The 64,859-nt window shown below is 36.4% G+C and overlaps 1 protein-coding gene across 1 annotated transcript; it reads left to right on the top strand.

Annotated features, from left to right (window-relative positions):
• The first annotated feature begins 15,331 nt into the window (after nucleotides 1-15,331).
• LOC122341126 (noelin-like) lies at nucleotides 15,332-31,219 on the top strand. The gene is made up of 7 exons (XM_043234465.1): nucleotides 15,332-15,519; nucleotides 16,583-16,732; nucleotides 17,699-17,854; nucleotides 19,360-19,369; nucleotides 20,514-20,723; nucleotides 23,287-23,393; nucleotides 29,411-31,219. Exons 1-7 carry the CDS (start codon nucleotides 15,370-15,372, stop codon nucleotides 30,083-30,085), a joined length of 1,458 nt encoding a protein of 485 aa, XP_043090400.1. The 5' UTR covers nucleotides 15,332-15,369; the 3' UTR covers nucleotides 30,086-31,219.
• Nucleotides 31,220-64,859: the final 33,640 nt, after the last annotated feature.

Raw genomic sequence — 64,859 nt, 5'->3', positions numbered from 1 at the left:
GGCGTGAATAAAAACTGCACAGGGCGTTTTAATGAATAAGTAAAGATGTCTAGTCAAACCGACTCTTCTGTGACATGAGGTTGCATTCCACACTTTGGAATCATGGTGAATTTCCAGCGTAGCCTTTAAAAAGCAGAGGCCAAGATCTGCATCTGCACCTGCCTGCAACATACAAAGTAAATTCCAAAGAATAGTTCATCAAAATGGGCATTTGCTGAGTGTTACTCACCTAAGGTGAAGATATGGTTGTATTTTCCTCCAACAGATCATTGCCATCCTATATAGTGAATGGGTGCCATCAGAATAAAGTCCGAACAGCTGATAAAAATATCAAAATAATCACAAGTGATCCACACACTCGTCAAACAGTTAATGACGGTTCGTAAGAAAAGCCACAAAATCTAAAAATCAACTAAAATCTTTTATCCAAAAGTAATACTCAAAAGTTATCTTGTCTCTGAATCAGGAGAAATATGTACAGATTAAAGAGGTCTGTGATGCTGCCCAAAAAAGAACACTAATTTGTATATTTTGTGAAATGCATTGTGTATTTCTTGTATAGCCTTGCCACCAACTTACATTATTTTCCACACATTATTGCTTCTTCACGATTTGTACTAGCACATTTTATTGTAAAAAGCGGGTGTGCTCTGTAATTAGCCAGCTATACAGTGCGCTGTAGTGTAATACCTCAAGTCTTGGCGGAGCAGTAACGGCCACTTACTGGCCAGCGATACTGTACACATTACGAATGAGGCATTTGTTGCATCAGTAGAACACTAATTGCCCGGTGTGTGATTTGGACCATTGTTTTGCGCGATGCGTTACATCGGTGCCTGCATCAAACAATAACACAGCGTGCATCTGTGATGAAAGCAAATATAAGCCATTCTCTGATGCTCAAAACTGGGAGTTTGAATTAATGTGCGCTTTACTCAAACTGTAAAGTCAGCGCTTCAGGCTTTTGTCGCGAGAGTTTAGATTGTCTCACTTTACTAGTCAGGATAACTGCTCTGTGGAGAGCGTATAACTGTGAGCCGTTTAGAGAAGTGTGGGCGAGAGCAGTGAATGTTATAAAAAATATCTCTTTGGTTTTGACACTTTAGTCTTTGCAACTTTGAGAGATCTTATCTAGCATGCACTAACAGCTTATAACACTCCAGAGAAGGAACGCTTGAAATCACATCATATGACCTACTAGAGGATCCATTGTTGAGCAAATGAAGTGTATTACCACATTTCTTCAAATGTGTTGAAGAAACAAACTTATCTAGATGTAGGGGATATCTTAAAGGGGAAGACATTTTCAGCAAATGCAGCTTTGAGTGAACTCACTCTTTAAACCTTCACACTGGATATATTTACAGAGTTTCTAATGCAATATAAGTTGCGAATTTTCTTGGCTCCCTGCTCTGGGTAAGAAAGTTCTGCATCAGTAAAGGTCAATGGCTTCTTGCAGATACTAGAAGGATATTATAAAACATTTCATGAAGAGCTAATCATATTGATGCGTTCAACGCAAATCTTTAAAAGTACTTTATGGCATGAACTGTATATTCTTTCTGTAAAATAATAATCAGTACTTATTACTTTTGGACAGTCTTTCATATATAAATTATGACTTCAAGATACCACACCACCAGGAGAATCATACAGAAGCACCAAAGCGTCTGCAGTTAACAAGCCATCGAGTCACTGCACTTAAATTTATGGGCGTGTGTATCAATGAAATGTTAATTTCTATTTACCTTACATATAAATAAACCAGCAAGCAGGCGTATTTGCTTGGCAGCAAGAGATGTGTTATAAATGTTTCTGATGAGTGGAATAAATATGCTGCCAAATGTTTGAATGGTAGCGTCATACTTATTTTGTAATCCAAAACTCAAACGAACAAATGGATATAGGCTTGTCTAATTGAAAACATTTTTGTATTACAAAGTAGGAATTAAAAACTTTCTTTACAAACAGAGCCAATAATGCAATAGAAAATCTCCACTGAAGGTGTAAAACTGCATACAAAATAACCTGCACCACGCCAAATTTACATGTAAATGTGTTTTGTCATGCCATAAACACACTAAAGCCACATGTTTTACCTTTGGTTACAGTTAAATGTTAGAAAAACACCATAGAGTTTTATTTATAGCATTGACACAGAATTTCTGCACCAGGCAGATCAATGATTCTTCTACTGAATCATAAAATGTAGTCTTATCTTAACTATAATAAACCTGTGCGCTGTCGAATCGTGTTAATATTTAATACATATTTAAACACTATGTTACTAAATTATCTGCATGGTTGTTAGTCTGAATGTGTATAGGCTGAAAGCATCGCTTGAAGTTTCTGCAGTGAAAATAAAGGCATATAAATTTGCCATAATAGCTTCCACACACCAATCAATAATGGGACGGAATAGTACACTTCGTGATAATATAAATCTAACAAACTGACCACAGACTTTCTCCACACACACACACACACACACACAAACAGTGCTAAATCTGGATGCACTTAAAATGTCTCAATGTTTTGCAAAATAGTCAAATATCCAATTTAGTTATCTTGACCGATGTCACAGCATTTTTTTCTAAGAATGTAATTTTCATAATCTTTTAGCACTAAATCTGTAGAAGAGACAGTATATCTTACTAAACTTCTTTTATGCTTGAAAAGTTTTTAGCATTCATTACTCACTTTCTTCAAATAAATGCCATTTGTATATATACTATATATATATATATATATATATATATATATATATATATATATATATATATATATATATATATATATATACACTCCTGTCTTGTTTAGTCAATATGAAGATTTTCCTTTTGTACCAAAAAGAAAGCATTAGGGTATTAAGTAGAGATCATGTTCCTCTAAGACCTTGTTTGTAAGTTTCCCTGCTGTAAATATCAAAACCTTTTTTTAAACAATTAGATTTTTGCACCTCAGGTTCTGTTTTTCAAATAATGTCTAAACCAAATATCGTTCAGCTATCAGGTGACGCGCCTCAGGAATGGACAGATGAATGGTCGCATTTTTGGAAACCGTGATGCAAAGAATAATTTCATTTGAAACACGTTGTTTCACCTTGCTCATAAACAGTTTTTGCAGATAAAGTGTCATACAAGTGGATTAAGACTGTTTGACATAACGCGTTTGGTAATTAGCTCAGTCCGCTCTTCCCTCTCTCGCTCATCGTTGAATTTCCCGCGCACCTTATGCTCACATCCGGTTTCAGCACCTGGACAGCTCGCTCTCGCGCTCCACAATCTTTCTGCCTCACACATCAGGATACACACAAAGGTTGGGGCTAACCAGACCTCCCGCGCGACGCTGGACCTCCCGGAGCCGCTCGTCCCCCAGCGGGAACGAGAGTCGCAGCGGGAGGCAGAAGACGACGCTCGCGCGCAGATGCCAGAACGGCTGTGTGCGAGACCAGTGCTGTTTCTCCACTGTCATTCCGTTGCTGAGAGAGAGAAGGCGAAAGAGAGAGAGGAAAGATAGAGGCAGCCCAGGAACCAGGGACCAGAGGAGCGAGGAGAGAGCACCGAAGGCGGTCTTAACGAGGCACCGGACCGGATCGTCTGCGTAGGGACGAAATTCCCCCAAAGGCGAGCGGAGGCTTTGAGATGCAGCGCGTGAACAAGCTCTTGGAGTCTCATCGTGCTGGTGCTGATGGGCACGGAACTCACGCAAATGGAGTCTATCGCCATCTTTACACTCCACACACACACACACACACACATTCTCTCCTCTCGCACACACACACTCCGCATCTAACACAGATCCGACTGCAGTGAATTAGCCGGGTGTAGGCAGAAGAGATTAACGAATGGGATTACAAGCCCCGGAGATATATGAAGAGCCCCACGCTCGTGCTCCAATGGCAGCTCAGCCAGAAACTGGGAAAACAATCAACTTGCAGCCAAGTTGCACGGCGCGCTATTTACATATTTACACCATGGATTAAAGCAAACGTTCATGTTGCTGTCTATTCAACGATCATTTACTGTTTAAGATGACTTTTGTTCTTTCTTTGGGGCTATAATTCTGATAACAACAAGATTGTATAGTACACAGAAAGTAACCATATGAAGTAAGTACGTGTGGACAATATTACTCAGTACTTAATTATATAATCACGGACACCTTAAAACGAAGCATAACTAAAGCAGTACATATGCTCTTATAATCAAGTCCTTCCTTCTAAGAGATATTATCCCAAAGATGACATGCCTTTTCAGAAATGTGACTGATGTTTCTGTTTGAGGTCAGTTGGCGTGGATATTGGGCGTTTGCATAAAAGTGTATTTTAGTCATTCGCATAAAGGTATTGATGTTCTGAGACCTGAATTACGTTTTAAGTGCATTACCACAACAAGCTCACGTATATAACTAACACAAAAAATGGTGAATATCAGAGCGCTGATACAAATGCGTTTTGAGCAATTTGAAGGCCTTAGGGACCCCAAACAGAACTTGGAAGTGCTAAGTAATATTCAATGCACTTCACATTTTTGTGAGCTGTAATTGCACACACTTCTATTAATGGCGCTGTTCTTACATGAAAGAGAGCAAGGAATCATTCGAAAAGTGCACAATATTAGGGCCTAATTATGATTATTTACTTAAAAAAGAGGGAAAAAAATAAAAATTACTCAAATTAAGACAAGTCAAGTCACCATCTGTCTATATACTTTGGGACATATGCCATATTTAACTATGCACGGATGAAAATATGTTAGCTAACATAGTGTTCAATGGGTTAAACTGTATCTCTCTCTTTATTTTAATTGTTCAACTAATGCAACACTGAAATGAGACGCACACAAAAAATGTAAAAAAAAAATTGATGATTAAACATCAAACAATGCAACCTGTGAGTGTCCCTTGCTTACTTTTATTCGTATCATATTAAATATGGCATCTCCCCGAGGGTTTACATCCCTGGTGAAACGGACACTAATATGGTAAAGTGTTGCAAAAGAAACTAGAGCTTTGTACTAGAGAATTAAAGAGCATTTGGCGCTCTCACTAACATTACCCAGTGCGCAGTGTTCTTGGCTCCTGCATATGCAAACAGAGCTCTTCACGCTCAGTTATTACTTTAACCAGCATCTCACTGTAGCATGTATTTTCATATTGATCAGAAAGGATGAGCATGTGGAACCGTACAGCCTGTGTAAATGTTGCATTAGGGTCTGCAGCGAGGCAGCGTGCCGCAAGCCATGTCTTGTGCAAATGCAAATCTCAAACTGACTCTGCCAAACCCATCAATTACACAGCGTGGCTCTGTTCATCTTCTCATCTCGGAGATTTACGCCCATTGAATCGCTGACAATTTGGCATTTTTCCTCAGCTTTAGCCTGGTTTGAGAAAACGCACCACGCGAACTTATACACACAAATGCATCAAACGCATTGCAAGCATTAGATGAAAGACGTGTCACATGCAATCATTTCGTATCAAAAGAGTGGGATAACTGTCTCCGTGAATACCAAGGATAAAAACAGCAGTGTGGGATTGAATTTGGCCACTGTCGGTGTTGAATTAAACACATGACGTACCTTAGGAGCACAGGTGTGGGCGAATGCATGTCAGGACAAAGTCATATGCCGTCTCTCACAAATGCAGTGATCTAGTTTCAAACACGGAAATTGTCATTGTTTGATAATTGCGCTGTGGAAGTTGAGCTGGCTTTCAATTTTGTGTGCGTTTCGGAGGAGTTGAGATGAGTCACAGGCCAGTTTTCTTTTCTGAGCGTGGCCTACATGCTTTATTACTGGATTCAACGCTCAAAGAAAATAAAGGTTATGTTTAGAACCCCAAAGAGTTTTATGGATTAATATCAAAAAGAGTCTAGTTGAGTTCCTCAAAGAGCTTTTTATCCCGCAGCTCTTTAGAAATGCAGTTGTGTAGTGGTGCTTTAATGGATCGTGAACTAAAGCACTTAACTTGAATACATATGATGTAACTTCAATATCTTCCGAGGAACACTCTTAGAAATAAAGGTTCTTTATTGGCATCTGGGGTTCCCTGAAGAACCTCATGGATCAATTCCAAGAAAATGTGATTCACTAAAAGTCCTATTGGCTTTGATGGTTCCATGAAGAACCTTAAACATCCATGGAACCATTACATTCCACACAAAGGGTGTTAGCAGTGGAAAAAACCTTCTTTAAATTATTCTTATATGGTTACTTTAAGAACTGATCACTGAAAAGTTCTTGGGAACCAATAATGGTTCTTCAGATCTATGGCATCACTGCAAAAAACACACTTTTGGAATATTTGTTTTTAAGCGTAACATTATTAAGTGTATTATTTTGGTAACACATTACAGTAAGGTTCATTAGTTAACAAAATTAGCTAACATGAACTAAGAATGAATAATACTTCTACAGCATTTATTAATATTAGTTAATGCTAATTTCGCATTTGCTGTGTAACGAAATAACAATGACTTATTGCATTTTTATGCAATAAGTAAAAGATGAATAAAAAAGAATAAAAAAAGATGAATAAATACTTTAATACATGTATTGTTCATTGTTTGTTAATGTCAGTTAATACATTAACTAATGTACACCTTATTGTAAAGGGTTTACATTTTTATTTTTAAGTGTTTTGTTGTTTTTTTTGTCAGACTGAGAAGACAAAAACAATTAAAAACCTTTATTTTTAAGAGTGTGCATTAACCTAAACACCAAGAAATACATGGAACATTGTTCATAAAACACAACTTATTAAAAGCACCATCCACAGAACCTCTCCTAAAATGCAAATGCTCCTCACAGTACACCCCTAAACACACACAAAGCACTGCTTAAAGCACAGCAGCTTAACCAAAACTCAAAATCTCAAGAAGTACACCTACTAAACACAACCCACAAAACATCTCCTTAATGCAAACACCACTCACTGAACATCTACTAAACATCACTCACTGAACACTAAGAAAAAAAAGCCCATAACACCACCCACAGAACAGCTGATGGATCTCATACTACAGATTTGCTAAACACCTCCGACATTTCACCCACTCATTATCAACTAGTTCCCAACCTGAAAATATTTGACAGAATGAGGTCTAAACTGATCTCATTTGAAAATCAGTAACATAATTTAGGTCAGAATGCAAGCTGGAACATAATATTTCTCCCTGTCCAAGTTACGCGCCAACCATCTATTGGATTCACATTGATCCACCCGGCAGTTTTTCTAGAGGGCCTAATAGATCTAAAGTACTGTATTAAAGCACTGAGTTGGTCAGATTACACAAGATGACCCCTCACTGCGTGATCATGCAAAGCACCACAGATCTGAGTTAGTTTAACAGGAACTTTTAGATATTTGCAGGACAGAGATGAGCATCAGATCTTCCTAGCCAGGAGCATCATGCATCACGTCCTAGGAGACATAAGACCAAAAAACTGTCCTCATTTCTAGTAAATGAGTAGCTTGTTATTTGTATGTTAGATATGTCTCACCCAAATGTCCTGTTTTCTTGATGGGTCAAATGATTTCACAGTCTTTAAACCACACAAAACCACAACTAAACCTGACAGCCAGAGAACCTCATTAAATTGTCTGTATTGGAAATGGTCTCGTGAGATGAAGTATACTTTTCAGAATCGCAATTTCTTTTTAGTCATTATGATATATTTATATTTGCATGAAGAAAAGTTGGAAATTGAATTTAAAATCCTAAAACTGTATTTTTAATAATTGAACTCATAATATATATAACATATACATAGTTGTATTAAAGAATAATGATAAAACAAATGTTTAATTTTTGTTATTTGTTTAATTGGAATTCATTTAAAGGAATCTAATTAAATTCTCATTTAAAATAATCTTAATTAAATATTAGAAATTAATTATTATTACTGGACTCAACACATGCAAAAACAAAGGTTATGTTTAGAAACTTCAGAGTTTTATGGATTAATGTCAAAAGTGAGTCTGCTTGAGTTCCTCAAAGAGCTTTTTATCCTCTAGCTCTTTAGAAAACCAGTTGTGTAGTGGTGCTTTAATGGATCATGCAGGCACTTATCTTCAATAAGTATGACGTAACTTCAATATCTTACAAAGAACACTCTTAAAAATAAATGCTCTTTATTGGCATGTGTGGTTCCTTGAAGAAACTTCACGGATCGATTCCAAGAAAATAGTAATATTTATATACTTGTATTTGCAAAACGTAATAATTGGATTTAAAATCCTAAAAATGTATTGAAAAACGTGAAGAACTTGAAGTCATAATATACACACCCACACACATAATTTTATTAAATAATGTCAAAATATTTAATTGGAATTCATCAAAAAGAATCTTAATTAAAATAAATTAAACATTATATAAAGCTGTATTTAACACTTCGCTAATTCTAACAGGGCACATGCACGTTTAGCTTCAGTTGGCATGATGCTTCTTTTCCCAATGGTGCTTATGCTGTCTTTTCAATTTGTGTTAATGTCCTAATCGTATTTCAGTATGTAGCCCAAGTCCAAATGTAGAATCCATTCAAACTTCCATTAACGAGAGACAGAGAGAGAGAGAGAGAGAGAGAGAGAGAGAGAGAGGATAATGTCTCCTTCTCCCCCAGCTATAGAATGAATGAGATTAGTTCTTGATTACCACGGTACAGATACACGTCTTCTATGGTCTTATCACCTTCATGGAGATAAAGGTCATCACTACGCTCTCACAGAAGAGAATAATCTAGCCTGTGGATGAGAAGAATTATCATATTAGTAATGGCTCTGCCTTTAATCGATTGTGTCTGGTTTTGAGTATGAAAGGGAGATAAAAGGAAAGCGTGTGTGTGTGTGTTTTTAAAAGGAAACACAAGCTGTTGTTTATATGATGGCATTTCACCAGCAGTGACACTCATTGTTTCTCTCTACCAACCCATAAATCACATGCACATACGTTTTTGAAATCTCCGATCGATAGCAAGACAGATCTATCATCAGCATGCACTCAATCTTTATACTTGTGTTGTCCATCATATAATTCTGTAGCATCTGAACTGTGAAAGGGCAAGTGTGCGTGTTTACTGTTTTATAAAGAAAGAGACAAACAACAGGAGGATACAGAGACACGTGAATGCTTCGAAAAGGTGTATTTTCAGAAATATGATAACCTGTGACCAGGATATTATAGAGACTTCGGGTCTGGCTGTTTAAAGCTTGGCCATTAAGAAACCACCAGTAACTTTAGCGAGTGGGAAAATATTAGCAGCTGTGTGATCAATACATCTAACACCAAGTTCGGTTCCTGGAGGGCCGGTGTCATGCAGCGTTTAGCTCCAACCCTAATCAAATACACCTGAAGCAGCTAATCAGGGTACACTTATTTAGAATCATAGCAACGGCCCTGGCAATTACTCAGAACACTAGGCAACTGCATAGCAACTGACTTGGTACTAAAGTACACTTAAATAGCATAGCAATGCCCTGGCAACCACCCAAAACACCCTAACATCCCAACTGCAACAAACAAGCAACTTTTTTAGAACGCCTAGCAACTGCAAAGCAACATAAATTCACTAAAAACACTTTAGTAGCACAGCAACACCCTGGCAACAAAATCCTTACAGACAACCAACAAAAACTCTAGCAACACATGAACTCAACAATCTCTAACAATTGTATAGCAACTGACATAGTGCTAAAACACACTTTAAAAGCATAGCAACACCCTGGTAACCACCCAGAAAACCCCAGCAACCAAATAAAAACACCCTATCATCACTAAGTTTGCTTTAGAATTATAGCAACGGCCCTGGCACATACCCAGAATATCCTAGCAACTGCATAGCACTGCCTTGGTACTAAAGTAGACTTTAGTACCACCCTGGCAACCGCCCAAAACACCCTTAAAACTCGCCTGTGAAATTTGCACAGCTAAGCACCACTCATTTCCTTCAAGGAAATGTAAAACCTACCATCTGCTGGCGCACACAAACACACCCTGCTTCCCTTTACAAGATATAAAACCAAATTTTCCCAAATCACTAAATAAATCGCTATGTTTTCCAAGCAGCCATATTTCAGCTGCCGACGGATATTCTGTAAACTATCAGTGAAAACAGCAGGGAGAACAGACTGCTTGGAGAGGCAGAGGAGGAGGCGCAGGGGTAGGGGAGAGTAAGTGTTCAAACAGCAGGGCTCCGTTCCAAACACCTCTGCAGTACCACGGGCACCACAAGGCAGACCATTTGAAGTTCTGCAGAAGAAAACTTCTAAAAACGTGGACTTTACTCCTTCCTCCTCGTCCCTCTCCAAACTGCACAACCATTGGGGAGGTCTCAGGCACAGGCCGATTGATAAATCACTCATATCGCATTGGACTATTTTTATTTTTTTTTATTTTTCACACCCAGCCTGAAGCTGAAGGCTTTACAGTAGACCATTACAGATGAGTTACTGCCGCCACAGACTCCTTCTGTCCAACAGCTCTGCTGGTACATTCAGAACCAATAGTCATCCAGCGCTCCTGATCTCCAGGATATTACCGTTTTGCTGGGGGCTGCAGAAATCACACAGCCTACACATGAATTATTAAAAGATGATAAAAAGCAGAAAGAACGGTGTTAAAGGGAATCCCAGCTCGAGATTACGGTTTTGCTGCTCTCACGTTGATGAAAGTAAAATTGATCGCTGTTGCCTTAGAGAACGCAGCTATAAAACATTCATATCAGATAGTTACTACGTATCTTGTTTTAGAATTAATAGCAATACGCACCTGACCAAATATATCAGCGCTTTTGTAAAACCGGTGCGTGTTTGTACAGAATTAAAGAAGCCGTCCACCCACAGGTGAAAAATTGTATATGCACCCTTTCTGAGTAACAGAAAATAAAAAATTCAAGGATTGAGTTTATATGTGACAGGTCTGACTCTATAACATGCAACTGCGAGTCATAAAGTCAGACTTCTTAGATATAAACCTGCTATTGTAAGAATATAATATTTTTTTCTCAGTATTGGACTTTATAACTCACATTTGTGAGTTCATTTCTCACAATTCTGACTTTTTCTCGCAATTGTGAGTTTGTATTTAACTTTTCTCTCAAAATTGCATGATATATGCCTTTGTTTTAGAATTGTAAGATTTAAACTCGCAATTGCGGGTTATAAAGAGTTAAAAAACACAAATCTGACTTTTTCTCAGAATTGCATGACATAAACTTCTATGCTATTCTTGCATTCTTTATATAGTAAGAATTGCAGGATATAAACATGCAATTGCGAGATATAAAAGCTCAAAAGTGCGGGATAAATACTTGCACTTTATTTTACAGTATGCGAACTTAAATATACTTACAGTGTACCTACCTAAGAAGGTATTGGTAATAATAGGTAATTACACGGGGTATGGTTAAGTTTAGGAGTAGGTTCAGGTTAGTACCTAGTTATTACCTAATAATTGTAATTACTATAAAAAGTGCATAGTTTGTACTGTACATGAGTAAAATAAAGTGCTACCCAGTTTTGAGTTATAAAGTCAGAATTGCAGTTATAAATCCCAATAATGAGAATAATAAATAATTGAATTAGATTAAATCATTTCTATAGATTAAAAAGATTTTTATTGATGAAAACTAAAACAAAAAGAAAGAAGATTTTGCCAACATGTCTCTCCAAACCTATATGACTGGCTTTCTTTTTATTGAACACAAAAGTAGATGTGTAACACAAGCTCATTACCAGTTAAAATAAATGTTAGCAGATGCTGTCAAACTACAAAAATGATAAACAGGGTTTTGCTTTAACCTCATTGGCTGAAGTTGTATGTCGATTAGTTGATCAGTTTGCAGCTTAATTTTCAATTTGTTGTCTTAACTCCATAAAATAAGTCCGTTTTCATTTTTATTCTAGTTAATGTGTTCAGAGAAATAGCTAGTACACTCAGTGAAGTTCCTGGTGTTGCATAAATTAATCAGCATAGTCGTTTGGCATTAAGTTTGATTGTTTGATCAATTAGCCAAAAACTGCTTTATTGAAAAGTATTATTTAACGCAGCTTTTTAATTAAAAAATCGTCAGCTTTTATAAAAAGCCAGAAAGAAATCTAGGTTTGAAAGAAGTATTTAATTAACATTCAGTTTAGAGAGAACTAACGAGACCAAATGTTCCTTCAAAAATGAAACACAACCTCCCAAGGGCACTAATTTGTAGATAAGTGTCTATTTGCTGCTACAAGTCCAAGGCTGTGACACAAGGTCAGCCCAACACCGAGAGCGTTCTGAAAGTCTGTGCAAAGCCCAGTCCTACCACGCGCTGATATTTTACTCCTTAATCTCTTAAACAAAAACAAGCCAACGTGATTTGAGTTGCATTGTTCATTGGCACACGCGCTGAGGATCTCAAGGCCAAACATATTCAAGCCCAGAGTGATTCGAGCTGAAGTGACCTTCTGTTTCTATTGCTCTATCATTCACTCGCCCATCTCTCTTTTATGTCTCTCTCCATCTCCCCTCGCAACATAAAAACGCAACCCTAGTGCAGGATGGTAACCATGTTCCTTATAGAAATGACGTCTTCATCATTTACTCACCCTCATGTTGGTCCAACCTCTGATTTCTTCCGCGGAGATGTTTAGCAGAATGATTGAGCTGCTTGCTTCCTGTAAAAATACGAGAAAACACGCGTAAGGAATATATACACGAAAATGCGATTTTATCGAAAAGGACTAAAAAAAGGTACATGTACAATGTAAATGAGTTTGTTTCTTCAATAAATTAAAATAAATGTAGCATTGCATGACTTGCCCACCGGTAGATGCTCTGTAGTGAATGGGTGCCGTCATGAATGAGAGTCCAAACAGCTGATAAAAACAAGTGACGTAATGCTAAAGATCTCCATATCTGTGCTAATGAAGAAACAAGCCTATATAGATCTTGACCTAAGGGCAGATTTTCAGCAAATTCTTATTTTGGGGAAATACTCCTTTAAAAAATAAAAAGTAGTTAGTTCAAGTTGTGCATTAAGTTTCAAATCACACCACTGTGAGAGGAACAGCCTGAAATTTCTGTCTTAACATTTCAAACTTGACTGACAGCTGTGGTCACCGTTCACTTGCACTGCAAAGAAAAAGAACACCTTGGACATTCTGTTATAAATAACTATGTTTGTGTTCAACGGAAACCATACAGGTTTAAGGACATGAGGGTGAGTAAATGACGGCAGAACGAGTCCTTTAAGGCCGGTACAGAAAGATCGGATCATCGTGGATCCACAAGCAAACCAAAAAGTGTTCGTGGGTTTGTATGTAATAGACAGTGACAGGCCCGGAAAGAATATGTGCCCTAGATTCAGTGTTTTAGATGTTTTCTGTGTGATGTTTTATTAAAGTGAGGTTGGATATGCTGACAGAGACACAACTGGATGCCTGACACTCCCGAATATCTCTCAGCCTGTTTCTCTCTCGCTCAAAGGTCAGTCTCACGTAAAGTGCAGTGCCTTTGACATATTCATGTTTTTTTTCCCTTCAAAAATAGCTTTTATTTTGGACACATAATCTGGTTCGCTTACAGGGTTCAGCTTTCTACATTTTGGGGAATGTTGTCACACACATTCTGTATTTTTGTGTTATTTAGCAAAACGTATTTCATATTTCAAACTACTGTAAAAAAATGAAATAAAATAATGTTTCCCATTGTGACAACTTACCCCAATTGGTGTGACAAAATGCCCAAGTGCAGGGGCAAAGTAAAATATAGGCCTACAAAATTATAGTGTCATTGCCCAAAAAAAAAAAATTATTCAAAACTATTATGCAGCCTGAACTTACACAAAAATTGTCTTTAAAAAAAACTACCCTGACAAACATTCACAGAGAATAAGCGTGACACACAGTCCCGGTTTCCCCACTATATTTATATAATGCGGTTATTTTTGTTATCACGATTAATGCAACCAATCTAACTATGACGTGTTTTGCACCTCTTACTGTGTCACGACTACTCTCCGACATGTCTAGGTCTGTGAATTAGGTGTTAAACAAGTGATGCATGAGATTGCACTGCTCATTCTGTCATAGTGCCAGATAGCGGTCGGGTGTACTTGCAGCGCAGTACCGCTGATCACAACACGGGGGCGCTCGAGTCATTCTAATGCTAACTGAATTAATGCACTCACGGCACTGAACGTGTAGGATGCATATAGGGCGGGTTCTTTCCAGGACCCTCATATATAAAATCAATCGACACATGTGCATGTCAGATATTTACAGTTGTTTAAGGTTGCAATAAAAAGATTCCAAGCAAATATGCCACTTATGTTTCCATTTATTTCACAGGCGCTTATACGAGTAATATAAATCTTGTGCATCCTTTAATGGTGCTAATCAGGGAAAAGAAGCGTTGGAAAAAAAGTGACTTATTAAAACAACCATTTAGCTATGTGTATTTAGGGGTAAACAACGTTTCAGTGACATAAAGTGACATTAAAAGTCAGCAAACAGCTGAAGCGGTATCCATGGCAACAATACGCCGCTTGCGTTTTTTCTTTTTTCCCCATTCAGAATAAAACAGAAAAACTATAAAACTGGCATTTCAACTTTATACATAGCTTCACATATTCCGATTTTAATTACAAAAAAAAAGACTGTTTGGCGCCATAGAGAAAACTTTGGTTGCGCGGAAAAAATTGCCACGAAAATTTGACTCCCCTCGATGTGTTTTTTATCATTTGCACAGTGTGACTTTTCATAATCATTACAATAGAGCGACGGCAAGCAAGGGCCCGCGAGAGAAATGTGATCGTTATTCACTCGCATTGACCCGGACTGGGGCTTGACATTGGGATGCTCGGTTTACAACCGTCCCGGGCGCGTGGCTCTGACAGCATCGGGCCATTAACGCGATCCGGTGCCAAGTGCAAATCCCCGGTGGCGCGTCTCGTGAGCAGAGGGGCTCTTGACGCGTTCACGCGTTCCCTTATATAGGAACGCGTGGCGCCGCCTCCTTTCTCATCCACGGAGAGCGGTCGGGGTGTGCGGTTGTAATCCATCCTGAGTAATTCACTTGCGTGGGGAAGGCGGACCAATAAGGGCGTGAACGCACACAAAAAGAGGCACGGATAACGGGAAAGACACCAGACAGGAGCAGCGCGCGAAGACGAGGGTCACAACCGCTCAGTTTTGAACACTTCAACAACACCGGACTCCATTCAAGCACTGGCATACATCAAGATGAGCACCGCGAGACCGTCCGAACCGGGACCGTCAGAGGAGACGATGCGGATGATGGTGATGCACGAGGCGCTCACGGGCAGCGATGCTCGCCGTTACGGTTCCCGGTGGCTTGCGTAGAATGAGAGTTTGGGTCAGTGCGCAGAGATGTCGGTGCCTTTGCTGAAGATCGGTGTGGTGCTCAGCACCATGGCAATGATCACCAACTGGATGTCCCAGACACTTCCATCACTGGTGGGGCTCAACACCACCAAACTGACCGCGGCGCAGGGCGGCTATCCCGACCGGAGTATAGGAGTAAGTCTCGGGTTATTTCCCCCGAAAATTCAAACAAAAAGTTCAAATATTAAGCCTTTGACATGTAAAAAAATTTTCACTCGTCGCACCTCCCGTTTTCTACATTTAAAGCGCTTTTGTCTACAAATGATCGTTCTTTTGCATTCCGTTCCATTCATTGTTTAAAAATGTTCCGATGCAGGAACGCGTGTGCGCGCCTCCTTGCGCTTTCTCGGGTTCAAAAAGTGGCGTTCACGGACCTGCTGATTGTGATGTCATGGAATTTCGAACGCTCAGCTCATTAATATTACAGTTTGAAAAAACAGTTCTAATTAGCTCTAATACAACTTTTTTATTTGAATAAACTAAAACTGCTGCAATAGGTCAATAGACATTTGTATCGTGATCTTATTAGAAAAAAGCAAAAGAGGTCTTTCACATAAAGTCATAAAATGAACGTCTCGAGTCCCTAGCGTTCTTTTGGACGCAGGAACGTTTTTTGAGCGCATTCTCATGTTAAAGAATGGAATATATGCACGAAATACACTGTAGATGTAACGCACTTTTTTCAGTTTCATGGACCATTTTAATATTAATATCGCTTTCAATATTAACAACAATCTGTGGGGTTTACCACGGGCTAGATTAAAAATGTAACATATAGCATGTAAAGACCGCAAAGCAGATCGAATCTGTAGTGTTGTAATATTCCACTGGCGTGGAGATTGTGGAGATCTGGGATTCTCCAGACCCGCATCAGCAATCCTCCATCTGTCCCTCGCTCTCACCAGCTCCAGACAGTCTGATTGGATCTGTAACCCTTCAGCGGTTCAAGAACGACGCATCTGAGCAGGATAGATCACTCTCTCTAACAGCCGTCAGTCAAATAGACTACAGAACCGCGCGCGTGAATGAGGCTGATGGAGATCGCCGCGCTGCGATTGGTGGGCGGGGTGGGGTGGGCGTGGTCTGACGTGGCACAGGCGGATGGGATTTGTCGTAATCTCGTGTTTGCGATGCCGTTAAATCTGGGATTATAAATGAAACGATGAACTTTAGATGTTGTAATATTTCTTGTCGTCAGGTTTTACCCGCTAACCCAGAGGAGTCCTGGCAGGTGTACAGCTCGGCTCAGGACAGCGAGGGCAGGTGTGTGTGTACAGTCGTCGCACCTCAGCAGACCATGTGCTCGAGAGACGCCCGCACCAAACAACTCCGCCAGCTACTGGAGAAGGTGACCTACCGACCCATAATGACTTCTCGGTTTGCCCTTGGGCATCACGTTACAATACCTGCGTGAAGTTGCCACAGACACAGAATCTATGACAACCAGAGCTTTCCACCAGAGATCAAAGTGACCTAGAGGCATGAGCCTAGCAACAATATTATTCGCATACAAACACTCAGAGTTAATGAGTTCCTCTGGAACAGGGCTGGTGCAAAGGCAAACAGAAAGACAATGATGCAACTCCTTGGACACATCAGATCATTAGCAGACGTGGAGGAGCTGCAGAACTAGTTTGTTAGTTCACCGAAGGTTGCTAGATTCTTTATATACTGATGCTTAGAGTCGGTATATAATTTAGACGCTCAAAATCAGATCTTTTTAGGCTTAGTGGAAGTACGAAAAAGTTTAAGAGATTAATCAGTTACATATCAAAAAACCTTATATATTTTAAAATATGTAGTAATATTCATAGCCGTGTACGTCTTTAAAATAATGATAAAAGTAATCATTTCATAAAATGAAGAAAATTACATATTTAAACTTGAAAAAACATTCAATTTTGGTCAAAAGAGGATACAAAATGAAATAGTTTTTTTATGATTTTACCATTATTTTAATATTTATTTTCAAAGTATATAATTAAGACAAATAATTAAAATAATAATCCGATAATCTGCCACAAAGTCCGATAATCTGCCACAAAGTCCTAAACTATATATATATATATATATATATATATATATATATATATATATATACACACACACACACAGATAAGCACAGAATGTTGAGCTAGTTTAAAAAAATAAATAATATATATATATATATATATATATATATATATATATATATATATATATATATATATATATATATATATATATATATATATATTAGATGAAGAAAATAATATGAAATGTGTTTACTTACAAAAGCACTTTATCTCTGGTACTTGTGTGTGTGTGTTTTTAGGTGCAAAATATGACGCAGTCAATCCAAGTATTGGACCAGCGGACCCAGAGGGACCTGCAGTACGTTGTGAAGATGGAAGATCAGCTCCGTGGCCTGGAGACCAAATTCAGACAGGTGGAAGAGAACCACAAACAAAACATCGCCAAGCAATACAAGGTAAACACACGATTAAATGCGAGCAGTGCACATATTTCACAGGAATGCACACACTGTTCCACGCATACGCGCAAAAACACACTGAGACTGCATGCACACCTACAGAAATGCTTGTGCGATTTTTGTAAAATGTGCAGACCTGTCCGATTCGATTCGAAACAATTAGTGAACATGGCCGAACGCAGTGTTTGAATAAAAACCTAAAATAGAAAAATATGAATAATAAATAAAGGATCTGCACATTTGTTTTTTCTATAATGTACCAATCAAAGCATCCCGTGACACACGCTGACCTGACACATGCATGGACTGTAATTCTGTTTGCACTTTGTAACACGAGCGTGAGTGTGCGGGCGCATGAGGTGTGTGTGTGTGTGTGTGTGTGACTGTGAGAGCACGTGGATGTGTTAGCTAGGTTAGTGAGTTAGCTCCCTGTGCTGAGTGTGTTGTTTCTTGCTTGCAGGGCTAACTATAAAGACATGATAGGAGAGCCAGAGGCCAGAAGAGGCAGGTCTAACCCACGATTGGCTGAAGTGGGCGTCAGTCACGCTGTTTATGTCACGATTCTCATATTCTATTCGACATTAGCTGTAAGAAACACCTTTCCCCCCTCCCTTATCCAACCACCAATCAGATCTCCTCCTGCATGCTACTCTAAAGAACTGTTACGTTTTATTTAGTTTCATTGCTATATTGCTATTATTATTATTACTATTACTACCATTATTATTCTCATCTTTGCTAGTATTGCTTAAGTTTTTTTATTATTATTACTCTTATTATTTGTCACTATGAGTCTTTGGTTTTTGAAGTAATATGCGTTTTTGAAGTAAAGAATTTAATCTTAACATCACATTGTTGTATGTGAGTTGTAATTTCAGCATGTGTCCCTTTCTGCTGTTGCATTCTAAACGACAACTAATAAAGTCTTTTCCCAATTGTTTACCGTGTTCAGAGCGCTTGATTTCGCCGATAAATGTTTGTAGATCTATCATTTTCATACGGATATGAGTAGTCTTACTGCATCTTGGCCTCTGGTCTCTCACTGGCTCTACAAGCACACCGCACACACAAACATGAGCTGCTAAAAATAAACGTTTTTATCGGTTTATCGAAGCACCTCAGCAAAGAATCCTCTTGTTAAAAAACATTTCTCAGGGTTCTTGAGATGCAATATGCAAATTTAAGTTTGTATTACATTTGAAGTTCTTGATATTAGCATCATTTGTAACAAAAGTGGTTGTTTTTTTAAGCATCAGAACATAAACTATATAGACAAAAGTATGTGGACACGTTAAATGATTTTCTTCTCTACAAAATCATTTAAAGCTAAAATCAAGACAACACCTTTACCTTGTGAAAAATAAGTACACTTTATAATTTACTTGAGAATATACTTATGTGCGGATTGAATGTAATTTTTCGGACACTTGCAGTATTTGCATGTTATTTATAATTAAATGAAACCATATTAGTTTATATTAAATGCAATTAGACTGATTTAGGACTTAAGCTGTTACGTGCGATTTGAAATCTGGTTAACTTGTACAGTTGAATGTGCAGACATTTATGGTAAAATCATCTTTTACTGGCTGAAACTGTGATTATTTTAGTACATATACAAAACAATATGATCTCTAAACATAACATTGCATGAGACACTATAGTTAAAAATTTTTTTAAAAGTATTTTACATGCGCTTTAGTATGTTAGTCAACACACTGAAATAAGTTCATTTCTTCAAAGTATGACAAAAAATGACTTAAATATACTTAAGTATATTTTTTTTTACTTAAGTGTATTAAAACATCTGTAAGCATTATCTGCAATAAAGTATATATATATATATATATATATATATATATATATATATATATATATATATACACACACACACTTTTAAGATGCACTTTTAAGTGCACATTCAATACAATTAATCACATTTTATCCAAAAAGCACACTTCTTTTCACAAGGCTAAACCGGCTTTTAAAGTAGAACTGAACTTTTGTGCAGAGCAAAGTTCACAAAAAACGATTTATCCAGCAAAACCTGGACATAGAAGACCTTTGCGATCTTTTTTCGATCATCCGACATCGACATTTGACCTCGCTGATGCTCAGGGACAGATCTCTGCACCCTTGTTCCAGCCGCTAGAAAAACTTTCACAGACTGTATGGAAGCAAAAACGACGAATAAATGCTCGTCCACGCCGTGAACAATAGTCATAAAGACTGTAACGATTAGCGCGATAACTTCCGGTTTATTGTTAGCGTGTTTAGGTTTTGTTAGGGCTCGCGCTTTTTTAAAAAGTCAGGTGAATTCTGATTGGCTGTCAATGTTTTTTTCGTCCATCAACTGGAAAACATGCAAGTGATTCCAACGGTCGTTTAATTGTGCCGTTATTATTATAAGCGTGGTGTGGTCTACTCAACTCATCGTGGTTTTCAAATGAAGCCCAACGGTGTGTTTTTTTGTCCTCATACCTTCAGGCAGATATGCTTTTCTTAAAACGTGTCCAGATGAAAAAAACCACACTATACTCAACAGTATTCAACACCTAGACTGTACAAATTAGCATAGCCAGGTTCAGACAGGTTTCAGAAGATACAGTAGGCAACTTTTCAACGTTTTCACGTTACATACTTACAGGCCATAAAGGCAAAATGGCGGAGCTGCGTCCGCTGATTCCCGTATTGGAGGAGTACAAAGCGGACGCCAGGCTGGTTCAGCAGTTTAAGGAGGAGGTGCAGAACTTGACGTCCAGCCTCAGCCTCCTCCAGCAGGAGATGGGAGCCTACGACTACGACGACCTGCACTCCCGCGTGGTTAGTCTCGAGGAGCGGCTACGCGCGTGCATGCAGAAGCTCGGTAAGACGCCACAAATACGTGCTTTTCTCAACAACAAAGTTTGTCCAAGACACAATACTGACTCAGTATCGTTTGAATTCCAGGTACAGTGTAAAATAAGCTCAATGTGTGGAATAATGTTAATCACAAACAAAAAAGAATCTACTTGTTCCTTCTTTTGCTTAGTAAAATAAAATAAAAACACATAAAATTATATAAATTAACATATTAAAATTTACAAAGTGTAGAAAAAGGTTAAAAAACTGTAAAATGCTCATTTAAACACCTTTGCAGCTATAAACAATTAGCTAATTATTTTAAATACTCCAGAAAATTGCCAGTTAACCTCCATTGTATGAGTCTTGTTGTTACCTTTTTTTTGTCGTTACCTATTTTTATCCAGCATCTTAGGTTCAAAGAACCTTCTGATTAATAACTGTTTTGGCCAGTTCCAAATTTCCTGTTTGGTTCTTTGGAAATTAAATATATTGTCACATTATAGGTTCTTACAATCAGTGTTTTGGCTCCTGGGTTCTCTTCAAAAGCACATCAAAATAAAATAAAAAAACTCTATTAGCACCCATGTTTTCATAAAAACCTTTAACATCAGTGAAAGCTTTCTACTTCATTTTCTTTATAGTGGAAACACATCTTTACATTAAAAAATGTAACTGTTCACTTGATTGGCAACTGGTTCTTCTATGGTATCACTTTTTTTGGAACTTTAATTTTAATGATTTAAAAGAGTGTTGTAAATTAAGGCATTGATAATAAGAGAAATGAAGTCAACCTCAGAATCTAAACTCACCTCTCTCTGACTCAATCTGATTTCTCAAACGCATTGTCAGCTGTTTCCCGATGATGAAGAAAAATTTTAAACGAGATCTCTTCAAATTGACTGTTTCTTCTTGATGAAACGGAGACTTTGCTTACGTCTCCTGCCTCTCAGATGTTTGAGAAGAGCCCAGTATTCTCCTGTGTCTCTTCTGGGTTCTTCAGAGGAGATCTCAAGATCTCAAACTGTGTGATTTGACCAAAACTCTGTAATCAAAAGAGAATTCAATATTTTTCACCCATTTCTACCAAGATCAAATGTTCTGAGCCGCTCTCCGCATTAATTTTACAGCTCTGTGCTCTTACTGTATGTCAACTATTCCATTTGGCTCTGTTTTTATTTTAGCAGAAACATCTAATGTAGATGATACTTAAATGAAGCATTACTGAGAACTCAGTTCAAGTCTCTTGAGCTATAAAAGAGTAAAATTATGCATTCTCCATCACAGCCTCCATTTCCCAGCATCCAAGCACACACACACACACACACACACACACCAGCATCTTTTCTCCGGTGTGTATCATCTTTCTTTCTCCTTCACACAGAGTTTCTGGAAGAGAAATCTGGGCCAGTTTCACTGTACGATCAATACGGCTTTAAAACAACAGATTGATCTCCTTTCTCACACTTGAGCTTCACCTTCTGATGAATATGAAACATTTACAGGAAAACCATATGAATTTCACATATACCCATGCGCATTTCATCCCAAGCGTGACATGAACGAGTTTGTGCTTTGTCGAGAAAACATGCATTACTATTACTGTTCTAAGCTTTCACATTTCGACAGAACCTTAAAAATGTATTTCACTCGTTTGACCGTAAATCCTCAAATCACACGAGATTGAAGAACACATGATTTTAATATGTTCTTACATGCGCTCTCACGTGAAATGAATGTTTTTTCCCCGTATGCTGTGCAAACATTTTCACTCAGAAAATCGCTGGTAAATTTAACAAATAATGAAAAGAAAGGGCAAGTAAGAGTAATTAAACATGAAACTGAAGAAAACAGAAGAAAACTGAAATCCTATTCTCTCGTGAAACATTCTGATAATCTGTATTTACTACTTTTTACAGTGCGTATTGACAGTAATGTATCAGTGATTTCATATATTACATTGTGTGAGAGGGTTGTGTGTTTTTCTGCAGTGTGAGAGAATCAGGGCTTTAGTCTAAAGATAGTAGCGTAATAATTTAGTCCTGTTTCTCCCCAGACAACTGATTACAGCTCTGTGTGTTAATCTCAATCGTGTGTGTGTGTGTGTTGAATAAGCAGGAGAATATACACACACACACACACACACACACACACACACCACGGTTATTACTCACTATCACCAAAGGAAGTCAAAAATCATCATTTTTGATATTTATCTTACAATTTATCTCTATATTATATTCTTTCTAGCTGTCACACACATGAAAAACACTCATATGTTTTTCTCTGTTATCAGTGATGGCACTTTTTTCTTTCTCTTCGTCAAGAAAACTCATAATGAAGCTCAGCGTGACTCTATTAAAGTCATTTAATCATAACCTTCACACCAAGATATAAGATTGCCACAGTAATTATGACTGAATCAGACTCATCATAACATTACAGCATTAAATCTCTAAACTCATTAAACTTGTGTGCGTGACAACAGGCTTGTCATAAGAAAGTGTGTGTGTGTGTGTGTGTGTGTGTGTGACTGCCGTTATATACGCGTGTGTGTAATTGAATATGTGTTTTGTGCATCCCCGCAGCGTGTGGTAAGCTGACCGGCATTAGTGATGCGATCACTATTAAAACATCCGGGTCTCGATTCGGATCCTGGATGACGGACCCCCTCGCTCCTGAAGGAGACACTAGGGTGAGTGTAAATGCAAAAACGTATTTCAAATCTACGTAAATGCAATCGGATGTACAGTACCATTCAAGCATTGAAATGAAGTCTGTTTTGCTCATGAACTGAATTTATCTGACCAAAAATACAGAAAAGTCAGTATTATTGTGAAATATTATTGCAATTTACAATAACCAATTTTCTATTTCCATACATTAAAAAACGTTATTTATTTGTGTGATGCAAAGCTGAATTTTCATTATTCCATTCTTTAGTGTCACATGATCTTCTAATTATTCTAATTTGCTGCTCAAGAAACATTTCTTATGCTTGTCAGTGTTTATAACAGTCATGCCGCTTGATATTTTTGAGGAAACCATTTCTAAGATTCTTTGATGAATATAAACCTCAAAAGAACAGCATTTATTAAAACGTGGAATATTAATAAATAACATGACTGTCACATTTGACACGTTTTTTTGCTTTTTTTTTTTAGTACTTATATAACAGTAAATTCATTCTGTAGGACATACAGGATTCATTAACATGCAGTTAGTGGAGGATAGCTGGTTATTTTATGCCGGCAGTAAAAACCCACAAGCACATAGCTGCCGGCAGCCGCTTTATAACCATGTTGCTTTATAACCATAAGAAAACAAACCTCAAGGCTGAGCCATCATGCACAAATGCAAATACACATGCTTGAGGAAAACCACGTCCTATATTCATGCACAGAGAAAAGTTGAAACGCACTGTGAAGTTCTCAGGCGAGAAAAAACATCATCTAAAAAAACAGTCCATCATCAGGATCTGCTAAAATCTCACAGACGCTGTGTGGCGGATGAATTCATTTAGATTATTTGTTTCTACTCATTTGCACTCGTCTCCACTCATAAACGCTCATAGGATTCAGAGCCCTGCATTTTATTCTTCTTTTAAGCTTATTCTAATTCTTTTCAGCTTTACACTTTTTATCATTCCAACGACATTTGCAAAGAGTACTGAAGAATCGAAAAAATGATTCATTGATACCCATGTGTTTACATTATCATTCAAGCAAGTTTTACAAACATGTGAGTTCACTGAAACAAGAACCAGTTCACGATAAACATCTGTTTATGAGTTTACTTTACACAGATTATCATTCAAGAAAACATTTACCAAGAGTTTTGAATCACTTCGAATGAAAACCGAATCGGTTCATAACGAGCTTGAGTTTATTTTGGCACCGTTTATCATTAGGAAAACATTTATGAACACACAAATAAGTTTGTAATAACCATTCATTTGAGAGTTTACTTTTATATTGTTTGTCATTCCAACAGTATTTATAGAGATTTTTGAATCAGTTGGAATGGGGGAAAAAAAAGTACTCGTTTGCGAGTTCACTTTTATGCTGTTTATTATTCAACGTTTATGAACAGTTTGTGAATCAGTTGGAACGAAATAATGAAAAACCATTCATGAGATAATTTGGTTGCAAGTTCATTTTTACATTACTTATCATTCAAACAACATTTTACGCTGGAACCAGTTCGCAATGATTCGTTCGTGAGTGTACTTTGAAATGATAAAGCACATTCGTTTGGACATCCACGGAGTTGAACTCAGGTCACTCGCACTCACAAGCGGCACGAGGGGAAACTAAGCGAGGCCAAATAATTTTCCGCTCGTCCAGATGTGAAGTGCTCCGGCGGGGCTCGTAATGGAGGCCGCCGAGGGGCCTGTGATAACGGGTGGAGGTTAAGAAACAGCCGACTGTGGAGGATGAATGAGGGCAGCTGGAAACGAGTGTGTATAAGCCCATTCTAAGCCTGATCGCTTCCCAGACATTTGTGAGAGCGTGAAGAGAGAGTTTGTGGTGATGTTGTGTGGCAGAGCAGGAGTGTGCTATAACATTTATATATATCCATCTGTCTGTCGGATCGTATGCCGTTGTGGTTAAAGATCTGGGCCGGTTACCAAACGTTATAGTATCGGACTCGCACGGGTTGATCTATGAGCCCTGCATCCGTGGCCAGGCTCTTAACCTCAGGTTGCAAGCGACTGTTCCTGTAATAAATGTCCTGCACGCAGCTTTGCATTAAATTGTGGCTAAATGACAAATTGGCAATTAGCAGTTGGCATCCCAGAGCTGCATATGCTTTAACTGCTGCGTTTGTGAGAAGTTTCTCAGCGAGCAGCTTTCCAGTTTTCTCTGATGAGAACAAAACTTAATGTGAATCGAGCTGAATAATTACAGTATTGTCTGCTGTTTTATATCCCAATCAAATTGAATTTAGGCATCAAAACAATACTATTTGAAGTGATACTAGATTTGCTGAAGAATTTAACAATTATTAGAGTTGTTGTTGTTTGTTTTTTTAAAACTAAATTAAATGAGCAAAAATAGCGCAAACATAAACATATGGAAATTACTATGTACAATTAAATATCAATTATGGACAGCTAAAAAAATCTAAATGTCATAATCTAAATGTAAATGTGTTCTAAAATGTGTTACATTTTAAAAATGTAAAAAAAAAATGAGCACACGTAACATGTATCTTCATTCTTAGAGTTAAGACTCATTCACACCAAGCATGATAATGATAAAAATATAGTTAAAAAACAGCAGCCACAACTATAACAATAAAGGCACGGAGAAACGATATCATTGGAAACACAATTTTTTTTTTCAGCTGGACGCAATAAGTTATCCTTATAGCTATTGTGCTTGAGGTTTATCTTCAATGTTGGAGGTTTTATTTATTTATTTATTTTACATTTTCCTGTCACGCCAAAAATCTAAAAATCTACCCAGGTCAACTACCTCTCTCTCTCTCTCTCTCTCTCTCTCTCTCTCTCTCTCTCTATATATATATATATATTACACACATATATAATTAATACAGTAATATAGTTTTTTGCAAAGAAATCATTGAAAAAAAATCAAGACTTTGTGTTTCATTCAACTAAACATAACATCCTGAAGTAGATCAACAAAAATTGCATTTTCATATGCAATGTACTTGTTTTATTTACAATTTGAATTTTTTTTTTGCAGTGTACAGCAGACTGGAGAAAAAAAAAACGAATACAAAAGCAAAAATATTAGATGATACTCAAACTAGACCTGTGATTTAGAAACAACGCACACTGACCTCAAAATACACAATTACGAACCCGAAAAGCCATTAAAGTGATGCCTTGCGCAACTAGTCCCTCCAAACCCCATAAACGCAGCAGAGCAATTATAAATCAGGCTGCTGAACATATAACCTTCATTCACACCCACAGCTTCCCCCCTCCCTCTCATTCTGTTTTTCTCACACTTTGGGTTGGAGGCTCTTGTTCTCAAAGATTGATGAGACCGTAGGCTGTATGTGTGAGACAGACAGAGCGTGGAGAGAGAGAGAGAGTGTGTGTGCGTGTGGGAGTGAACAATAAGCAATATCTCAGAGCGGTTTTTGGCTCTTCAAAGATAAAAGCTTTGGCTGAGCAGCATGTTGCTGTCAGAGATACTGAGCGTAGATGGAGCGGCATTCAAGCTCTGCGTGAGCATTAGGTTAAAGCCGAACAAACACCATGTGTGCGACCAGAATATGGCCAAATATTAATGCTGCGTTGTATATTCTGATCATATTTCTATTTGATTTCTAACTTCTCACCAAAAAGGTATTTTGTGGCCTGAAGATGATGCACGCAGAAATTAAAATAGCAATGCTACCATAGCTTTACAGATCAACTAAAGGTGTCCAGGAATAAAATTGCACTGGATAAGATCATATTTATTCTGCATGTGTATTATTATCAGAGTGTTTTGCAAAAGAGTTTTATTGACTCTCTAAAGCAACTTACTAGGATATAAACATCACATTTCAGAACTCATAATGAATATAATTTTGTTGTACTGTTTATTATAAAATTGGGGTGCCTAATAAATTCATATATTTAGCCATTAAGGACAATTTGATCAAAGGTGACTATTTCAAATAAATGTTATTCTTTTGATCTTTCATTTGTACTAAAATAAAACTGAAACTATGTGTGTAATATGTTGTTACTTATGAAATAAACATCAAATAAAATATTTTTTTGCACTAAAATAATGAAACAAAAAAAAACAATTACTAAAAACTATATTGAAAAAAACTTGAAAATAAATTACTACTAAAATTAAACTGAACAACATCAAACATTACAAAGTGGTATCCCAATGCTATAAAATAACACTGCACCAACAAATTATGGAAAAAGTACAATATAAGGTTAAAATATGAAGCCGCATAATGAAGTTAATAATTGAATGCTTTCTGAAGAATCATGTCTCATTTAAGATTGGAGTAGTGATGCTGAAAAAATCAGCCTAGCACCACGGGAATAAATTATATTTTGAAATATATTTAAACAGAAAACACTTATTTTGAATTATATATTTATAACGATATATATTTTACAATATTGCTGTTTTTCTGTATTTTTAATCAAGTAAATTTAAGCATAAGAGACTTCTTCAGTCAACATTTACACATCAACAACCAAGTTTTCTGTCCAGATCCTGGCTCAGAATACTTCAGTTTGGAGGGGAAAATGTTTTATGGTGTTGTTTTGTGTTGGCCAAAGGATGAGCTCCCTCAGCTGATTCTTGGCACTTCCTTCTACTTTTGGGGATTGTATAGTTGCCACTTCTGCCCAGGACTCCTCACTGAGAGTATTACCACACGGCTCTGTGTAAAGCTGCTTTGGAACGGTTTATATTTTAAAGGATGCTGTTAAAACGCCACAAATCTAATCAAATGTTATTGCTGCAGCCTAACAGTGAACAACCGTGGGTTTCAAAAGAGATAAAGGTTGTGCAGTATGTTCAAACATGCAGAATGAGTGAGTTTGTATGTTGATGTATACAGTAGTTGTTTACTGCCTCGTGCCTCCTATAGAGAGCACACAGACGTCCCGCTGGGCCACAAGGCTCTGGAATATTCCGTAAGCATGACTGCTCCCACCTTTCCATTCGCTCACCGAGAGACAGAAGCCCCAGCCCTGCTGGGAATTCTCCACGGAGAGTCGCTTTTATCCGGAATGATCTGGAATTATCCCCATAGGGTTCGTAATGCCTGGCACACAGCGACTTCCTGGCTGTCAGTTTTCGCCGCCTGCGTTCTGCCACAGCCAGGGAAGGATGGACACCTTCAGTCTGGAATTTAATTAAGACCTCGCTGAACACGTCCTGCTGTGCTGGCAAATTCATGCCAGAACAAAAAAATATAATGCAAGTACAGACAAAATAAAGAACAACTTGACCTACTTTCATTGATAGTTAAAAGAGTCTGTAGTTTAACCTTCTGTACTGCACTTTTAATTCAGTGAATGTCAAGCCAATCCATCCATAGATAGATGGATTGACGGATAGATAGACTGATAGACAGATAGATGGACAGATAGACGGACAGACTGGTAGGTCCACAATAGATAGATAGATACATAGATAGATATCTATCTATTTATGTCTGTCTGTCAATCCATTAGATGGATAGATGGTTTGATAGATACACTGAATGGATCTATCTAACCGACCATCGATCTATCTGTCTATCCATTCATCTATCTAACCAACCGTCATTCTATCCATCCAACTAACTACCCAACCGTCGATCCATCTGTCTATCCATTCATTTTTCCATCCAGCAACAAAATTTTCAAATAAGACTTTGTAAAGCCAACATTCAAGATTCAAAATAAATATGAATTTCAATTGAAGTTCCTGTTTGCTACCTCAGATTTAAAAATGGTGCACAACCCTGATGAACATCTTAAAAAGATTGCGTTCAACATATTTCAACATTATGACAAACATCTGCTGCATGTTTGCGCAAACATCCGGCAGGGAATGTTTCGGCAGACATACTCTAGTTGAGCAAATGCTAAAAACCGACATCCTCCAGATGAAAACTAATGCGCATCTGCTCAACACACTCGTGCTACAGGAATGTGTCTCATTAACTCAATTCCTTGTATTGTTAAGTCATTTTACATTAATTACTTACTCTCTCACTTCTGTTCAGGTCTGGTACATGGACGGCTATCATAACAACCGTTTTGTGCGGGAGTACAAATCTATGGCGGACTTCATGTCGTCAGATAACTTCACGTCTCACCGCCTACCGCACCCTTGGTCCGGGGACGGTCAGGTGGTCTACAACGGCTCCATCTATTTCAACAAGTTTCAGAGCAACATGATCATCAAGTTTGACTTCAAGACATCCACCATAAGTAAATCTCAGCGTCTGGACAACGCGGGCAACAGTAACACCTACCACTACTCCTGGGGCGGACACTCCGACATCGACCTCATGGTGGACGAGGGCGGGCTCTGGGCCGTCTACGCCACCAGTTCGAATGCGGGAAACATCGTCATCAGCAAGCTCCACCCCCTGACCCTGCATATAATCCAGAGCTGGACGACCAATCACTCAAGACGCAGCGCCGGGGAGTCATTTATGATTTGCGGGACACTGTACTTGACCAACGGCTATTCAGCAGGGGCCAAAGTCCACTACGCCTACCACACCAACTCCTCCACGTACGAGTACATCAATATCGCTCTGCAAAACAAGTACTCGCACATCTCCATGCTGGACTACAACCCACGGGATCGCGCGCTGTATGCCTGGAATAACGGACATCAAGTTATGTACAACGTCACGCTTTTCCACGTCATCCGCTCGGAGCAACTGTAACGCCGGAGGATTTGGGTGAAGACAATCTTTAGGAATGTCCTTCAACAGATTGTTATATTAAAAAAATGCTATGCTGAATGAAAGCTAAACCTGAACAATAGACGTGTGAATGGAAAATAGAACACAAAATAATGAACAGATGCCAAAAAAATTAAATATATGAAGCCACGCCTTTCTTTTTTTACAAAATGACTTTACTTTCTAGGACACTGTCTGATCAGATGTTTTCCAGTAGCACTTAAAAGACATTTCTCCATGCTTTTCTGCGCGCTGAAATGTAGGGAACGTTGGGATTAGTTACGGACTAGTAGCCCACACTCAACCTCATAAACTGAGCGTGTGCAGGAAAACCGATGGTGCTTCACTTGGCAAACTAACACGGACGGCTTACCAGTCTGTGCAATATCCTAAGTCCAACTTGTGTGCTTTGCAAAGCTCATTTCTTTAGATATCACAAAAAATGTGATTGGCTGAAGGCGTTGACTGTTGAAAGCTCGTTCAAAGGACTCTCGTGAGATTTTACTTGAACTTGCCTGCGATTAAGTTCTTGTGACGCGGACCATATCATGGTATTTTATAACGACCTACACGTATGTAGCACCTGAGAACAGACCAAAGTGAGCTATTAAAGTCAACATGAAATCACGCATTCCGGTCCTAATATGCGTAATTACCATAACTCCACCTGGAGGACATCATCAAGAAGTCTTATTTGAACATATCCATCAATCTGGGCATATTTAGCAGTGCAGTCAATTCCCAAAGGATCAAATCAGGTCTTGTCTTTCTTGTTGAATTTCCTGATAACACAGAAGCATAATTTCATGTTGACTTTAAACCTTCTCTGGTGAGTTTATCACCCTTCAGGCTACTGATACACACGTTGTTGTGCTTATAAATGGATGTCAGCTGCATCTGCATCGTGATTGCTACGATACGCCAACTCCGCGTAACAGATGTGCCGGTTTTACTAGCAGATGGTTCAGGTACAATCTTACTCCGATTTAGTCTCCGTGCTGGTGAATTCTTGTAAAATGATTCTTTAGTTTTGCATGAGCAGTTTCTACATGCGCAGGTGTGCTCAAAGGAATGTTTACCTGTGTGACGCTATACATGACTGATCAGGGATGGCGGGATGGTGGGATGGTGGGAGGGTGGGAGGGTGGGAGGAGGAGGGAGGGAGGAGGGGGAGGGAGGGGTTTGGTTGTAGTCTCTAAGAAACCTGGGAATTAAAAAAAAAAAAAAAAAAAAAAAAAAAAAAAAAGATGCTTGTTTCTATCTGGTTTTGTTTCGAGTGGCTTGTTTCTTAACGCCCATTCTTGATTTTTGTAGATTTACAGTTTGATGTTTTTTGTAATTTACAGTAGTACCGTCTGCTTGGGTGATGCTTCGGTGTCTTTGTTTTAGTCTGTTGGCGTTAGAAAGCCACATTTCTGTCACGAAAAAGATTGATATCAGAATGTAAAATGTCACTTTGGGGGACATCTAAAATATGAATATGAAACTATATCATTGAGCAGTCTAATATATAATGTACTCATTTTATCAAGGCTCATACTGTCTTATGAAGCTAATTAGCTGAAGCTAATTCCAGCTTTCATTCTTTTTGCGCTTAGCTGGATGTGTGTTGTACTCGCAATACAATGATTCTTATCAATAAAAGAGGATTTATGTCCTGATGTCATCATTCGGTATTGATCTCTGAGTGTGTGTCATTGTGAGGTCAAGGTTTCATCCCAGATGTTGAAAGAAAGTAACACAAAAACTGCATTTTTGCTGTAGTTTAACCAACAAGACTTCCTTGAGCTAGATGTTAATTGATGTTAGTTAGACAAGCTGCATTAGTTTTTATACATGCAGAGGAGAGGGTGAATTAAAGTTCATGAACAGATTCTGCATTAAACTGCTAAAAAAATTATGGTGTCCAGTTACATAACACGACTGATCAAAGATTATTGCTTTCCGTTTCCTATTTTTAAGCCCTGTCTGAAAGATATTCTAATGTTTAATACTGTTATTATACAGCACAAACCACAGTCGAAGCCCAACAGGCACAAAACATTTTTAAAAAGTTGCATTTATTTGCAATAAATAGCTTTCTTTCTTTTTTTTTATTTGCATATGGCTTTCTAGTTCAAATTTTAAAGCACATGTCTGACAAATATTGTAGTCGTTACGCTGCTATTATATAGTACAATGTTTTAACAATGTCGCGGTTTGATTGCAATTTTAAAACGTACTGATAAAAAAAATGTTACTACAACAACCTACTGTACTTATAAGCCCACAAGGGCATAATGTAGCAACGGCTAGCTCAACTAAAACACTGCTAAACAGTGCTAGTTTTTGTCCTGCATGTTGAGAGCTCCAATTATTTTTAAATTATATACTTTGCAGACACTTTCTTAACCAAACGTCGTGGTAGTCTACACAAATCACATTACTGCCATCTACGGTAGCTAAGAATTGCATGATGCTAAACTTGCTTAGCTAGTTTTATAAGGGTAAAACTGCAGGAGTAAACATCATTTTGACTTTTGTATTTTTAATATTACTGAAGGAGCATGGAATGGAATGTCCCTAAAAAGTCAGCATGTCAAGCCCAAATGACTATAGACCAGTTGCTTTAACCTCAGTGGCTATGAAATGTTTTGAGAGGCTGGTATTCGTACATCTGAAGGTCAATATGACCATTGCTAGATTAATTCCAGTTCGGGTCTAATAGGTCTAATAGGAAGATGCGCTGAATATGGGTCTCTCTTTTATATTGAAGCATTTAGATTCCCCAGGGTCTTATGCACATATTTTTATTTTTGTACGGCCTTTAATACAATTATACCAGATATTCTTTAGATACTCTAGTGGAGAAAATCCTGCCTTTGCTTCACTACTAGGAAATACCTGCAGCTAAATGGGTAGCAAAAGCAGTTTTACGTTGATTTAAAAAAAGGAACCGGCCGTTTCATCCCAAAAAATTCAGAGGAAGCGTTTCACCTTCTAAGTTAATAATGGAACTGAAATGGGCAGCAATGCAGTGAGCAGATACAGCTGCACATGAATATAAGAGACCTGAGGCAGTGACCCCTCGTGTGCTGATGAAAATATGATGGGATTTAGGCAAAAAGCATTAGACGTTCAGAATGAGAACCTATCATCCCTCTATCTCTCTGGAAACGGCCCTGAAAAGTCAAACGCTTCCTTCTGATTCTCTTTTTCTCTTTCCGTTTCCATTTAGATAGTGTTCTTATCTCTCTCATGTGGGTTTTTACAGTCTCTCTCTGTAAAGCTCAACGATAAATCTTCAATCTGCTAATTCCTCCCTTCCCCCTTCTCTCATCCTTCCTGTTTCTCCTGCCCTCCGTAAGCTCTCTCTCTCTCTCTCTCTCTCTCTCTCTCTCCGCTGCAAGCTGTCTGTCCTGTCATCCCCTCCTCTCCTCTCCCCCTTCCCTTTTCTCTCTCATTTGATGTTTCAATCGATGAATAAATGATTGTTTCTATTCTGAGCCGCTCGGTCTGGGAGAAACGGAGAGATTGAACAAAATACAGAGTGAAATAACAGACTCTCTCTGTGTGAAACAATGCGCCGTCATTTGGACTGAATCAATCTACATCCTAAACAGGGCCGAGACTCTTCTCTCCAGCTCAGCTCTTCTGCTCACATCTGTCATCTCCCACCTCGTCATCAATCACTCTCTTTCTCACCTTCTCCTCTCTCTGCCAGCCGGTTATGCCACGGATGTTCCACATGTGGCCTACGGGCCAAAAGCGCGGCGTCAATCATTTTTATATGGCCCGCTGACACACAAGAGCGCTCTGTGTGAAAAACTCAACAGTTGTCAATAAGCCGTGTGTGGCACAAAGTGTGATCTAAAAATCAGCCTCAAACCCTCACAGTAGAACTTGCTTCTTGAAAAGTCCTCAAACTATCCACCCTATGAAATATGTGAGGCTAACGTTAGCATGTTCCAGATCATATACTATGAAAACAGGAAGGAAAATTGCACCAGATGGTACAACAGAAATGGCTAGTCAATGATAAAGAAACAGTAAGTAATATATTGAATTATACATGCAATTTTGAAGTAGAAAGACTATTAGAAAAAAACAGATAATTCCGGTTCTTACAATTTTCAAATCATACTGCAGAATCAACTGCAAAATCAAACAAAAAACGAATAAAATACTAAAAATATAACACATTAAAACATGGAAACATAATAAAAAATATATCTGTTTATATAATAAAGCATAATATAAAATAATAAAATATAGCTGTTTATATATATATATATATATATATATATATATATATATATATATATATATATATATATATATATATATAATTAATTAATTATAATTAAGTCATTTGGATTTACTAATGTAATACCTGTTTTTTTAAATCAATTAAATATACTGTGCTTAAATATACGTGTTTCTTCTTGATTAATTTCTCATTTTATAAAACAAAAATATAAGTATGCAAAAAAACGCAACAAGCTTATAGACAAAAGACGCAAAAGTATATCATGAAATAAAGTAAATTATGAAAATACGTCAGATCACATATGTAATACATATTGTATTGTTTTAAAGCAGCTTCACGGCAATAAAAAGGAAATTAACAAAATCAAGTAAATGTTACATTATTTAAAAATATGATACAAATATCTGAAAAGTACACAACAGTGTCATTATTCAGCTCAAGTCAGTTCAGTGATAATTCAATTCAGTTCACTGTCAATGATGCAAAATTAATCTGAATTTAATTTGATTTAGCTATACAGCGGCTTACAAAAGTGCCATATTCAGTTAAATGCACTTCAAGGTTTGTTTTGTTCTCATTCAACAGTATCATTGCCATCATAATAATATTATTACTGCGTATATTTGTTTTTTTAAAGACCAAGTCTACGGTGGCGAGAAACCCAAACTCCATCAGGTGAGAAAAACAAGATCAGTCTGACTGGATAAACAATTAAATTCCTGTTTTGTTTTGTGCCTTATTTCATACTTATAACTTAGCTGAGTACATACTTCTCATAAGCAGAATTGTGTCATTTGGGATTCAAGCCTCACACATTTGCAGGTCGCCAGATTTGAGAGTGTGATGTCAGGCAGATTAATCTGGGCATTATGATTTTTGCCAGACTGCTGCCTGAGTAACACCTGCTCTCCTCATTATTCAAGCGGCCTCCAGATTGAGTCTCTGCTCCTCACGCACCTGTTGAGCGGGATTCTGGCTCCGATCACACAGCAGATGAGAGAGAGCTGCTCAAATGAGCTGATGTTTATGACACATCTGGATAAAAGCCACGGCCTGAGATGACACCGAAAACACACACACACACACACACACACACACACACACACACACACCTTTACATTTACTTTTAAGAAAGAGTTTTCCACCAGGAAGTATTTTATGATGTCATGTGAAATTAATTTAACTTTTCCAACATGTATCTAGATGTTTGTGCCATGAGTAAGTAAAAATTAGTAAATTAATTACTTAAAAATAAAATAATGTTTTTATATAACAGTATAATATCAATATATATATATGAATGACATTAAAACGGTAACACTTTATTTTATTTACACCTATTAGTTGCCTATTAGCACATATTAATATATATCCTACCCAATACCTAAAATTATATATATATATAATATATAATAAGTTAAAAAAAGTTGTAGTTAATAGTTAAGTGCTACCAAAACTCCATTTTAATTCATATTTAACAAAGAATTTTGCAATAAAAATGGTTTCCATAAAAATATTTAGCAGAATTACTGTTCTTCACGTTAATAATATAAAAAAATAATATGAAGAAATGTTTCTGCAGCACCGAATCTGCATATTAACATGGTTTAACAGAGCAATGATGCAAAAAATTCAGCTTTGTGTCACAAGAGTAAATTCCATTTTAAGATGTATTAAAATAGAAAAGTTATTTTAAAATGTATTATAATATTTTACAGTATTACCATTTTCACTTTAACAATATTACTGTTTTTTAACCCGAGAAATAATAAAATAATAATTGAAATAAATTCTTAATTGTACAACCCTATATACACTTTAGTCTAATTATTAAAATTAGTCTAATTAGCATTTAAAAAACTGATGTGGGAGTAAAAGTATTTGAATCTTTCATAATGGTAGTTTAATTGTTACAAATGCGATCTTTCCGAATAACATTTTATCTTTCAATCTTCTTACTGTGTGGCGGTGTATTCCCCATCTGTCCTTCTCTTATTGATGGTGTATTTCATCTAAAATCTCATCACTTCACCAAGGGACTGCTCTGCGTCTAAACACACACACACACGCAAGTCTTTTTCTCTCCCTTAATGTGACAGACGCATCCATCGGCAGCTATGAATAATCAATGAACTCCATCTGTTCGTGTGAGACCTGAGGAAGAGAATCAACTCTCACACACCTAATGTCTACATTTCTCTGTACAGATGTGTGTGTGTGTGTGTGTGTGTGTGTGTGTGTGAGAGAGAGGCTGTAGGCCACATCCTTGTCAGAGCAACTCTATTAGTCATAAAGACAAGCTGACAACATTAATTGATGAGAATATAATCAAATTTCCATTTCCTGCAAATGAGCTTATTAATCTACAGAGGAAGCAAACATTTACTCCTTATTTTCATATGCAAAATGTCTTGTGTGATGATATTTGTGTGTAAATGGACCACCTTGGTTATTTGAAGTGTTTCTCTCTGAGTGAGCGAGTGTGTGTGTGTGAGTGTGTGTGTCAATGTGCCCCAGGGGTGTTGCAATGGCCAATGAGCTTCAAATAGAAATCAGTTTCCACTTTCAACACGTTGCAGTATTTTCTATGAAAACGGTGCATATGCGATGTACAGGTGTATGTTGGGTGATTTTCATCACAGACAATAACCGCTTACCCGGGGGCGTGTTTTAGGGTTGTCATGATGGGGGGGGTTTGGGGGATTATCACATGTCCTCTGAAGCAGATCAATGGGTTTTTGTAACCAAAAAAAGTCTAAAATTTTAAAATTATACGTATATGTTGTACGTTGAGTCAGAAGTGAACCTAGAACCTAGTTATCACTTTTTAAAAAAACTTGAACTGTGTTCAACTGAAAGTATTGTAATATTTTTATTTTTTTGGGGTGAACTGTTCCTTTAATGCTTTATCATGTTGGAAATATCTACACCAAATCTAACCCTAAACCTACCTGATAGTGTTAACAAATGGCAAAACTGACATAAAACGTATTTGTTGATGCAACAGTGCCATTTCGACTTCCTTTTACGCCGGTTTGAGCTGTTTGTCGAACAGTATTTCCACAGGATTCAAATCAGAGCTCCTCGCCTCTCAAACACATCTCTGAACTCTGTGATTTACCAAACAAACCTACTGTCTGCGAAAACCCATGGATATGAAGCTGGACGTGGTGATGCTAATGTTCAGAAGCATCGGTTTTCAAATTGTTTTGAAATCATAACATGATATTCGAGTAATTGTGCAAAAACTAGGCTTCATTAATCGAAACTCTGTAAATCTGAAACTGCATTGATAAGTACTTGACGGTATGTACTTTGTGTCTTGCTAAAAAGTGCACCAAGGTACATTTATGCCTACTTAAGTCCTACTGTTCACACAGGATCTCTTCGTGGCAATTTACTGCTAATTTTCCAGTACAGTCTGTACGTGTGAAAGGGGCTAATGATAACAGAAACACGTCAGAACACACATCAGCTTAAGCTGCTGGACACAGATGGTTCATTATGACTCCTGAGCATCACTGTCTGACAACAACCTCGAATCATCCATCCTCGTCTTACTGGACCTGACTGCAGGCTAAACAAGGTCTACTGAAATAATGTAACTAACAGACGAAATTACGTTTATGCCATGAGACCAGGTTGCAAAATAAACACCTAGCTAAACACCTAAAAGAACCAAACAACTACTTAAACAACCATTAAATTAAAAAAGATTTTTTTTTGCGGTGAAAACAGTCGCAGAGGCTGAAGACACACTTGAGGTCTGATGCAGAGCCAGTCTTTCATAAATCACAACTGTTTTTGCTGTAACTGCACAGATCAGCGTGAATGAGATTGAAAGGCGTTTGAGAAGTGCAGGTCGTAGCTCACTATTGGTTTACAGCCATCTCCTCCCTCCGTCTCTATCCAGCAATGTCTATTTATTCCACCGTGACCTTTGACTTCTGTCCGCACTGTTCCGGGGAACTGCTGATTTCCTTCAGCTCCCTGCAGGAGGTCAGGCCTGTCCCACAATGCACTGCAGCGCTGCCAGATTCTTAGCATGCAGTGGTCTGGCTGGCTGTCTGGACAGGTTTCTTAAACCAGAGCCAGAAACAGGAAGTCCAAAACGATGAGCCATATATAAATAAAGAAAACACAGCTATTCATCTAAAGGCTGTGCTTATGGAAAAAAAAAACCTGGGTGAATGTCTATCTATAATAACAAATTATAATCACTTTCTCTTTCTCTCTTTTTTCACCTTTCTCTTCTCATTTTTTTGACAACCGTTCGAAAAAGCGCTTCACCTGCTAGCTCTCATTTTCACCTTTCCCTTTTCTCCTTCATCCTCTTCGGTGAAAGTAACCGCTCTTTTGTATTCTAAATCGTTTTATTTTTTACACATTTTTTCATTATCGCATTTTTAAATCATTTTTTTAATTTTCCTTCTCTCTGCATCCTTTGAATCAGAATTAATGCTGGCGTGAGCCGGGTGTTTCGGTGAAGCCGACTTCAGAATGAATAATTAGTATGTATCTCACTGGACAGCAGCACTGAAGGCTGCCTACCGTTTTTAAAAATATAAAAGCGGAGTTGTACTCCGTTTAGCCGCTTGACCTTACAGACATAGTTCAAACAATAATATAATTATTTCTTATAAACGTGCGGCTTTTCTCTTGACAAGACATTAATTGATGGAGCGATGGATTATTGTGATGTTATCAACTGTTTGGACTCTCGTTCCGACGGCACCCATTCACTGCAAGGGACCAACTGGTGAGCAAGTGATTTAATGCTATTTCTCTCAATCTGTACTGATAAAGAAATAAACTCACTTACATATTGGATGACCTGAGTGAGTAAATGTATAGCTACTATAATAAGAGAAGTATGGAAGTATGTTTATATTTTAAATGGCCCCATGCAGTTTGTATTCTCTTGCCTTGGATTCCATTACCCATGATTCTCTTGTACTGACCTTTCTTGCTATTGTGGGAACGGAGGTAACGTTATACAACATGTATTTGTGTAAACCATGGCAGGTTGACAAGAACAAAACCAAGCTTTGTTTCTCTGTATTTGAACATACATCATATCAGAACGCAGCAGAAAAGTGACTTTGGTGAACGCTGAACATGTCGCTGCATCAACAGGAGAGATTTGCAATTATGCACAAGACTGCAGTTAAGACCTCGGTTCACAAAGTGTTTCTCTGAGAGATACTTTAGAAGGATGAAAGTTTCCATTCAACATATTACACAGAATGAGTGAAGCCGTAGGAGTGAAGGAGAAGAACAAAAGAGCAAGACAGACAGTGAGTGAGTCAGCAGAAAGTCTTACTATCCGGAGGTCTTTTCACAGCTGTAACAAGGACATATAAAATCCTGGGCTTCTCGTTCTCTCTCAGATGGGTTTTTAATAAGCGGCGGAGCTGTAAGTGTGTGACAACTGCTGAAGGTCATGCAGGAAGTTCACAGAGAGGAGAGCTGAAGAGAACTTAATGCATCTTAAATGCACCTCATCTTTCAGTTTTTGTGATTCAGTCACAAAAAGCATTCAGACACTTCAAAACACGTACGTTTACAGGAATGTCTTTGCATTAAATAAAATCAGTGTGGCATTTGTTTCCCGGCAAATGCAGAACATTTGCTTACTATTTTACTTTTGGGAACTTTTGGAAATGTTCTTTTTAATTTTTTTTTTTTGTTTTCCAGAATTATGCATGGAAGTATTTTTTGAAATACTGAGAATAGTTCCCTACATTTTCCGGGAATGTTCTGAGAATGTTCAATAATGTTTTTACTTATTTCATATATATATATATATATATATATATATATATATATATATATATATATATATATGTATATATATATATATATATATATATATATATATATATATATATATATATATATATATTAGGTGTTGCTTCATAAGTTATTTTAATATTTCACAGCCATAAAATGTTTTACAAAAAAACCTTTCTAGATAGTTATTTTTATTCTGCAACTCGTGATTCAAAAAAATCATGCTTTTCCCTTAAAGAAATATTTCATATCTCAAAAAGGGGTTGAAAATGAGCTTGGATTAAAAAAAGCTAGCACAAGAAAACATTCTTGTGTGAAAAATAAAATAAATAAAATGAGAAGAACTGATTTTATATTACCATAAATCACCAAATCACCAGTTGATTTACTATTTAGTATCAAATGCACTGACATTTCAAAATGTTTAAGTGTCTAACTCTACAAATCATGTCCTTTTTACCAGCTAAATCAGTCTCTCCTGAGCAGCAGTCAACTGAAGGCCATTCCGTTCATGTTCAGAGCTGCGTTTCATTTCACTTTTATGATAACCAGTCATAAACAGTCCAGAAACAATGCATGACTTTCATACGCAGGCATATAAAGCAGATTATTCATTATTTTGCACAAAGAACAACCTTCACAGAGTGTTAAAAACGCTGCCCACATATGCATTTGCTTCCTGTCTCTTACACACAAACACACACAAATGGAATGAATATAAATGTCCTCCTCCGCTAACACCTCCGGTCCATCCGACTCTCAGGGTGTTATGCTCCAATGCACCTCTAAATCTCCCTCTCTTTCTGCTCCTGGCTCTTTCTCTTGCTTATTGTGGATGTCAGTGTATTGTGTTACAGGTGAGGTTACAGGAGCTAGATCTGAACTTCAAACTGATTTGAAATGCTCTACATGAGCAGCATCTCCATCAACGGTCACTTGGATATCACGCAAATATTACGTCCCGTGTGAATAAACTCAAAAAATTCCCAGTTGATTACAAACGTTCAGCATTAGTGTGCTACCAAACTGACAAAGCAACTATTCATAGCAAGAACAGAATAGTTTTCTAAGCACATACAATCTCTAACAAATATAATCCAATCCATTTTAATTATATATAATAGACAATTATTTTATATTTACAAAATAAAGCAAAAAAGTATATTTAAATCAACATTTTACTCTACTTTTGCAGTTAAGTTTAATAAAAATACATTGGCGGGCCTTTTATTTATGCCATAATGACAACTGACGACTTTTTGAATCACTCACCCGCTACTCTTTCTCACTCGCTTTCCACAAAGCATTATGGGAAATGTATTCTGAAAGCTGAACAGTATAGTATCAAGGTACCAAAACACCAAAACCTCTCTGTTATTAACACTTTTATTAAACATTCATTTTACTTTGACTTTGATTTTAATTACTAACAAAAGTCAATATGAAATGTACGTTTAAATAACTAATATTCTACTATAATATGTTTCAATTTAAGTAATGTTATTCAAATTCCCAACATACACAGCCCCCATTTTTTTAACAAAATTGTATATAGCAGAGCCAATTTATTCCACTTTTTCCTTGTTTGCATTGTATTCTGGGATTGCCATATCCACGGAAGATTCACGCTAGGGATGTTCAAAATTATCGTCTGGAATCTAAATGAATTTAAGAGGAATCTCTATAGAATTTGCTCACAGAAAAGGACAAATGAAGCTACTGAACAACAGCGTGCTGTCAGTACACTCAGATGTTGTGTTTCTTGATTATAAGACCAAAAATAACTTACTTAAAGTAAACAGATCAATTACTCAAGCCTACTAATTGAGTAGTCAGCTGTTGTGATCTAAAGATGCAAAAAAAATACCGTCTGTAATACGTTTTGAAAAGATATATGACTCTTTCTTTCTTCCATTTGAAATCCTCTTTGATTCATCCGGATGCGGTTTATTCAGGATATGCCATTGTGATAAGTAAGAAAAGCCCTGATGGGAGAATCTGATGGTGAGAAATTGGCTGATGGCGTAATAACTGTGTGTGTGTGTGTGTGTGTGTGTGTGTGTGTTTTACATAAGTCATTATCTCATTCTTGCTCTCACTGTATGTTCATTTTCTGAGAAGTTTCTAAATTAGCCGCGGGTAATTACATTCTCTCAGATCCGTTAACATGAGACTCTGTGCCCGGACTAGGAAAGATAAAGGCGGATTTAAACGGAAGGATTGATGGAGAATGTATCATGTGATATCCTTGATAAATCCATAACTCATTTTCTCTAGTAATGATCCTCTCTGTGTGTGTGTGTGTGTGTGTGTGTGTGTGTGTAGCTTCATGAGGGTCATGTTTCAAACGCAGGGCAGATTCTTCACATGTAATAATATTCAGCTTATGTAAAATGTCAGTGAGAAAAGAAGAGAAAAGAAAGAGTGAGAAGAAAACAGAAACGGATCATCTACGTGCTGTTTTTCCTTTACAGAATGCAAGACATCCATCTAAAAGGAGCAGTATACAATTCATGACTCTGAAACCTGGAATTACTAATACTTCTAACATTAACAATGATCTTACTTTTAAAACATTCACGTCATTGATCTATAATGCAAGTTTTCCTTAAAGCATATTTAATTTACTCTAAAATATAACATTATAAAATAGATTAATATCATTACATCATAGACATAATTATAATAAAATTTTTAAATCATACATTATTTAAATCAACACTAGCATCAACATAAAATAAACATAAACATAAAAAACAACATAAAAAAAATATATATATATATATATATATATATATATATATATATATGTGTGTGTGTGTATGTATGTGTATATATATATATATATATTATACGTTATTTTTTTATTATACTTTTTTTTACGTTTATATATATATATATATATATATATATATATATATATATATATATATATATATATATATATAATTTATTTATTTATTTATTTTTTAAATTATAATAAAAATTCATGGCAATATGGAAAAGTTGTAGATTAATGCAAATTCTTCATGACCCAATGCACAATAATAGAGGCCTTACGTAATTTTTAAAATCTACGTTATATGAAACAATGCAGAGTATTTTATCCAGAGAGAGAGATTGTGTTGGTGTTAAACGCCCTCATAGATGCACGGGCCAGAGATCTTACACAAGCACAGAATTTATATTCATTCTGCTGCATGAGAGACATCTCCAGTATCAGAAATAAATCATACATTGCACAAACAACAAATAAAAATCTCTTATGTGTTGTTTACGAGTGTATATATGTGTATGTTTTTATGCATTTGAATGATTTGCCTCTTTGTATTTTCTAATAACAAAACAAGAACCAAATTCCTAAGGAAAGAAATTGCAGTCATACAGTACGAACAGACAAACACACACACACACACACACTCCCCTGAGCAATCTCCATCCCTGTGCATCTCCAAATCCGATCAGAGCAGATCACAGGGGAATGATGGATTCATCTATCCTTCCCCTTTGCTCCCGGACACACATTAACGCTCACGCAGTCGGCCTCTTTCTCAGAGGGAAGAAAACACATGAAGGTGGTATTCACATGCACAGAAACCAAATGAGCAAATGGTTTATTCGCTCTCAAATTTCCTTCCCGTGTCGAGCGCTCGAGGAGAGGATGTGCTAAAAGAGAGCGAGGTGAGAGAGAATCCAAAATTCCTCCCATGATCATTAAATAATTTAGAGACACTGCTCCACTGATCATTAGAGAGATGAAGAGAGGGAGGGAGGGAGGGAGAGCGAGGAGATTGCGGAGAGACAGGAAGCAGGAAAAGTGGGTGTAATATAGTAGAGGATCTTTCTTGGAGGCAGAGAAAGAAAGGAGCTGGAAGATGAAGAGAAATCTTCCAGTTTTAGAAGAACTTTTCATTGTCCTCTTTGAACCCCTGCTCGTCCGAGGGGAATTACAGCAGCACGCGATCAGAGGGCTTGAACGTCTGAATTAATGAAGCACAGATAAACCTCACATGATTAATTCTGATTCGTCTGTCCTCCTCCAGAGCTTGTGTTGGGATTAATTAGTACTCTATTCACAGTGTTAAACTACTCAAAAAGCATTTTCGATTGTTTCTCTTCAGACTGCAACGCTCATTATTCTTAAAATACGTTTGAAAAAATATTTTATAACTAAATATATTTTAAAAATTAAAATGGATATACTAAAATAATATTTTATATATAAAAGTATATATATATATAATTAATACTAATTTTATATTATTATTATTCAATTAATTCTTATTTATTATTTTGTGTATTAAAAGCTGTCACTGGGGCGGTACCTTTATTAAAAAGGTTCATTTTAATCTATTATATTGTTTTATATAATAATAGTTTTTAATATTTTTCCTTTAATTTATTATTTAATGTACTATAGAATTACAATATGCATTTTATATTATTATATTATTTTATATAACATTTTAATAATTATTTTATATCCACATATATACAAGTTATATACCTTTTTTTTACAACGTATATGTTAGTACCTAAATGGTCCATTTTGGTACCTAAATATATTAAATTTGTATTATTATTTGAATTATAATGTTAAGACGCATCTATCTATCATCTATCTATAGATGGATTTACAGTTAGATAGATAGATAGATAGATAGATAGATAGATAGATAGATAGATAGATAGATAGATAGATAGATAGATAGATGGAAGGTTAGATGGTCAGAATTTTGGCTTCTTTCATCTGATTTTCTTGATTCATTTTACAATAATTTTTCAGAGACTTTCTCCAACTTTGAAAGGCAATCTTCATTTTTGGGCTATCTATTTCTTTAAGAGGGACCACTTGATTTATCTGAATTACAAGCACTGAAGTTTAATACTTAAGGTTTCGGAAAAAGTAGCAACTATAATGGTGACGCTTAACACAGTTAAACAGCACTTACTACAAGCCTTTTCCATTATAAGCCTTACACAGCCTCTCTAAAACCTCACAAATCTCTACTTGGCACACCAGCAAAGATCCAGAGTGATCGCATAAAGGCTTTAGGTCTGATCCCATGTGGATCTAGAGAATTATTGGCCTGCCCGACCACTTCTATTGTGGCCTTGAACGAAGCACTTATCCACACGCGGGTCCACGGGGGAATCGAATAATGACATGAAACCTTGAGTTTGACCCAGACTGGATGCTTTTGGCCCCGATGTCTAACAGCAGTGATTCAGACAACCAGCGTTCATATGCTCGGTTTAGAAAAGAGAAAGCCTAGTAGAACTAGAACTACTAGGATTTGTCTAAAATTTCCGTTTGAATGGAAAATCATTTTTTAATTTAATGAAATTAATTGCAACTGTACTTAAGAGGCAAAATGTATTATTATTATTATACATTAATGCAGAATTGCAACATGATAATGAAATATTTAGGTTGATGACCTATGACATACAAACAACTGTGAAAAATGAAGATAACTACTAGCTATTTTACTTAATTCATAAAAAAGAAGAAGTTGTTTAAATAAATCTAAAAACAGAAAAGGGGTGTTTTTAATAGAATAAATAAACTAACTTTGTTTTATTTATCTTAAAACAAATATTCAAATTAGAATAAAAATGTAATACATTTATAAAACTTTAATAAAAGAGGAAAAATTATTATTTTACAAAATAATACAAAATGACCAGCAACCGTTCAATTATTTTAGGTTTTATACAGTTTTACCTGAAGTAACAACTTTCTAGGTATGTACAGTGGCTCCCAGCTCACACAGCCTCGTGGGAGAGCAACTGATGCAGTAGGAGTTTATCTACTTTTCACTAATATTCTGGAATCCTATTTCTTTCTGCATACAATGTAATAGAACAGCAGACATATTTGAACACAAACTGTATTATTCACCGACTTGGCTCCAGCACTAAAAACTGATCCATCAAAACACCCCGTAGACCCAGACGAGTACGTCTGCTTAGAGATAACCCTTATATGATTAATGAGAATGAGAAAGACTTTGAGAATGGAAAGAGTCGGGTCAGCTTGAAATCTGATGGGAACACACAGCACAGAACTGATTCAAAGCATAAACTCTACACTCTTGAAAAATAAAGGGTCTTTATCGGCATCTGTGGTTCTATAAAGAATCTTTAACATCCATAAAAGCTTTCAACAAAGATTCTTCATAATAAAAAAGTTTTTTAGTCTCAAGGAATGTTCTTAACATTAGCAAAGAGTCACGGCATTAAATATTTCATGCTGCAAAATATATATGTTTGTCAGTATTTTTGCCTTGTTTTTCAAAACAAATATCTTTTTTTTTTAAATCGAGATACAAAGTGAAGATTTGAAGCTGATGGTGTTTTCTAAGAAATGCAACCAGTTTAAGTAAGTTTATGCTTTATGCATTGACAGATATTTGTCCTTTTTGCATCATTAAAAAGGTCAATCCGTTTTGACAAATTTTCTCATAAAACAAGACTTCCTAATGTCAACTTTGCTTGATTTGAAAAAAATAAAAATAGGCGTTTGCACTTGAAAACAACAAAACGTTTGTGGGTCGCAGCATTTCTCACTTCTAGTTCTGCATCAGTAAATCTAATAAATGTAATAAAAATTTAATTTGCTCATTTATTAATATTTATTAAGGAAGTTGTTAAGGTATGGAGGATCTAGAATGCAGAATAAGCTATTAATATATGCTTTAAGTACTAATAAACAGCTAACATGGTAATAACATGCCAGCTAAGCAACTAGTTAATATTAAGAATTGGTTCCTAAACAAAAGTGTTACCTTTGAATGCTAAGTGAAGATATGAGCTTATTTCCATATTCTATTTTAGCTATTTTTGTGTGTGTAAAATGAATTAAAAAGTCATTTAGATCGGTTGGAAATTATATTTTTGTTAATTATAACTTATTATAACTTGACCAATTATTATAACTTTAAAGTGTTACTAATACAATCTACTGTGCTCTGCTGAGACGTCTAAACTCAGAGAACATATTGATGTACATATAGTGTCTCCTTCAATTTATTTCTTAATTTTTCTTTTAATTGGTCTGGATTTTACCTTTATAAAACCGATAAAAGGGCGCCGGATCCTCTTTCAAAGGGATGAAACAAAACAACCCTAACTTTCCATTTAATATGTGCGTTTGGAGGAAATCTAGGTCATATCCCAGTGCAAGACTAGTTTGTACAGTAGTTGTACTTAAGCACCCCGCTGATCTTCCCCGAGAGGAGTTCATTTGCTCTGGGCTCCAACGTACCATACTGAAGGCTTAAGACCTGGGGATGAAAGATGGATCGCTAACACACACACACACACACACACACACGTACACCAGTACAGCAGCCACCTTCAAGACAAAACACAGCTGCATGTGTAACCGGGGTCAGAGATAATGATGTGAAAGTCTATTTGTCGAACAGCGTGTTATAACAGTGTTTTACCTCAAGAGACGAGAGCAGACCTCTCAAACTCTCCTGACCTGAGCTCCTCAGCACCATATCATGACCTTTATCTCCAACAACCCGGTGGTTCTCATTTAGACGGGCCTGTTTGATGTCATTTTGGACAGCGAGGAGGTGAATCGGCGCACACAGCTGACTATATGTGTCTGTCTGCTTGTCTCGCGCTCTTTTTCTCCTTCCAGGCTTTCTCTCTAGCTACACTTTAATATTTAATGCTCATGCCATACAGCAGATGGTACCATAAAAAAGAGCATCAATATTTGATGCAAACTCTCCCCAGCTCTTTCTGTTCTCCTTCTTTAGATTTTTCTCTCGCTCTCATTCACGTTGTCGTTATTGTTAGCGATCGGCGTTATGTCACGCGTTAGCGCCGCTTATGAAATATTAAATCTTTGTTGATGGTTATGAGACGGGAAGTGAGGTAATTCGCGGTCCCGTCAGAGTAATTTAGAGATGATCTGCGCTCGGTGGTTCATTTGGGTCGTACGTCAACGCTGCGCTTTTAATTCAAAGCTTTGTTGTGCGAGGTCAGATCTTTCTTTGCTCGATCCTGCTTGTTCAACAGTCATCGGGAGTCCCATCAAAGGTGAGGCGGAGCATAGGAAATGACTCATTTGCGTTGCTCGTTAATATGCAGAAATGTTCGCACTTTCAAACATAAATCACAAACGCCGCAAGATCGGCTCTCGTTCCGTTGCCCCGTTTGATCGTTTCAAAACAGGAGAAATGCCATTAATCATTCAATAGTAAATGCGTCAACGGTTTTCTTGAACTAATATAAGGCAGAGCAACTCATTAATCAAAAGAAGAATAAATCGAATGAAAAACAAAACCACTGAACGCTGCCTTTTGGAAACGACAAATCCGAACTAATCCGAACAGCACAGGCATCTACATCTCTTTTTGTTGTTGTTGTTGCTTGCTGTCACTCAACGGTTTCGTTTAGAAAACTTTTTAACATTTTATGAAAAATAAATAAATTGTCAGTATAAAACACTAGGACGCTGTTATGCAGTTGCTAAAGAGCTCGGAGTGGCTTTTAGCATGTTCTAAAATGGTTGCTAGGTAGAATTCCATATGTTTCCTATGGCATTTACACATCAGTTTCTTATTTAGAATTAGTGGTTTGTTAATCAGGGACAAAAGTGCACTTCTATAATGTACTCTATTTTCCCTGCATTCATTTTGCATGCTATACACAAAAAATATTTAGTAGTTAAGTTACCGCTCGTAGTAAACTTGAACATATACACTAATGGGTTTAGGTTTACTACAAATGGTAACTACATACATTTTCTATATTTTTAGTATATTAAGTGCTAAATTAGTGTGTGAAAATAAAGCACTCCAAGTGCATTACGGATGTGCATTTTTTAAAGTGTGATTATGCATGACATTTTGTTAAATAAAAAACCCTGGAATTAAATACAATATAAATACTGAACACTTGGAAACTAAAAGAAAGGCTGCACTGACACTGAAATAACTTAAAGCAATACATAAATTACACCTCATTTTGATCCATTTTGTCCACTTAGACATAATACTAACCATAAGTAACATTGTAACTACATGTTAACTACATGTCAACTAATTCTCATTAATTTGCGACTACAAGTCTATTAACTCTAGGTTTATATCAAAATAAAGTGTTGCTTATTTTTATTCATTTATTTTACACCGTATCAAAATCAAAGGCTATATTCATGGCACAATCAAGAATAAGTTTTAAAATATTTCAACGAACTGTATTGAGTAATTTACCAATATTATTCACTAGACTTTGATTTACATTCAAGGAATAATAAAAACTGCAATAGTGTATATATACACTAATCCAACACTGCTAGTATGAGTACTAGTAATAGTGATTCTTGCCTTTAAAAGGCAATAAAACCAAGAATAGTCGTAGAATGATGGATGTTGTAGCCGTGAGGACCGCATAGTTGAACTGGGCGACAGTTTAATGTTGCAAATGGACAAGTCAAAGCTCTCAGATAGAGTGGGCTGATGGTCCATTAGTGGATAGACGAAGATGAGAGTTTTTCTTTCTCTCAAGGGAATGAACAGATAAAGCGTGTGGGGGTTGCAAATCTGTACATAATCCAGTATATCCTGGACTTTCGCTACAGGCCAATCCGAAAAGGTTAATTTCGCTCAACCAACCAATCAGGAGGCTCGTTCAGCTCCACTGCACCAATCAGGACCTCGCGGGCTTTAGAATGTCACTTTCTGGTGAATTAACACAACAGGAGAGATTAGAAATATGGGTCAGATTTGCAAAGTGTGAAACAGATGTGTGTGTCATAATCAGGTTCTTTATTTAGCAACACAAACTATGCCTGAACCATTCGCTGGGATTAATCAAAAATTTAAATTACGGAAGCTTCAAACGGCAAACGTGATGTCATAAACCAATTGAATTTGCTACATTAAACCACAGCTATGATGCCATGCCGAACTTTCGGGTTTGCACCAACAAATGTGATTTCAAGTTGAACGTGTCGGTGTAAACTATGCAAACTGACGCTTTCCATCCATTTGCAGCTTTAGCCGGTCACTTCTCGCAGTGATGGATGATTCAGTTGGAGCAGAAACCTGCGAGTCGAGAGGGACCGATGTGCTTCTACACATCCATCCTGTGCTGCACTCAGACTGCCAAACGCTGGAGTCTCACAGGAGTCAGAAACACTGAATCTGATCCCTGATGCGCTCAGACAGAAAGCCAGAACCAGGATTTTTCTGAGACGGAGAAGAGCATCGACTGATCAAAAACCACTTCAACAAAACACAAGGCAAATAAACAACAGGAAGCGCAATCTTATTTCCTGAAGCAGTGGTAACTGTTGTAGCCCAACCGTTTTAAATAAATGCAAAGATTATCTTTAAAGTGGCTAAATAAGTTAGTTCATTATGGCAGACCTTGTTTCCACCTCCTATTCTGTCTGGTTCTCTAATGAGTCATAACAAGCCATGTGCAATTATAATTAGGGAACTCTAAAAATATACTCAAATGCATCAGCATATATGACACCCGGTTTTAGATCTCAAATGATGCATGCATTATAATGAACAGCTCATCTAATTATATTATTTTGCATGTCTAAAGCATCTATATTATCAACAGCTACGCAATGCATTTGCATTTATATTGCTTGTGTGCTGGCTCTTCTGACGGCTAAACATCTACTATTGTTTTCCAACAAGCTGAACTCAAGCAGAAAGTCACTTTCTGGTGTTTGTGATTATAATTGGGAAAAAAACGGTTTCAAAGAAATTAAGAAAAAAAATCTAATTATTTGAGGGCAATAATGAATCGAATGTTTTCTTGACTAATCACTAGTGGAAGCTGATATTGTCATGTTTAAAGGAATATACGGAAGTTTTAAAAACAATGCCAAAACAAGGAGTTTGTAGCTGTAAACTAATTGTGCATTCGAGTTGCATTTCTTCTTAATACAATAAATTAATAATTAAACAAATGGATGGTTGAATAAAATCTACTGCCGCTCTATAACAAACATGCAAAAAAAAATTGCTGCATAGCAACTAATGTTTGATTAATGTTAATTACTGAACAATATTAGACAAAAAAAACATAGCAGGTTATTTTATGTACTTTATTATTAGTGCATGTATGCTAAATCTCCATTCCAAACATATGCCATGTTTAATTTAGTTCTTTTTTATTTAATTTAAGTCAACTGAAGGTTTTCAAATTCAATACGCCAGACCTCAGACCACAATCACCGCTTTTGTTCTCAGTTTTCAAAAGGTAACATTTAAAGAAAAATAAAAAGTGCAATGCTGTAATTTGCATTAGAGGTTAACAAAGATGCCTGATTGTTAACAAAAGCTTTACCTGGTGCCCTTACCACAGTGCAGGGGACAAACTGTGCTATACATTACTAGCATTTACTCTGTATGAGTAAAGTATGAAATGATCAACAAAAAAAAGCCTTTTTACAGTGGTGTATACACTTGTAGATGGATGTTCTATGAAGAAACCTAGCTGGCAGCATTCTGTTAGAATTTTTGATTTTGAAAGCTGAATGGAATTCTTTAGCAGGCTGTGAAATAAGGAGGAATTATAGATGAGGAATGACAGGGGAAAAGAAATGAATCTAGGAAAACTTAAAAAAATAAAAAATGTATGCAGTACTGGGGTCAGAATTCTGAATACCCACTACTAATCCTGTTACTATACCATCTGGCCACAAAAAAACATATTTCTCAAGTTAAAGTAATAGTAGATGAGTTTGTTTCTTCATTGGAACAAATTTGACAATTTTTGCATCACTTGCTCACCAATGGGTCCTCTATAGTGAATGGGTGCCGTCAGAATGAGACACCAAACTGCTGATAAAAACATTACAGTAATCTACAACTTTTCAGTCCATCAGTAAATATCATTTTAATTTCAAAACGTCTTTCTCTAGACAAAACAGTCAGTATCAGGACATAAATATGCACATCTCAAGCACCATTTACATACTGGTGAATTTTAAAGGTAAGCGGACAACGGGAGATGAATAGATTTGTGTCTTACAAACATGCAGCTTTTCTCTTCACAAGATGTTTATTGATGGACAGGAGTCGTGTGGATTACTTTTTTTTAAATCAGCTGTTTTGACTCTCATTCTGACGGCACCCATTCACTGCAGAGAATCCATTGGTGAGCAAGTGACGTGACGTTAATTCCTCTAAATCTGTTCTTATAAAGAAACAAACTCGGATAGTCTGAGGGTGAGAGTACGTTTTCAGCAAGACTGCATTTTTGAGTGAACTATTCCTTTAAAGTCATTTAAAAACAGCCAGTGTTGTGGCAAAATAAAACAGTTTGCATGCAAAATATATTGCCTGTACTTCATAATAATGAATGCTTCACCAGCGTAATACTGCCTTTGTCATCCCAGCTCAAGACACATGCTATAACTCTAACAGATCGCTCTCTCCAGGTACTATAAACCTCCTTAAGCTGCATAAATGTCATCGGGTCTACATTCACAAGACCTGCGTGTTTCTCCTGGAATAACCTTAAAAAAGAAAACACAACTTAAAAGGAAAAAGACCTCACTAGCACTTATGATGCAACTGTTGTGTTGGGAACCGTTCTGACAAGAGAAATTTCTCTTCGTTTTATTATTGTTTTTTCCCTCCGAGATGATAAAAGAGCAGAAGGAGAGAGAAATAAAATAAGAGGCACGTGTGTGAAATTATAATAAACACAAGTGCAAGAATGCGGCGACTGAAGCTACAATGGGATTTATTGCAAACACCTCTTCAGAAGTGGCATGTTTATGAGTTGTTTTGTGCAAACACATTACGCTCCCAATAACAATTTAATCAGCGGGATTGAGAAATGAGCTGTCCCGGGCTTGAATTTATCCTAACGCTAATCATTGACTGCGGACTTCAATCAAACCTGTTTTGTGTTGACAATCAGGATTCCCCCAATCACGACGCGAGGAGCGAGTTAACGTCGCAGAGGAGACGCCGTTTCTCAAGGTTTTAATTTGACAGATGCACCAGGGACGCCTCGGGGGCCTGATATGACTTCGTAAATCAATTTCATTCTCCGTGCTTTATTTATTCCCGTTTCGTGTATGTGCATCTGTCAATGGCGGTGGGTCAGCCCTTCAGAAAAATGTGCTTTGAATAATTAATCCGCTTCTCTCACAGGTCTGTGCCGACACATTGTTATACAAGAGACACGACAAGAACAGCTGACATTTATAAAATATACAATTATGCAATATATCTAATACATTTGAAGGCTGACATTTGTTCCGCGCCACCAAACTAAAGTGCAAAACTAATAAATAAACAAGTTTTCGTTAAGCATGCCGCAGGTTGATTTAACATTGTATAAATTAAAGGGATATTCTGTCAACATACTTTTTTTATATGTTGAACATTAATGAATATATTATGAATATATAAGAATGGTTATAACCAAACAGGTGACGGTAGCCATTGGCTTCCATAGTATTTTTTTTAGCATGTTAATAGAAATCGATGGCTACTGTCAACAGTTTGGTTACCAACATTCTGCAAATGATCTTCTTTTGCGCTATGATTAAACCTGCAAAATATTAATGGAAGCATGTTTGCATCACAGAATAAAAGGTATTTTCATATCTAGAGTTAAAAAAAATTGCAGTTTGTAAATAAATCGAGAGTTGTGCGATGTTAACAAGCAATTGTGAGAAGAAATGTTTCAATTGTGAAATTGGAAAGCAGGCTGAACCTCAAATTCTTATGCAAAAGTCTCAGTCGTGAGATATAAACTTCTGAGTTTACTTCTTGCAGCTCTGACTTTTTCTCAAAACTGCTAACAAAGTCTACACTGTGAGATTAAAAGTCTCGATGACTTTTTTTGGAATTCCATGGTGGAAAGGGGTTTCCATAATAAATGAAATACACAATCACTTGCATACATTTTCAGAATAGAATTCCATTGGATAAACTCAGTTTCAGAGTTTGTTTTTTTAAAGAGCGGGTTCATAAATCACTTCATAAATCATTTAGCAAGTTTAGGCGAAAACTACCAGAAATCAAGTGAATAATAAATTGTAGGAACATCTCTAAAATCGTACAGAACATAGACAGGACTAAAAGTTTGGCGCATGTAGGTGCTTGCTAAAGTATTTATTTCTGGCAGTGTGGTGCAATTGATGTTTACAGACGCAGATGCACAATGCAATAAAATATACGCTTAAATGTGTATTTGTGGGAAGTTTTCTCTCCACCATTCTGAAAGAAGTTGCCTCAAAAACAACAACAACATAGTATTGCTTTTAGTGTAATGCTAAAGCAAACAACTTTCACTAACTTTCATCTAAAAAAAACTGAAAGCTGAAAGCTAAAAGCTACTTAAAGTGACAAATCGCAGGCAAATCAGAATATATTTGAAGTTAGATGTAGATTTGCAGAGCTGGATTTTGGACCATGCAGCACATTCCTAATCGTTCCTGTCAGAGCTCTAATAATACTCTCACCTCAGTCATTTACAAGCATGTCGCTGTCTAATGAAGGCTAATGAGACGAGAAGAAACTCTGTGCTAAAGTGACATTTAAAATAACTCTGACAGTGCAAACTGCCATCAGATATTAGATAGAGCGTGATGACTAACACACAGGCTTAAGCGTGCATCTAACTGGCATTTAACAAACATACAGTACAGTGTATATATGTGTATGTAATACGTATATAGTATTTTAACATAATTTTTAAATATGAAATATTTCTAGGGCATTCGCTTTGTTGGAGAAGTTCTGAAAACACATCTGTCTCTTAGGAAAATGGGACTTTAATTAAATATAAATGCAGAATGTGTCCTGTCTTCACCGCTAATCAAAAGCGCCCCGCATTATACCGCAACCGAGAGCGAGCCCCATTTTTCCTTTGAGCGGAGACAAAGAAGATTAGACAAATATTAATTCAATCATGAGTCTGAGGCTCATGCACACAAAGCGCTGCATATTCAACATTTCGTTCGCTGTAGCCTCAGCTTCCCTCACCGGCCTCCCCGGTCTCTTGTTTGATCATTCATTATTTTTCCCTTCTCTTTTGTCTGAGCTTCATAAATGCAGCTCCAGGATGTAATGGAGCTCTCAGTGGTGCTGAAGCAGGATATTGGCTTCATTAACTCCCAGTCTCGCGTTCTGGAACTATCCGTGGTACTGAAAACAACAGCCAGCGCTAGTGTGCAAAACTGGAAACAATTACAGTGGATCTGCTGCTGCTAGACTGTCAGGAAAACTAATTACTCCGAAACGCAGAGAGGAGAGAATATGATTCAGATTAATCCAAAACCCACTCCAGATCAATCTATTTCCTCTGCCTTCGCATTCATTTTCACAAATGAAAGAAGCGTGTTACATATGAAGAGTGTAAGCGGCGATAGTCTACTGCACGAAAATGGAATACTAGCATACTTCTTAGTGCGTACTGTGCGGTATGTACTGTAAACTGCACACTTGTTTTAGAAGAGTATATGAAACAGAACATGTTTTGGAGCGAAACGTCACAGACAGTGGTATGTTGCACCGGTCACTGGACAGGAATAGGTTTATATCATTTTGGAAATATGGGTAAATTGCTTTTTAAACCAAATTTTTATACATGCATGCTTTGAAGTTTGATCAAATAAGTTAAAAATAAGATAAAATTATTACAGCTACTGCTGTAATTGAATAAATAATATTTATTATTATCACTGTTAAATGATTATTCGCCATTAATAACATCCAAAATAAACGTTTTTGTTGAAATAATAATGTGTAATGTGTATATTTATTATGTAAATATTATTATAAAAGTATTGTTGTTGTTATTAAAAATGTTGTTATTATAATGTTTTGTTGTTGAAAATGTTGTTGTTAAATAAAAATAAAATAAATACATTACTGTGAATGTGCATTAATGCCATTTTTAGTTTAAATAAAAAAAACATACTACTACTATTACTACTAAGAAAAATAATAATTACATCGTAGTAGTAATGGTAATAATAAAGTAATAATAATTAGTAGTAGTATTACATTTATTTTTTCAATATTTTTATTATATTTTAATACAATTCTTATTGTATTATTATTAATAATTATTATAACAATAATAACTATCACTATTATAAATAATTATGATATGAATAAATGAACAAACCAACCAATAAAAAAAGACCTAAAAATTTTACAAACTTGAAAGAGAGACAGAAAATAATTACCTCATTTTCCTAAACAAAAGAAACCAAACATAAATACGTACGAAAAGAATTTACATTATATCTAGAACCTTTTGATCAATGGAAAGAAGATTGGATGGACTGTGCCGCACAGCCTCATTTTCATTTGTCTCAAATTAAACATGCCTGGCTACGATCCAACAGTTCATTCATCTTACTGGGAATTTATGGCGAAGAGTGCATTGCATTATGGGATTAGGTGTGTCCTGGCTGTATAGTACACGCAGTCACACACCGCATACTGCAGAAACTGTATGTGATAGCATGCCATTGTGAACACAGCCGTAGCAGCGTATAAACCAGGTGAGGAAGTGTTAAGGCGGTGATGGCCTCTTCAGTGTAGCACTGCCCAGCGACTTCCTTTTTTATGATTGAGTGACCCAAAATGCACCGCAGCTCATTCTGAATGCGGCTGCTCGAGGAAACGTCTCTTCAGAAACACGACCACAAAGCCGTAACATTTCCCCTCACTCGACAGAGAAAATTAGATTGCTGCTGGATGTTTCAGCGGTCGCTTGAAAGAAAAGGAGACGGCGATTGGAATTGGTATTCAAAAAACATTTGACACAGTCATAGACGGGGCGTTTCCAGAGAGAGAGAGAGAGATTCATGTAGTGGAATATGATCAGATGCTCGTTGAAAAATCTGATGAAAGTCATTATGATCAGATTAAATTGGAAAAAATTAAATAAAATTTTAAAAATTTTAAAAACAGAGATATCCGTTTTTGCTTTTCGTATATAAATTGTAAAATATATTTTAAAAAATATAATTTTAATAATATTTCACAATATTAGTGTATTTTTAATCAAATAAATGGAGCCTTGGTGAACATAAGAAACGTAAAAAATCTTACTGTATGAATATAAAATGCAATTTTAGAATTCATCCGGAGCCATTTGACAGTTTTGTGCGATATTTAATTGATTCACTGCAAATCTTACCCTCCGTTTTACGCCCTACATCAAATATAGCAGCAATGACATTAATCACATTTGGTCGTGAGAAAAGAATTGTTGAGCTAATGGCATCGACGCACCACTGAGGTCCATTTGAGAGTATTTAGACAGTAATGATTGTTTAGCTATTCTGCGTGACTTCAGAAGACTTCGCGCTGCACTTTTAATGTGCATCTCGGAGCGAGATATACTTCAAAAATTCACTCTGGGCAAACACGAGGGTGAGCAAAACGACGCACAATGGTCACACAGAAACACACGGGCCGGATCAGGCGCTGAAATGTGCGGCGCATTGTGAGAATAATGATTAAACAAACTCCGCATCTCTCGTTTTCCTCTTTCTCCCTCACGATCACGGCTGCCAATATTCTAATCACTCGTATTAATTTTCTGGGTTTGATTAAAGAAGGTGTGTGATGAAACTGCCCTCATTAGAGATGAGTGAATGTGCCAAATGTCTCTGTGTGTGTGTCTCTCCGGAGCTCCTGCGGTGTGATCTATTAGCGCGGTGCACCCGTGCAAAACAACACACACACACAGAAGTTGATAATGGCGCCGTTTAACTCCATCCCTTTGTTACACACATATAAAAAGCTCCTATATTAGCTCTTATCATGCAGGCTTTTAAACTCTTAAGTGTCCTCTGTGTTCTTGGAGATGAACAGGAAACGCAGGAAGAGTGCGTGTGGTCAGACACTGATGGTTTCAATTACTGCTCTATATGGAGCGCGTTGACCTGTTTCTGCTTCTTTTGTGTGTTTAAGCAGGTAATGCTGCGAGAAACCCATCTCAAGTCGCTGCGCAAAGTTTCCGTCCCTTAAGACGGCGAGCTGAGCTTAAGCCGCTGGAAAGCGATTTAGCTTTAACTTGGGTCAGCAGCGCCCAGCAGACTCAATTAGAAGTGAATCATGTTGTTGTTCTCGCTGCTTTGCTGCCTCCGGTGGAAGGTCTGAACATGGCAGCGCGCCTCAGTTGCAGCTGAGTATGTATTATTAAGGAGGGCTGTAATACCTGTAAAAGCTATCCGCTAGCGATCCCATTCATCTGAAAAGGCAGCTGGCGGTACACAGCACCATGGGACTCGACTGATGGCACAATGAGAACACACACAGCCCCAAAGCCTTTAGTACTGAGCATCCTGAGCTGAGACATCAAAAGACAACAGAAAGGAGAAATTGAAATCCGTTTCACACTTAAGAGAGCCTCTCCAAAAAAAAAAAAAAAAAAAAATCTTTCACTGGTGCAAAAAAAAAAAAAGGATTATAATACCACAAAATGACAGGAAATAAATATAAATAGCTGGCATTTTATAATCCAATTAAATATTTGTGAAATATAAATATGCATAAGAGCTGGCATTTTTGCGATGCAATTAAAAAGTGCTGAAACAATATAAATATACATTATAAGAAAATACAAATAGCTGACATTTTGTAATACTATGAAATATGCGTAAAATAACAGAAATATAATTATTATAATACTATTTGCTGACATGATGCCACTGAATATTATGTGAATAAACATAAATAGCCGGTATTTTTAATACAATTTAATTACTGAGATAAAATAAATAGATAAATATAAATAGCTGGCATTTCAAAATAGCAATTGATGACATATACTATAATAGCACAGTGTATTGGGAATTAATGTTTATATGAAAATAAATTGCTGGCATTTTGTAACACAATAAAACATTAGGGTGAAATATAAATATAAAAACACCAATACAAACAGACCAATTCATTTAAATATAGGTCGCTGAGATTTTATATTACCAATTGCTGACACATACCGTTATACCACGTAAATATAAATATATTCTAAAAATATTTTGACATAGCAGCAGGTGTTATGGGCTAAAGTGTGACCTGATTATGAACCAAAAGTTGAATAATTACATTTATTGTGTTTGGAAGGCACTTATCAAATGCTCTCCATTAATTTCTAGCATCTTAAAATGCCATTAGATTACTTCAAATTAATTAAAACGCATGCATATGCATCTGGATTCGACTTTACAGCAGCATTGTAAGTGTTAGAAACTGTCTGCTATACTATTTAAGCATTCGTAGCTTTAAGAGCAACAATATTTCTATGTTGACATCCCACGCTTTTACAATTATACCGCATTATATGTATTTCAGATGACTTCATCAGGGCTCAGAAGCTGTGTCTGTAGTCAGTGGCTGTTTTCTTTCCATCCGTTTAGTGCTTCACTAATGGTGTAAACCTGATCAATACCGAGAGAGAAACACTCTCTGCCCTCATGAGGGTTAAATTACAACACAATTCAACTAAGCCTCAGGGCACAAACACATCACAGACAGATATGTGTGTGTGTGTGTGTGTGTGTGTGTGTGTGTGTGTGTGAGAGAGAGAGAGAGAGAGCTGAAGTGAATATGTGGAGAAGATGATGCTATTATTTCATTTAGCTGCTGATCTGCAGCGTTTGAGACGGTTAATCGTCTCGAAGGCTCTGTTAGAAAGCTGCTGTTCGGCAGCAGAGACAGGCTTCGGTACACATTGGTTTAGCGACGCGGGACACCAAAGCATCTGACTTATCTGCCTAAACTCATTCTGATTTATGAATAAATGACATCAAACAGCCAGCATCTGTGTTTGTGGTTATGCTTTGCTGCACTGCAAGTGTTCTGGTGACTGGTGGAATGAATAAAATCTGATGAAGTCAATGCAGATTTGATGAATAAAATAAAATAAAATAAAATAAAATAAAATAAAATAAAATAAAATAAAATAAAATAAAATAAAATAAAATAAATATTTCCCAGTATTAAAATATAAAAATTAGATTGAGAAATAATTATCACTTTTGAATGGTTAATATTTGCATGGCTAACGCTAACTGAAATTTGTTTTTGCTTCTCAGACATGAAGCTATGTTTTGAAAGCCTCATTAAATTGTAATTAAAACCAGCTTAATTATAAGGTACAACATAAAGCTGTTAAAATAAAGACCAAAACCAGGTTAAAACAAGAGCTGAGGCCAAAAATCAGACCTCTCTCACAGCTGGTCCAGTAACACCCAACAAATCAGACTAGCTCTACTGTACAATACCCAATCAATGCTTATACAATAACAGACTGGACGCAGTCATTGTAATTATGGGTTTGAATATGTAATTATAGACCAATCAATTCTGAAATGATTAATGTCTTCAGCCGACTGCAACATAAAGCTGTTAAAATCAAGACCAAAACCAGATTAAAACCACTAGCCTCTGCCAGCTGCCTCTGAAACATAAAACACACAGCAAATCAATGAATTTATTTTTATAGCACCCTGAACAAAACCCAATAAGAAGTAGTCAAATAATAAATGCTGGAAAGATGCATATTTTGTTCACTTGAAAAAAAAAAAGAAAAAAATCGCTATTTTACGGTAAAAATTCTCAAAGTAGTACTTGTAATAGTAGGAATATTAATAATAATTCTAATTATAAAATGTAATAAAGGTTAGCATATTTTTATTAAAATATGAATTATAAAAATTAATAAAAAATAAAATATCTGCCACTGGTATACAGTGATACTACTATTTGTGAAATTATATAAATATAAAGTCTTTTTCTTGACACCATGGAATATTACTAAATATAAATAAACAAACAAAACGAGGTTATGCTTCATTTGAAGATAGTTTAATTATACATTTTAGTATGAACCACATCATACTTACTATATGATTAAGGTTATGTTTAGTGTTGTGGTTGGGATTACTTGATTGTAATTCTGTGTAATTTATTGTTATTATAATAGTAAGTACATGTAACCAAGACACCTTAAAATAAAGTGTTACCAAAAGTGTTACTTTTCATCAATAACTGTTTTAAGCAATCAATTGTATTAATTAGGCATGTGTTTAAACATGAATATAATATCTGGATATTCAGAAACCAAAAAATGTCTCTATTTAGTCAATCCTAACAAAATCAGACGTGAAGGAGTTTGAAACAGAACAGCTGAGCAGAGACAGCAATCCCTCCATTCCCCCCCTGATCCAGAGGAACAAGACAAAGATTTACAGATTGATGCAGCATCCTACAGTACATGCAGGTCAAACCATCTCAGGATTTCTTCCACCACTGACCCTGCTCACCTGAATTTGTTTTTCAAATGCAATCTCCAGGACTGATGGGCCAGACTCGATTTGGGAAATCTCTCATGACACCGAAAAGGTTAAATGGGTCCAAAGCATTTCAACTTCAAGCCCTTTCCACTGCACCGCACTGCAAACTGCATGCATTCAAGCAAATATAAAGAACTGAGCTAAAACAAGCTTTTAAACTTTGTTGGTTGTGTAACATTTGGAAAAGCACATACAGAATGCGCATAATATTTCAGGGAACAATCCTGAATGACAGAACAACTCAACTACTTCAAATCTGATCTGAATAAGACTAAACAGCATAAAAAAAAGAAGAAGGAAAAAACTATAATCCTTTAATACGATCAAATCTGGATGTAAACATCTCAAGGCTATATAAAATATTAATGGAATTAGAGAGAAGATAAATAAATTGATAAACGAACGAAAAATAAATGCAATGCATTAAAATGCAATAAAAAATGAATGCATGCCTTAAAGAAAAAAATGCATGCATTAATAAATGGATAAATGCAATGATGAATTCATAAATTCAAAATAAATGCATGCATTAATAAACTAAAGAACGGATAAATAAATGCATGCAATGCACTAAGGAACATATAAAAGAATGGCCTACAGTATAATAAAACGTAATTAACAACTTAATAATGCTATTTGGCTCTCGATGAATCCCTGCAGAATCTTTTTAAATAAATAAATTATCAAATAAATCAAAAAAAAAGTAAATAATGCATACCTGATAGCATAAATAAACTAAATGAATTAATAAACAAATGCATTAATAAATATCTTTTTGATATAAATAAATGTTAAATCAAGCATTTGGTTTCATCTGGGGTGACATATCACGCTGGAAATATTTGCAAGGTGGCGTCACAGCGCGATCAATGCATCTGCAAAATAAATCAATGGTGAAAAGAGCAATAAACAGAGGGAGTTTAAAGATTCCGCACAGAGGCGTTTCTGCAGGGCTTCGGCTCTCTCCTGCATTTATATTAATGAGTTTGGAGTGTAGTTGGAATTGGCTGCATCCTCTGGCCTCTCTGCAGGACTTGCAGATTAAATCGCTGCTCTTAGCAGATGACCTGCTGCTCCTGCGGCCGACAGCGAGAGAGCCAGAGCCATTCTGCCGTTTATCACGTACAAGAGAAAAAGAGGGAGATTACAAGGACCTGCACTACACCCCTGATATTTCACAGATACCGCTACATGTAACACTGAAGACATCTTTTACAAACCGTTCTCATTACTTCAAGTCAAAAAGACAACATTTTTTATTGATAACATACAACACATATAATCTACAGTTTAATCTACAAAACATATTTCTTTAAAATATATTGAATTTTTTTAAATATTTTACGATTTTAAAATTTTCAGCAGATTTGAAAAAATTCTATGAGTGTGTGTTTACACAAAGACGCATGCATCAAACATATTGTTTAATTAACTAAAAAAAGACATAAATATAAATATCGTGCATTTATATTTGTGTTTCATTTTGCATTCAGATTTTTGGTTAAAATGCACTATGCTTTTGATAGTTTTTTAAAGATTCACTCATTCACTTTTTTTATATAATATTTTTATATAACATATCATTTTTATATAACTTTTTTTTTGTTGTAATCAGATAACTGCGTATGAAAAAAAGAGTCTGCTTCTTCGCATTCACCCTAACATTAAAACCCCTATAAATTCCTTGCAGTAACCACTTTAAACAACAAAAATGTCATTGATTGCTGTGCAGGAAGGAAAAGGTTGAAAGTGAGATAAAATAAATCAAGAGATGGTAAACAGGAAGATAACAGGACAGATGATCTGACCGTATTGATCTTTCCTGGCCAGATACGAACACACACAAAATGAGCAGAGATTAACAGTAGACCTGAGGGCCAAGAAAGGGCCCTGAAAGGCCAGTGTGTGTGTGTCTGAATTGATCTCAGAAACCACAGAGCTAAGTGGATGTCAGAGCGAAGCAGCCTCACGCACTGATAATACGGAGGTCAGTATTGGAAACAGGCCTTTAAAGCATCCTATCAATCAACTCTATTACAGTAAATGCATAATTGGTCAGGCAGTGATTAGTGGAGATTAGTTTGAGGAAAACTGAGGTTAAAATGAAGACAAACGACCCTAAAGAACTCAAATAAACACTTATTGAGTCTCTTGGCGTCACCTGTCAACGCTCACAAACAGAAGACTTGTACGTGATGTTAAATAGTTCACACTCTAATAACTGACTGCATGAGGAACGTTTGAAGCTGTTGCTTCAGGCTGATGAACTACATTTCTTGCAGTTATTATAATTATTCTTTAATACAATTATTTATTGGACGTTTAATCAATGATGTGTTTTTATCTGTAGTTAAAGAACCGTAAAGCACAGCCTAAACTTACATGCTTCGATGTTATACTTTGCTTGAAGTCATCTGCTCTGGTTGTCTTTTGAACATTTTTCATGCAATACTCTGACTAGTTCAATAAAATTTTCAGTGTTAAATGACATTCTGAGAATTAAAACCTCCTGTGTGGAATTTAGACTCTCTGTCACTTCAAAAATGAATATATATATATATATATATATATATATATATATATATATATATATATATATATATATATATATATATATATATAATTTATTTATTTATTTAAACATCATTTACGAAACACAGTTTTTTTATCATGAAAAAGACAAAGCAAATAAGTATAAATAAATGATTTACTACTAATAATATGTGTCTGCACATGTGTGGAAACCTAATAACAAGAAGAAGCAAGAAGTGATTGAATGGAATATGTAAAAAAAAAAAAAAAAAAAAAAAGGTAACTTTACATAGAAAAATTAAAAAAAAAAAACCTATAAGCAGGTATAAAGAAAATAAGCAAACAGAGACTGAGAGAAAAAATGATAAATTAGAGAGAATCAAACTCCACACAAGCCTTTAAACACAAACTATTTAAATGTTATTAAAAATACTTACGTATATGTTATGTTATAAATTATGTTCTAAATACTTATATACTTATATAATACTTAGATCATTTTATATAAAAATATAATGATGCAATAAATAATAAAATATGTATATGAATAATTAACTGATATCAACAATAAACATCTCCTAACTGAACAACCTCACTTAACACAAACTGAGACATGACAAAGGAGTACTGCAAAATATCCATAACATTCCTTCAAAAGATTCAATGTACTCCGCATTTTAAGAGCTCCATAGGAATAACCCTGAAACGTTCTCTGCTACACAGCTTAGTGACGTCTATCTGACTGGTCCTTGAGTGAAACAGAAGCAGATGAAGCGGCTCCAGATCGCACAAGGACACACACCAGGCAATTAATATGGAGGTCCTGATGTTGTCATCGCTCTCTC

The sequence above is a fragment of the Puntigrus tetrazona genome, unplaced genomic scaffold (genome assembly GCF_018831695.1).
Source record: "Puntigrus tetrazona isolate hp1 unplaced genomic scaffold, ASM1883169v1 S000001113, whole genome shotgun sequence".
In the NCBI taxonomy this organism is placed as follows: Eukaryota; Metazoa; Chordata; class Actinopteri; order Cypriniformes; family Cyprinidae; genus Puntigrus; species Puntigrus tetrazona.
Note: the sequence above shows the minus strand (reverse complement) of the source record. Positions and strands in the feature narration are given on the sequence as shown.

What these genes read in the sequence shown, in the direction of transcription:
- LOC122341126 (XM_043234465.1), top strand. Translation starts at nt 15,370, where the DNA reads ATGTCGGTGCCTTTGCTGAAGATCGGTGTGGTGCTCAGCACCATGGCA. An exon ending in CGCGTGCATGCAGAAGCTCG is followed by an intron (nt 20,724 to 23,286) that starts GTAAGACGCCAC and finishes GCATCCCCGCAG; the next exon opens with CGTGTGGTAAGCTGACCGGC. An exon ending in CTCCTGAAGGAGACACTAGG is followed by an intron (nt 23,394 to 29,410) that starts GTGAGTGTAAAT and finishes ACTTCTGTTCAG; the next exon opens with GTCTGGTACATGGACGGCTA.